This window comes from Dermacentor silvarum, chromosome 5 (assembly GCF_013339745.2).
Source record: "Dermacentor silvarum isolate Dsil-2018 chromosome 5, BIME_Dsil_1.4, whole genome shotgun sequence".
Classification (NCBI taxonomy): Eukaryota; Metazoa; Arthropoda; class Arachnida; order Ixodida; family Ixodidae; genus Dermacentor; species Dermacentor silvarum.
In genome coordinates this window covers 150,920,356-150,992,444 of record NC_051158.1, presented here as the reverse complement: position 1 = coordinate 150,992,444, position 72,089 = coordinate 150,920,356, and positions in this window count along the sequence as shown.

Genomic DNA, 72,089 nt, shown 5'->3' with positions numbered 1-72,089 from the left:
AGGAACTGATCTTTCCTCTCGTAAGAGTCACTGTATCGACCAAGATCATTCGGCCATTTGAATAGAAGGGAAAATGCTTGACACAAAGCTGACGCCGCAACTAAAAATGGAACACTTAAAATGGTGACACAGAAAACTCAAGAATAATAAATATTGTTCTGCAACATCCTTTCAAATAAATGTGCGTTGCTTTATGTGGCTACCGAATCACTTGTTGGCTTTATTTAGCAATGACGTCCACGCCCGGTAGTTGGGTTTCCCCGTGCATTGTTAGAGGAACTGATCTTTCCTCTCGTAAGAGTCACTGTATCGACCAAGATCATTCGGCCATTTGAATAGAAGGGAAAATGCTTGACACAAAGCTGACGCCGCAACTAAAAATGGAACACTTAAAATGGTGACACAGAAAACTCAAGAATAATAAATATTGTTCTGCAACATCCTTTCAAATAAATGTGCGTTGCTTTATGTGGCTACCGAATCACTTGTTGGCTTTATTTAGCAATGACGTCCACGCCCGGTAGTTGGGTTTTCCCGTGCATTGTTAGAGGAACTGATCTTTCCTCTCGTAAGAGTCACTGTATCGACCAAGATCATTCGGCCATTTGAATAGAAGGGAAAATGCTTGACACAAAGCTGACGCCGCAACTAAAAATGGAACACTTAAAATGGTGACACAGAAAACTCAAGAATAATAAATATTGTTCTGCAACATCCTTTCAAATAAATGTGCGTTGCTTTATGTGGCTACCGAATCACTTGTTGGCTTTATTTAGCAATGACGTCCACGCCCGGTAGTTGGGTTTCCCCGTGCATTGTTAGAGGAACTGATCTTACCTCTCGTAAGAGTCACTGTATCGACCAAGATCATTCGGCCATTTGAATAGAAGGGAAAATGCTTGACACAAAGCTGACGCCGCAACTAAAAATGGAACACTATAAAATGGTGACACAGAAAACTCAAGAATAATAAATATTGTTCTGCAACATCCTTTAAAATAAATGTGCGTTGCTTTATGTGGCTACCGAATCACTTGTTGGCTTTATTTAGCAATGACGTCCACGCCCGGTAGGTGGGTTTTCCCCGTGCATTGTTAGAGGAACTGATCTTACCTCTCGTAAGAGTCACTGTATCGACCAAGATCATTCGGCCATTTGAATAGAAGGGAAAATGCTTGACACAAAGCTGACGCCGCAACTAAAAATGGAACACTATAAAATCGTGACACAGAAAACTCAAGAATAATAAATATTGTTCTGCAACATCCTTTAAAATAAATGTGCGTTGCTTTATGTGGCTACCGAATCACTTGTTGGCTTTATTTAGCAATGACGTCCACGCCCGGTAGGTGGGTTTCCCCGTGCATTGTTAGAGGAACTGATCTTTCCTCTCGTAAGAGTCACTGTATCGACCAAGATCATTCGGCCATTTGAATAGAAGGGAAAATGCTTGACACAAAGCTGACGCCGCAACTAAAAATGGAACACTTAAAATGGTGACACAGAAAACTCAAGAATAATAAATATTGTTCTGCAACATCCTTTCAAATAAATGTGCGTTGCTTTATGTGGCTACCGAATCACTTGTTGGCTTTATTTAGCAATGACGTCCACGCCCGGTAGTTGGGTTTCCCCGTGCATTGTTAGAGGAACTGATCTTTCCTCTCGTAAGAGTCACTGTATCGACCAAGATCATTCGGCCATTTGAATAGAAGGGAAAATGCTTGACACAAAGCTGACGCCGCAACTAAAAATGGAACACTTAAAATGGTGACACAGAAAACTCAAGAATAATAAATATTGTTCTGCAACATCCTTTCAAATAAATGTGCGTTGCTTTATGTGGCTACCGAATCACTTGTTGGCTTTATTTAGCAATGACGTCCACGCCCGGTAGTTGGGTTTCCCCGTGCATTGTTAGAGGAACTGATCTTTCCTCTCGTAAGAGTCACTGTATCGACCAAGATCATTCGGCCATTTGAATAGAAGGGAAAATGCTTGACACAAAGCTGACGCCGCAACTAAAAATGGAACACTTAAAATGGTGACACAGAAAACTCAAGAATAATAAATATTGTTCTGCAACATCCTTTCAAATAAATGTGCGTTGCTTTATGTGGCTACCGAATCACTTGTTGGCTTTATTTAGCAATGACGTCCACGCCCGGTAGTTGGGTTTCCCCGTGCATTGTTAGAGGAACTGATCTTTCCTCTCGTAAGAGTCACTGTATCGACCAAGATCATTCGGCCATTTGAATAGAAGGGAAAATGCTTGACACAAAGCTGACGCCGCAACTAAAAATGGAACACTTAAAATGGTGACACAGAAAACTCAAGAATAATAAATATCGTTCTGCAACATCCTTTCAAATAAATGTGCGTTGCTTTATGTGGCTACCGAATCACTTGTTGGCTTTATTTAGCAATGACGTCCACGCCCGGTAGTTGGGTTTTCCCCGTGCATTGTTAGAGGAACTGATCTTTCCTCTCGTAAGAGTCACTGTATCGACCAAGATCATTCGGCCATTTGAATAGAAGGGAAAATGCTTGACACAAAGCTGACGCCGCAACTAAAAATGGAACACTTAAAATGGTGACACAGAAAACTCAAGAATAATAAATATCGTTCTGCAACATCCTTTAAAATAAATGTGCGTTGCTTTATGTGGCTACCGAATCACTTGTTGGCTTTATTTAGCAATGACGTCCACGCCCGGTAGTTGGGTTTCCCCGTGCATTGTTAGAGGAACTGATCTTTCCTCTCGTAAGAGTCACTGTATCGACCAAGATCATTCGGCCATTTGAATAGAAGGGAAAATGCTTGACACAAAGCTGACGCCGCAACTAAAAATGGAACACTTAAAATGGTGACACAGAAAACTCAAGAATAATAAATATTGTTCTGCAACATCCTTTAAAATAAATGTGCGTTGCTTTATGTGGCTACCGAATCACTTGTTGGCTTTATTTAGCAATGACGTCCACGCCCGGTAGTTGGGTTTCCCCGTGCATTGTTAGAGGAACTGATCTTCCTCTCGTAAGAGTCACTGTATCGACCAAGATCATTCGGCCATTTGAATAGAAGGGAAAATGCTTGACACAAAGCTGACGCCGCAACTAAAAATGGAACACTTAAAATGGTGACACAGAAAACTCAAGAATAATAAATATTGTTCTGCAACATCCTTTCAAATAAATGTGCGTTGCTTTATGTGGCTACCGAATCACTTGTTGGCTTTATTTAGCAATGACGTCCACGCCCGGTAGTTGGGTTTTCCCCGTGCATTGTTAGAGGAACTGATCTTTCCTCTCGTAAGAGTCACTGTATCGACCAAGATCATTCGGCCATTTGAATAGAAGGGAAAATGCTTGACACAAAGCTGACGCCGCAACTAAAAATGGAACACTTAAAATGGTGACACAGAAAACTCAAGAATAATAAATATTGTTCTGCAACATCCTTTCAAATAAATGTGCGTTGCTTTATGTGGCTACCGAATCACTTGTTGGCTTTATTTAGCAATGACGTCCACGCCCGGTAGTTGGGTTTCCCCGTGCATTGTTAGAGGAACTGATCTTTCCTCTCGTAAGAGTCACTGTATCGACCAAGATCATTCGGCCATTTGAATAGAAGGGAAAATGCTTGACACAAAGCTGACGCCGCAACTAAAAATGGAACACTTAAAATGGTGACACAGAAAACTCAAGAATAATAAATATCGTTCTGCAACATCCTTTAAAATAAATGTGCGTTGCTTTATGTGGCTACCGAATCACTTGTTGGCTTTATTTAGCAATGACGTCCACGCCCGGTAGTTGGGTTTCCCCGTGCATTGTTAGAGGAACTGATCTTTCCTCTCGTAAGAGTCACTGCATCGACCAAGATCATTCGGCCATTTGAATAGAAGGGAAAATGCTTGACACAAAGCTGACGCCGCAACTAAAAATGGAACATATAAAATCGTGACACAGAAAACTCAAGAATAATAAATATTGTTCTGCAACATCCTTTCAAATAAATGTGCGTTGCTTTATGTGGCTACCAAATCACTTGTTGGCTTTATTTAGCAATGACGTCCACGCCCGGTAGTTGGGTTTTCCCCGTGCATTGTTAGAGGAACTGATCTTACCTCTCGTAAGAGTCACTGTATCGACCAAGATCATTCGGCCATTTGAATAGAAGGGAAAATGCTTGACACAAAGCTGACGCCGCAACTAAAAATGGAACACTTAAAATGGTGACACAGAAAACTCAAGAATAATAAATATTGTTCTGCAACATCCTTTCAAATAAATGTGCGTTGCTTTATGTGGCTACCGAATCACTTGTTGGCTTTATTTAGCAATGACGTCCACGCCCGGTAGGTGGGTTTTCCCGTGCATTGTTAGAGGAACTGATCTTACCTCTCGTAAGAGTCACTGTATCGACCAAGATCATTCGGCCATTTGAATAGAAGGGAAAATGCTTGACACAAAGCTGACGCCGCAACTAAAAATGGAACATATAAAATCGTGACACAGAAAACTCAAGAATAATAAATATTGTTCTGCAACATCCTTTCAAATAAATGTGCGTTGCTTTATGTGGCTACCGAATCACTTGTTGGCTTTATTTAGCAATGACGTCCACGCCCGGTAGGTGCGTTTTTCCCGTGCATTGTTAGAGGAACTGATCTTACCTCTCGTAAGAGTCACTGTATCGACCAAGATCATTCGGCCATTTGAATAGAAGGGAAAATGCTTGACACAAAGCTGACGGCCGCAACTAAAAATGGAACACTTAAAATCGTGACACAGAAAACTCAAGAATAATAAATATCGTTCTGCAACATCCTTTCAAATAATAGTGCGTTGCTTTATGTGGCTACCGAATCACTTGTTGGCTTTATTTAGCAATGACGTCCACGCCCGGTAGTTGGGTTTCCCCGTGCATTGTTAGAGGAACTGATCTTTCCTCTCGTAAGAGTCACTGTATCGACCAAGATCATTCGGCCATTTGAATAGAAGGGAAAATGCTTGACACAAAGCTGACGCCGCAACTAAAAATGGAACACTTAAAATGGTGACACAGAAAACTCAAGAATAATAAATATTGTTCTGCAACATCCTTTCAAATAAATGTGCGTTGCTTTATGTGGCTACCGAATCACTTGTTGGCTTTATTTAGCAATGACGTCCACGCCCGGTAGTTGGGTTTTCCCGTGCATTGTTAGAGGAACTGATCTTACCTCTCGTAAGAGTCACTGTATCGACCAAGATCATTCGGCCATTTGAATAGAAGGGAAAATGCTTGACACAAAGCTGACGCCGCAACTAAAAATGGAACACTTAAAATGGTGACACAGAAAACTCAAGAATAATAAATATTGTTCTGCAACATCCTTTCAAATAAATGTGCGTTGCTTTATGTGGCTACCGAATCACTTGTTGGCTTTATTTAGCAATGACGTCCACGCCCGGTAGTTGGTTTTCCCGTGCATTGTTAGAGGAACTGATCTTTCCTCTCGTAAGAGTCACTGTATCGACCAAGATCATTCGGCCATTTGAATAGAAGGGAAAATGCTTGACACAAAGCTGACGCCGCAACTAAAAATGGAACACTTAAAATGGTGACACAGAAAACTCAAGAATAATAAATATTGTTCTGCAACATCCTTTCAAATAAATGTGCGTTGCTTTATGTGGCTACCGAATCACTTGTTGGCTTTATTTAGCAATGACGTCCACGCCCGGTAGTTGGGTTTCCCCGTGCATTGTTAGAGGAACTGATCTTTCCTCTCGTAAGAGTCACTGTATCGACCAAGATCATTCGGCCATTTGAATAGAAGGGAAAATGCTTGACACAAAGCTGACGCCGCAACTAAAAATGGAACACTTAAAATGGTGACACAGAAAACTCAAGAATAATAAATATCGTTCTGCAACATCCTTTCAAATAAATGTGCGTTGCTTTATGTGGCTACCGAATCACTTGTTGGCTTTATTTAGCAATGACGTCCACGCCCGGTAGTTGGGTTTCCCCGTGCATTGTTAGAGGAACTGATCTTTCCTCTCGTAAGAGTCACTGTATCGACCAAGATCATTCGGCCATTTGAATAGAAGGGAAAATGCTTGACACAAAGCTGACGCCGCAACTAAAAATGGAACACTTAAAATGGTGACACAGAAAACTCAAGAATAATAAATATCGTTCTGCAACATCCTTTAAAATAAATGTGCGTTGCTTTATGTGGCTACCGAATCACTTGTTGGCTTTATTTAGCAATGACGTCCACGCCCGGTAGTTGGGTTTCCCCGTGCATTGTTAGAGGAACTGATCTTTCCTCTCGTAAGAGTCACTGTATCGACCAAGATCATTCGGCCATTTGAATAGAAGGGAAAATGCTTGACACAAAGCTGACGCCGCAACTAAAAATGGAACACTTAAAATGGTGACACAGAAAACTCAAGAATAATAAATATTGTTCTGCAACATCCTTTCAAATAAATGTGCGTTGCTTTATGTGGCTACCGAATCACTTGTTGGCTTTATTTAGCAATGACGTCCACGCCCGGTAGTTGGGTTTTCCCGTGCATTGTTAGAGGAACTGATCTTTACCTCTCGTAAGAGTCACTGTATCGACCAAGATCATTCGGCCATTTGAATAGAAGGGAAAATGCTTGACACAAAGCTGACGCCGCAACTAAAAATGGAACACTTAAAATGGTGACACAGAAAACTCAAGAATAATAAATATTGTTCTGCAACATCCTTTCAAATAAATGTGCGTTGCTTTATGTGGCTACCGAATCACTTGTTGGCTTTATTTAGCAATGACGTCCACGCCCGGTAGTTGGGTTTCCCCGTGCATTGTTAGAGGAACTGATCTTCCTCTCGTAAGAGTCACTGTATCGACCAAGATCATTCGGCCATTTGAATAGAAGGGAAAATGCTTGACACAAAGCTGACGCCGCAACTAAAAATGGAACACTTAAAATGGTGACACAGAAAACTCAAGAATAATAAATATTGTTCTGCAACATCCTTTCAAATAAATGTGCGTTGCTTTATGTGGCTACCGAATCACTTGTTGGCTTTATTTAGCAATGACGTCCACGCCCGGTAGTTGGGTTTCCCCGTGCATTGTTAGAGGAACTGATCTTTCCTCTCGTAAGAGTCACTGTATCGACCAAGATCATTCGGCCATTTGAATAGAAGGGAAAATGCTTGACACAAAGCTGACGCCGCAACTAAAAATGGAACACTTAAAATCGTGACACAGAAAACTCAAGAATAATAAATATTGTTCTGCAACATCCTTTAAAATAAATGTGCGTTGCTTTATGTGGCTACCGAATCACTTGTTGGCTTTATTTAGCAATGACGTCCACGCCCGGTAGGTGCGTTTTCCCCGTGCATTGTTAGAGGAACTGATCTTACCTCTCGTAAGAGTCACTGTATCGACCAAGATCATTCGGCCATTTGAATAGAAGGGAAAATGCTTGACACAAAGCTGACGCCGCAACTAAAAATGGAACATATAAAATCGTGACACAGAAAACTCAAGAATAATAAATATTGTTCTGCAACATCCTTTCAAATAAATGTGCGTTGCTTTATGTGGCTACCGAATCACTTGTTGGCTTTATTTAGCAATGACGTCCACGCCCGGTAGGTGCGTTTTTCCCGTGCATTGTTAGAGGAACTGATCTTACCTCTCGTAAGAGTCACTGTATCGACCAAGATCATTCGGCCATTTGAATAGAAGGGAAAATGCTTGACACAAAGCTGACGCCGCAACTAAAAATGGAACATATAAAATCGTGACACAGAAAACTCAAGAATAATAAATATTGTTCTGCAACATCCTTTCAAATAAATGTGCGTTGCTTTATGTGGCTACCGAATCACTTGTTGGCTTTATTTAGCAATGACGTCCACGCCCGGTAGTTGGGTTTCCCGTGCATTGTTAGAGGAACTGATCTTACCTCTCGTAAGAGTCACTGTATCGACCAAGATCATTCGGCCATTTGAATAGAAGGGAAAATGCTTGACACAAAGCTGACGCCGCAACTAAAAATGGAACACTTAAAATGGTGACACAGAAAACTCAAGAATAATAAATATTGTTCTGCAACATCCTTTCAAATAAATGTGCGTTGCTTTATGTGGCTACCGAATCACTTGTTGGCTTTATTTAGCAATGACGTCCACGCCCGGTAGTTGGGTTTCCCCGTGCATTGTTAGAGGAACTGATCTTTCCTCTCGTAAGAGTCACTGTATCGACCAAGATCATTCGGCCATTTGAATAGAAGGGAAAATGCTTGACACAAAGCTGACGCCGCAACTAAAAATGGAACACATACAATCGTGACACTGAAAACTCAAAAATAATAAATATCGTTCTGCAACATCCTTTCAAATAATAGTGCGTTGCTTTATGTGGCTACCGAATCACTTGCTGGCTTTATTTAGCAATGACGTCCACGCCCGGTAGGTGCGTTTTTCCCGTGCATTGTTAGAGGAACTGATATTACCTCTCGTAAGAATCACTGTATCGACCAAGATCATTCGGCCATTTGAATAGAAGGGAAAATGCCTGACACAAAGCTGACGCCGCAACTAAAAATGGAACATATAAAATCCTGACACAGAAAACTCAAGAATAATAAATATTGTTCTGCAACATCCTTTCAATGATGATATATTTTGTTTTCTGGCGCAAGGGCCAGCTATGGCCAAAGAGCGCCAAGACGTGGTGTACTGAGTGAGCAATGGTATGATCAATGACAGTGGGTAGGTGTAGGGTGGCTGTAAAGGGGCCTAAAATTCTGCGCACTAAAGGTGCGTAAAACAGACAAAATTAATAAAATCATGACAATGACGTGATAGGGCGCAATGAATATGGTATAAAAAAATCTGTGAGCGATACAAGGCACTACTGCCTCACAGAGACCCTTAGAAGCAAGAGCCTGGAGGAGAGTGCATTTCAAAATGCTGTCGCAGCAGCGTCCTCTGAAAGAGGACCCTGCTACGAATCTCTCGGGCGAAGAACTTGCAAAATGTCGATGTCGTTTAAAAAGGCTAAAACTGAGTCGTGCTGAAATACCGGGTCATTAGCTAAAAACATCGCTGGGTGAAGGGGTATGTTCTCTCTATAGGCTTGAACAAAGTGCTTCTTTCTTTCAGGTTCTATTAATGGACACTGTACTAGGATGTGAAGTACAGTAAGTGCTTCCCCGCATCTAGTACAGGTTGGGGGTTCGCCTCCAGACAGCAGGTAATTATGCGTGCTGTAAGTGTGTCCTATTCTGAGCCTACAGAATAGGACATCATTTCTTCTAGATTTCGTGGTCGATGGCCAGTTTCCTAAATGGGGCTTAATTAAATGGAGCTTGTTATGAGTCTGGCCGTCCCACAAACGCTGCCAATGGACTCGAAGTCTCTTGCGTAGATATGGCTTCATATCATGAACAGGGATGGGCATAGATGTGTTGCCAACTTTTGCCTCGACGGATGTGGCAAGCTGGTCTGCCAGTACATTTCCCTCGATGTCTCGGTGTCCTGGCACCCAGCACACCACAACATGCTGCCCAGATGCATAAATACTACATATGAATGAATAAAGCGATACTATTATGGGATTTTTGTGCCTTTTAAGAGATTTTAAAGCTTTTACTACGCTCAGCGAGTCTGTGTAGATGATTGCTTTGGGTATTTTCGAGTCCTTGATATGTTTAAGAGCCGACAGTATTGCATAAGCCTCTGCTGTAAAAATGCTCGTTTGTGGGTGCAGGGCGTCGGCATCTGAAAATGATGGGCCAACCGCTGCATAAGAGACGCCAGCATGAGACTTTGATGCATCGGTGTAAAATTCCGGACAGGAGTATTTATGCTGCAGTTCAAGGAAGTGCATTCGAATGTGTGCAACGGGGGCGTGCTTCGTAACATGTAAAAAGGACAAATCACACTCTACAATCTGCCACTGCCACGGTGCGACCTGTATAGTGGGTGTCATTAGACGATGTTCAAAAAGTAGGACATCCATTTCCTCAGCCAGACTTCTCACACGCAACGAGAAGGGCTCTCTTACTGCAGGGCGGTTATGAAAGAGGTGGGAGCTGGACAAATCATTTACGGTGGAATATGAAGGATGTTCACTGTTTGCGTTCACTCTAAGGAAATATATGAAAGCTGTGTAGGTCCTCTGCAAGTGGAGGGACCACTCATTGGATTCCACGTAAAGGCTTTCTACAGGGCTTGTCCTAAAGGCACCTGTAGACAAGCGAATACCTAGATGGTGGATGGGGTCCAGCATCTTCAACGCGGTTGGGGTGGCTGACTGATAAATTATGGCCCCGTAGTCTAGGCGTGTTCGTATGAGGCTTTTATACACGTTTAAGAGACATTTTTTGTCGCTACCCCATGTAGTGTGTGACAACACTTTTAAAATATTCATTGTTTTCATGCACTTGTTTTTTAGATATTTTAGGTGTGGTATGAATGTCAGCTTTGTGTCAAGAATTATGCCTAAGAATTTATGTTCCGTTTTTACAGGTAGACTCTGTCCTTGCAGGTGAATGTCGGGGTCGGGGTACAGTCCTCTCTTTCGAGAAAAAAGGACGCAGGTGCTCTTTTGTGGATTTAGGCAGAACCCATTCTCGTCTGCCCATTTAGCCACCTTGTTCAGACCAAGCTGAACCTGCCGCTCACAGATGGCAAGGTTGCACGATTTAAATCCAATCTGTACATCATCGACGTACGTTGAATAGAACATGTTGCGTGGGATGCATAGACGCAAGGAATTCATTTTTATAATAAAGAGAGTGCAACTGAGCACCCCACCCTGCGGCACTCCGGTTTCCTGCACAAAAGGTCGTGATAAAGCATTGCCAACTCGAACACGGAATGTGCGATTCAGCAGATAACTTTCAATCACATTTAGCATATTACCACGTATACCAAAGTGGGAGAGGTCTCTCAGTATCCCAAACCGCCATGTGGTGTCGTAGGCCTTTTCCATGTCTAGGAATACAGACAGAAAGAACTGTTTGTGAACAAAAGCTTCGCGTATCTGCGCCTCAATACGTATCAAATGGTCAGTGGTGGATCGACCCTCGCGAAAACCGCACTGGTATGGGTCAAGTAGTTTGTTTGATTCTAGGAAATGTAGTAGGCGACGGTTTATCATTTTTTCGAAGACTTTGCAGAGACAGCTAGTTAGTGCTATAGGCCGGTAACTCGAAACAGACGATGGATCCTTGCCCTGTTTCAGGATAGGGATCACTATGGCCTCTTTCCAGGCAGACGGGATCTCACCGGAAGACCATACAGTGTTGTAGAGGGAAAGGAGGGTTTTCTGTGTTTCATGGGGAAGGTGCTTCAGCATTTCATATATTACACGGTCAGCTCCTGGAGCAGAATTATTGCAGCAGTTTAGTGATGCCTGTAGCTCAGCTAATCTTAATGGCTCGTTATATGGCTCATGTTTTTTGCATTTTCGTTCCAGCTTCTGTCCTTCTATTCTGGCTTTGTATCGTTTAAATGTTTCCGAGTAGTGCGATGAGCTGGACACATGTTCAAAATGTGCGCCCAGGAGGTTCGCTTGGTCTTCCAAGCTGTCGCCCTGTGTGCTTACCAAAGGGAGTGAATATGTTTGTCGTCCTCTTACCTTATTTACCCTGTTCCAGACTTTGGATTCATCTGTATACGAGTTTATACCTGATAAAAACTTCTGCCAGCTCTCTCTTCTGGCCTGTCGGCGCGTTCTCCTGCCTTCGGACTTTACCTTCTTAAAATTCATAAGATTCTCCGCAGTAGGAGAATCACGTAACAACCCCCACGCTTTGTTCTGTTTCTTACGAGCGTTCCTACATTCGTCGTTCCACCATGGGACACGGCGTTTGCATGCCACACCACTTATTTCGGATATGGATTTAGAGGCGGCATCAATTATGAAGGTAGTGAAATACTCAACAGCAGCATCAATTCCTAACGAAGAGATGTCAGCCCAGGAGATGCTACTAGTAAGAGTGCGAAATTTCTCCCAATCGGCTGTACCAACCTTCCATCGAGGGGCTTGTGGTGAAGACTCATTTACTTTGGTTGTTGTAAGTAGTATTGGGAAATGATCGCTCCCGTAAGGATTTTTGATAACTTCCCATTTAAGTTCAGAAAATAGAGACGGGGAAGCTATGCTAAGGTCAATAGAAGAAAAGGTTCTTTTTGCGATACAGTAAAACGTAGGTTCCTTCTTATTCAGGAGACACGCGCCAGAGGAGAAAAGAAATTGTTCAACAAGACGACCTCGCGCGTCGATACGAGAGTCGCCCCACAGACTACTGTGCGCATTGAGATCGCCAAGAACAAGATAAGGTTCTGGCAATTCGTCTATAAAGGATTGAAATTCATGTTTGTGTAAGTGGTAATGTGGGGGTATGTAAAGCGAGCAAATGGTTATGAGTTTGTTTAGAAGAACAAGACGAACTGCCACTGCTTCAAGGGGCGTTTGTAGCTGCAAACGTTGACATGCTATGTTTTTGTGAATCACAATGGCAACGCCTCCTGATGATGCGAGAGCATCATCGCGATCTTTACGAAACGTAACATACTGTCGGAGAAAGTTCGTATGTTTTGATTTTAAGTGCGTTTCCTGTACACACAGCACTTTCGGATTGTGTTGGTAAAGAAGTTCTTGGATATCGTCGAGGTTCCTAAGAAGGCCTCTTACGTTCCACTGCATAATTTTCGTGTCCATAATGAAGTTAAATTGGTGCTGTGTGTACGAAACGAAACGTGTTTTAGCCTACAGAGCCGTTTGCGGCCCTGTAATTTTGGTTTTGTCTTTTCTAGAGCGGTCCAAAGAATTTGGCCGCTCTTTAGGTGCTGGCTGCACCACTTTGCTTGGAGTAGTGTCCATAGCCTCTTGCGAAGCGCTGGACACTCGCTCTAACGAGCGATGTGTACGTCGTGTAGCCTTCGCCTCGAGGGACGAAGGCTGTGGCCTCACCAGCCCAGAGGCCGATGGGTCCTCCTTAGCCTCTGAGCTGCGATGGCTGCTGCCAGCGCTAGTGGAGGCCTCGGGTGTGACCGATTTCGGGAGGGGCAGGGCAGCCTTAGCTGCTCCCACCATGGGGGCGGGTGGCAGTCCCCTCAGTACGCTGCGCGTCCCTTGGGCGACCGCCGGGGTCCGTCGTGATGCTGCCCCCTGTTGCACCACTTCGGCAAAAGAAGTTTTCATTGAAAATGAAGGTGAAAGACGCTGTCGTGCTTCCCTGAAACTGATGTTCTCTTTGACTTTGATAGTGATTATCTCTTTTTCTTTCTTCCAGGCTGCGCAAGATCTGGAATATGCGGGGTGGTTGCCATCGCAGTTCGCGCAATGGGCCTCAGCAGTACATTCATCAGCAGAGTGATCTTTTGTAGCGCATTTCGCACAAGTTAGTTGTCCTCGGCAGCTTTGAGAGGCATGGCCAAACCTCTGACATTTGTAGCAGCGTCGTGGATTTGGAATGTAAGGTCTTACACGCCGTTTGAGGTAGCCTGTTTCTATTGCATCCGGGAGTGTGCTAGAGCCAAATGTAAGTACTATGTGTTTGGTTGGTAATTCTTTGTTGTCGCGCCTGATTTTTATGCGTTGTACATTTATAACGTTTTCTTCTTTCCATCCATTCAGGAGTTCTTCGTCAGTCAAATCCATGAGGTCGTTGTCTGAAACCACACCCTTGACGGTGTTCATTGTTCGGTGTGCGCTGACAGATATGGTTTTATCACCAAATGCCACCAGGTTTGTGAGTTTCTCGTACTGCATTTTGCTTTTTACTTCAATCAGAAGGTCACCACTAGCCATCTTGGTGGCTTTGTAGCCACTTCCAATGACCTCAGTGAGACATTTTGACACTAAGAAGGGTGAGATGTTTATCGCTTTTTTGTCAGTGTTTTCACAATGAATCACGTGGAAACGTGGGAAAGTTTCAGTGGTCTTTGCGAAGAAGTTCAGGGATTCATCGGTGCGCCCTCTTTTAAAAAGAGGGCGATCAGGGAGTTTGGGGTATGAGGATGCCATACAGATTAAAATGATTTCGGCAGCGGTGCCAGCCGCCCACCGTGGAGCCCAACAAGGGGACGCGACAGGGTTGTTATGAACAAGACCTGCCAACGCCAGCTGTACACAACCACTATAACCAAATATGATATAACCAAGGTTGGCTATCTCACACAAGGTTAACCCTAGCTGCCTGGAAAATCAGAAGTTCAGAAGTGAGAAGGAGACAGGAAAGATTCAAAGTGAGAGAAAAAGACGAAGGATTGAAGAGGAGGACAGGAAAAGGCAACTACCGATTTCCCCCGGGTGGGTCAGTCCGGGGGTGCCGTCTACGTGAAGCCGAGGCCAAAGGGGTGTGTGCAACATCCTTTCAAATAAATGTGCGTTGCTTTATGTGGCTACCGAATCACTTGTTGGCTTTATTTAGCAATGACGTCCACGCCCGGTAGGTGCGTTTTTCCCGTGCATTGTTAGAGGAACTGATCTTACCTCTCGTAAGAGTCACTGTATCGACCAAGATCATTCGGCCATTTGAATAGAAGGGAAAATGCTTGACACAAAGCTGACGCCGCAACTAAAAATGGAACATATAAAATCGTGACACAGAAAACTCAAGAATAATAAATATTGTTCTGCAACATCCTTTCAAATAAATGTGCGTTGCTTTATGTGGCTACCGAATCACTTGTTGGCTTTATTTAGCAATGACGTCCACGCCCGGTAGTTGGGTTTCCCCGTGAATTGTTAGAGGAACTGATCTTTCCTCTCGTAAGAGTCACTGTATAAACAAGATTATTCGCCCATTCAAATAGAAGGGAAAATGCTTGACACAAAGCTGAGGCCGCCACTAAAAAATGGAAGACATACAATCGTGACACTGAAAACTCAAAAATAATAAATATCGTTCTGCAACATCCTTTCAAATAATAGTGCGTTGCTTTATGTGGCTACCGAATCACTTGCTGGCTTTATTTAGCAATGACGTCCACGCCCGGTAGGTGCGTTTTTCCCGTGCATTGTTAGAGGAACTGATATTACCTCTCGTAAGAATCACTGTATCGACCAAGATCATTCGGCCATTTGAATAGAAGGGAAAATGCCTGACACAAAGCTGACGCCGCAACTAAAAATGGAACATATAAAATCCTGACACAGAAAACTCAAGAATAATAAATATTGTTCTGCAACATCCTTTCAAATAAATGTGCGTTGCTTTATGTGGCTACCGAATCACTTGTTGGCTTTATTTAGCAATGACGTCCACGCCCGGTAGGTGCGTTTTTCCCGTGCATTGTTAGAGGAACTGATCTTACCTCTCGTATGATGATGAATGGTGTTTAATGGCGCAAGGGCCAGGTATGGCCAAAGAGCGCCAGGCCAGTGTTAATAGGTTGACAATGGAGCAATGAATTGCGAAAGATAGATGTGTCGTGGCTGTAAAAGGGCCTAAAAACAATCGCTGTAAAATGCGTAAAATATTTATGTAATAAAATTATGGCAATGGCTAATGAGGTGCACTATGAGACGAAAGAACAATTTGCAAGATAATCATGATAAATGAGAATTTATCACTGATAAGTCTTTTCAAACAGCACTACTGCCTTGACAGGCCCTTTGAAATGCAAGGGCCTGGAGACTCGTGCTATACAAAACTACTATCGCAGCGGCATCCTCTGGAGAGAGGATGCGCTATGAAACTATTGGGCAAATAACATGCAATATAACATCGCTAAGAAAGCCCAGGACAGCTTTGGTGTTAAAGAGGGGTTTGTCACCCAGAAACATAGCGGGATGGAGAGGGAGACAGTACCGGTACGCTAGAGGAAAGTGCCTTTTTCTCTCTGTTTCGGCTTCCCTGCACTCCACGAGGGCGTGAAGCACGGTAAGCCTCTCTCCACATCTACCACAGGTTGGTGGGTCATTTCCAGTTAAAAGAAAATTGTGGGTGCCGTATGTATGTCCTATTCTCAAACGAGAGAATAGGACATTAGTTCTTCGTATTTTCGTAACGGGATGCCAGGGACCTATCTGTGGCTTAACTAAGTGGAGCTTATTGTTGGTTTCGGCATCCCACAAGCGCTGCCAATGGCTTCGAAGTTTTTTTCTCAAGTAGGGCTTGAGGTCTGCGGCAGGGATAGAAGCGGTAGGGTTAAGGGCTCGCGATGTAGTTGATGAGGCCATTTGATCAGCCAGAACATTGCCCTCGATGCCTCTATGGCCAGGCACCCAGCACAAAATAATATGCTGGTTAGACATGTATGCTTTGCACAGAGCAGAATACAGTTCAATGAGTACAGGGTTTTTGTGTCTATGTAGAGTCATGATAGCTTTCACAACGCTTAGGGAGTCTGTAAATATTATTGATCGTTTGAGTTTTGACTTGCCTATATTCTTCACGGCTGATAAAAGTGCATAGGCTTCAGCCGTAAAAATGCTTGTTTCCGGGTGCAGTACATCGGACTCGGAGAACGATGGGCCGACTACTGCATAAGAAACTCCTGCATGTGACTTGGAAGCGTCAGTGTAATACTGAGTGCAGGACGAGTACTTGAACTGGATTTCTAGAAAATGCATCTGGATATGTACCTCTGGAGCGTCTTTTGTGACCTCTACAAACGAAGTATCACACTCTATGAGTTGCCACTGCCACGGTGGCACTGGATTTGCTGGGGCCATCAAATTATTTTCAAGTAGTGGGATATCCATTTCTGCGCTAATTTTTCTTATACGTAGTGAGAAGGGTTCTCTTACTGTCGGCCGGTTATTAAAGAGTGTGGCACTGGTCATATCATTTATGATTGAGAAGGACGGATGTTCCGAGTTCGAATTTACTTTCAGGAAATAGGTAAGGCTTAAGTATGAACGTTGCGTGTCAAGCGACCACACGTCCGCTTCTACGTACAAGCTTGACACAGGACTTGTCCTGAAGGCACCAGTGGCTAGGCGGATGCCTAGATGGTGTACAGGATCCAGCATCTTTAGGGCGCTTGGCGTAGCGGAATGGTACACTATGGCGCCGTAATCTAGTCGTGTGAGTATGAGGCTCTTATACAGATTTAAAAGGCACTTTGTGTCACTACCCCAAACGGTGCGTGACAAAACTTTTAGAATATTCATTGTTTTCATGCACTTGTTCCTTATATACTGTATGTGTGCCACAAATGTAAGTTTCGTATCTAGAATCACACCTAAAAATTTGTGTTCTGTTTTTACGGCCACACGTTGTCCCTGCAACTCAATGTCAGGATCGGGGTGCAGACCCCTCTTCCTGGAGAACAGGACGCAGGTGGTCTTTTGTGGGTTAAGGCTAAATCCATTCTCGTCTGCCCACTTAGACACTTTGTTCAGACCAAGCTGAATCTGCCGCTCACAGACTGCAAGATTGCACGAGGCGAAACCTAACTGTACATCATCCACGTATGCAGAGTAAAACATGTTTCTTGGGATATACAGACGCAAAGAACTCATTTTTACGATAAAGAGAGTGCAACTCAGCACCCCGCCCTATGGCACTCCAGTTTCCTGCACAAATGGTCTTGATACAGCATTTCCCACACGAACACGGAATGTGCGATTAGATAAATAACTTTCTATGACATTTAACATGTTACCACGTATACCAACGTGTGAGAGGTCTCTTAGTATTCCAAACCGCCACGTGGTGTCGTAGGCTTTTTCCATATCAAGGAATACAGACAGAAAGAACTGCTTATGGACAAAAGCTTCACGAATTTGCATTTCAATACGTATCAAGTGGTCGGCGGTGGATCGACCCTCTCGAAACCCGCATTGGTACGGGTCAAGCAGTTTGTTTGATTCGAGGAAATGTATTAGTCGGCGGTTTATCAATTTTTCGAACAGTTTGCAGAGACAGCTTGTTAGTGCTATAGGCCGGTAACTCGAAACAGACGATGGGTCCTTGCCCTGCTTCAGTATAGGGACGACAATGGCCTCTTTCCAGGCGGCGGGAATCTTGCAGGAGGACCATATAGCATTGTAAAGGCAGAGGAGAGTTTTCTTTGTTTCATGGGGAAGGTGTTTTAGCATTTGATAAACTATGCGATCAGTGCCTGGGGCAGACTTGTTGCAACAACTAAGCGACGCATAGAGCTCAGCGATGCAAAATGGCTGGTTGTATGCCTCGTCTCCGGTGCATTTTCTTTCTATTTTCTGTTTTTCTATGGTAGCCTTGTGTCTTTTAAATGTTGGCGAATAATGGGATGAGCTTGCCACATGTTCAAAATGTGCTCCCAGGCAGTTAGCTTGGTCTTCCAGACTGTCGCCTTGTGTGTTTACCAACGGGAGTGAATAAGTTTGTAGCCCTTTTATCTTATTAACTTTCTTCCAGACTCTGCCCTCGTCTGTATACGAGTTGATGCCTGATAAAAACTTCTCCCAACTCTCTCTCCTGGCCTGTCGACGTGTTCTTCTCCCCTGCTATTTTATCTTCTTAAAATTGACAAGATTCTCCGCAGTTGGGGAGTCGCGTAGCAACCCCCACGCTTTGTTCTGTTTCCTACGAGCGTTCCGACATTCCTCGTTCCACCATGGGAGACGGCGTTTGCATGTCTCACCACTTATTTCAGGTATACATTCAGAAGCGGCATCAATTATAAAACATGTAAAATATTCGACAGCAGCATCAATTCCCAGCGAAGATATTTCAGACCACGAGATACTACTTGTAAGACTTTGGAATTTCTCCCAATCTGCCATATCCAACTTCCAGCGGGGTGCCTGTGGTGGAGGGTCGTTTTGTAGTGGTGATCTCAGCAGTATCGGGAAGTGGTCACTCCCGTAAGGATTTTTTATAACTTCCCATTTAAGTTCAGCAAATATAGACGGGAAGCTACACTGAGATCAATGGAAGAAAACGTTTAGTTTGCGAGATTGTAGTAGGTGGGCTCCTTCTTATTCAGGAGACACGCACCAGAGGAGAAAAGAAATTGTTCGATTAGGCGTCCTCGCGCATCGATACGCGTGTCGCCCCACAAGCTGCTGTGTGCATTGAAATCGCCAAGAACTAGGTAAGGTTCTGGTAATTCATCTATTAGTGACTGAAATTCATGTTTGTGTAAAGGATAATGTGGGGGTATGTAGAGCGAGCAAATAGTAACGAGTTTACCCAGAAGTACAGCACGAACGGCTACCGCCTCAAGTGCCGTATTAAGTGGAAGTTGCTGACAGGCTACACTTCTGTCGAGTATGATGGCCACACCACCAGATGATGCGGCAGAATCCTCGCGATCTTTTCGGAAAACAATATTCTGACGTAGGAAGTTGGTGTTTCTGGAGTTTAGATGTGTTTCTTGAACACACAGCACCTTTGGATTAAATTTACTGAGAAGTTCTTGGATATCGTCTAGGTTGTGGATTAATCCCCTAACATTCCACTGCATTATTTTATTCATGTTGGAGGAAAATAAAAGGTGCTGTGTGTTTCAAGGGGTGTGTACAGCCTATTTTACAGAGCCTTTTACAGGCGCTGTAACTGGTGTCTTGTCTTTTTTGGAGCGTTCTTGGAAGAGTCGCCGCTCCCTAGGCACTCCATGTGCCGTCTGAGAAGTTGTGTCCATTGCCTCTTGCGAGGCGTTGGACACTCGCTCTAACGAGCGATGTGTGCGTCGGTTTGGCTTCGCCTCGGAAGACGAAGCCTTTGTCCCCACCAGTGCGGAGGTTGACGGTACCTCCTTAGCCTCCGTGCTATCCTGGCTGCTGCCAGAGCTAGCAGGGGCCACTGGTGTGGCCAAGTTCGGTGATGGCAAGGCAGCCTTGGCTGCTCCCACCATAGGGGCGGCTGCCACAGCCGGCGGCTCGCTGCGCGCGGGCCGGGCAGGTGGCGGAAGCCGGTGCGACGTTGCCCCCTGACGCGTCGCCTCGGCATATGTTGTGCTGTGGAATGGCAAGCACCTTTTACGTGCTTCCTTGAAGGAGATGTTCTCACGAACTTTGAGAGTGATAATTTCTTTTTCTTTTTTCCAATTCGGACAAGACCGGGAGTAAGCTGGATGCTCACCATCACAGTTTACACAGTGAGGTGCCGCTTCACAGTTGTCTGAGGAATGACCTTGCGTTCCACATTTCGCACATGTTACTCTACCACGGCAGCTCTGCGAGCCGTGGCCAAATCTTTGACATTGGAAGCATCTTCTGGGATTGGGGATGTATGGCCTGACAGCTAACTTTGTGTATCCGGTTTCTATGGTTTCTGGCAGATCGCAAGTGGCAAAAGTCAGGATCAGGTGTTTAGTGGGAATTTCCTTATTTTCTCTTCTGATAATGATGCGCTGTACGTTTGTTACGTTTTGTTCTTTCCAGCCTTCCAATAGTTCGGTTTCGGACAAGTCGATTAGATCTGCATCAGACACTACTCCACGTGCTGTGTTCATAGACCGATGAGGTGAGACGGTAACAGGTATGTCTCCAAATGCCACAAGGTTGTTCAATTTATTGTGCTGCGCTTTGTCACGGATCTCAAGCAGGAGGTCCCCGCTCGCCATTTTGGTGACCTTGTAACCTGGGCCAAGGGCGTCAGTCAAGCCTTTCGCAACAAGAAAAGGGGATACGGTTCGAGCTGGTTTTTCAGTTTTCTCACTGTGCACAACTTGGTATCGGGGAAAAATTTCTTTCGGTCTGAATAGGCTTAATATTTCATCGGTGCGCCCCCTCTTGTGAGGGTGACGATCAAGTAGACGGGGAAATGCAGGTGTTCCCATATTAGTTCGGCTTATTTCGGCGGCAATGGCGGCCACCCACCACGGAGCCCAACTAGGGGACGCTGCAGCACTTAAGGTGTAAGGCTGCAGACGCCAGCCGTGCATTGCTGCTATAACCCAATATAAGATACCCAAGAGAGGGCACATACACAAGGTTAACCCGAGCCGCCTATGAAAACGTGGAAGTAACAGAAGAGAATAGGAGACAGGACAGTAAAGAAAGGAGATAGGAAAGAAAAAGGGCAGAGAGGGGGATAGGAAAAGGCGACCACCGATTTCCCCCGGGTGGGTCAGTCCGGGGGTGCCGTCTACGTGAAGCAGAGGCCAAAGGAGTGTGTTGCCTCTGCCGAGGGGCCATAAAGGTCCAAACACCCGGCTTCGGCTCAACTCCCAGGATCCCCTTTTCCCCGGACACGGCTAAGCCGCGTACGGTTAGACGCGGGAGGGTCCGACCCTCATGTGCTCGGGTACGTGGTGTCGCAACACACCAAACGCCTGCTTACGCAGACGCCCCTGCGGGTTACCTCTCGTAAGAGTCACTGTATCAAACAAGATTATTCGGCCATTCAAATAGAAGGGAAAATGCTTGACACAAAGCTGAGGCCGCCACTAAAAAATGGAAGACATACAATCGTGAGACTGAAAACTCAAAAATAATAAATATCGTTCTGCAACATCCTTTCAAATAATAGTGCGTTGCTTTATGTGGCTACCGAATCACTTGCTGGCTTTATTTAGCAATGACGTCCACGCCCGGTAGGTGCGTTTTTCCCGTGCATGGTTAGAGGAACTGATCTTACCTCTCGTAAGAGTCACTGTATCGACAAAGATCATTCGGCCATTTGAATAGAAGGGAAAATGCTTGACACAAATCTGACGCCGCAACTAAAAATGGAACATACAAAATCGTGACACAGAAAACTCAAAAATAATAAATATCGTTCTGCAACATCCTTTCAAATAATAGTGCGTTGCTTTATGTGGCTACCGAATCACTTGCTGGCTTTATTTAGCAATGACGTCCACGCCCGGTAGGTGCGTTTTTCCCGTGCATGGTTAGAGGAACTGATGTTACCTCTCGTAAGAGTCACTGTATCGACAAAGATCATTCGGCCATTTGAATAGAAGGGAAAATGCTTGACACAAAGCTGACGCCGCAACTAAAAATGGAACATATAAAATCGTGACACAGAAAACTCAAAAATAATAAATATCGTTCTGCAACATCCTTTCAAATAAATGTGCGTTGCTTTATGTGGCTACCGAATCACTTGCTGGCTTTATTTAGCAATGACGTCCACGCCCGGTAGGTGCGTTTTTCCCGTGCGTGGTTAGAGGAACTGATCTTACCTCTCGTAAGAGTCACTGTATCGACAAAGATCATTCGGCCATTTGAATAGAAGGCAAAATGCTTGACACAAATCTGACGCCGCAACTAAAAATGGAACATATAAAATCGTGACACAGAGAACTCAAAAATAATAAATATCGTTCTGCAACATCCTTTCAAATAATAGTGCGTTGCTTTATGTGGCTACCGAATCACTTGCTGGCTTTATTTAGCAATGACGTCCCCGCCCGGTAGGTGCGTTTTTCCCGTGCATGGTTAGAGGAACTGATCTTACCTCTCGTAAGAGTCACTGTATCGACAAAGATCATTCGGCCATTTGAATAGAAGGGAAAATGCTTGACACAAAGCTCAGGCCGCAACTAAATAAATGGAACGCATAAAATTGTGAAATAGAAAACTCAAGAATAATAAATATCGTTCTGCAACATCCTTTAAAATAAATGTGCGTTGCTTTATGTGGCTGTCGAATCACTTGTTGGCTTTATTTAGCAATGACGTCGACGCCCGGTAGGTGCGTTTTCCCCGTGCATTTTTAGAGGAACTGATCTTAGCTCTCGTAAGAGTCACTGTATCGACCAAGAGTATTCGGCCATTTAAATAGAAGGGAAAATGCTAGACACAAAGCTGACGCCGCAACTAAAAATGGAACACTTAAAATGGTGACACAGAAAACTCAAGAATAATAAATATCGTTCTGCAACATCCTTTAAAATAAATGTGCGTTGCTTTATGTGGCTACCGAATCATTTGTTGGCTTTATTTAGCAATGACGTCCACGCCCGGTAGTTGGGTTTCCCCGTGCATTGTTAGAGGAACTGATCTTTCCTCTCGTAAGAGTCACTGTATCGACCAAGATCATTCGGCCATTTGAATACAAGGGAAAATGCTTGACACAAAGCTGACGCCGCAACTAAAAATGGAACACCTAAATTGGTGACACAGAAAACTCAAGAATAATAAATATTGTTCTGCAACATTCTTTCAAATAAATGTGCGTTGCTTTATGTGGCTACCGAATCACTTGTTGGCTTTATTTAGCAATGACGTCCACGCCCGGTAGTTGGGTTTCCCCGTGCATTGTTAGAGGAACTGATCTTTCCGCTCGTAAGAGTCACTGTATCGACCAAGATCATTCGGCCATTTGAATAGAAGGGAAAATGCTTGACACAAAGCTGACGCCGCAACTAAAAATGGAACACCTAAATTGGTGACACAGAAAACTCAAGAATAATAAATATTGTTCTGCAACATCCTTTCCAAATAAATGTGCGTTGCTTTATGTGGCTACCGAATCACTTGTTGGCTTTATTTAGCAATGACGTCCACGCCCGGTAGTTGGGTTTCCCCGTGCATTGTTAGAGGAACTGATCTTTCCTCTCGTAAGAGTCACTGTATCGACCAAGATCATTCGGCCATTTGAATAGAAGGGAAAATGCTTGACACAAAGCTGACGCCGCAACTAAAAATGGAACACTTAAAATGGTGACACAGAAAACTCAAGAATAATAAATATTGTTCTGCAACATCCTTTCCAAATAAATGTGCGTTGCTTTATGTGGCTACCGAATCACTTGTTGGCTTTATTTAGCAATGACGTCCACGCCCGGTAGTTGGGTTTCCCCGTGCATTGTTAGAGGAACTGATCTTTCCTCTCGTAAGAGTCACTGTATCGACCAAGATCATTCGGCCATTTGAATAGAAGGGAAAATGCTTGACACAAAGCTGACGCCGCAACTAAAAATGGAACACTTAAAATGGTGACACAGAAAACTCAAGAATAATAAATATGGTTCTGCAACATCCTTTCAAATAAATGTGCGTTGCTTTATGTGGCTACCGAATCACTTGTTGGCTTTATTTAGCAATGACGTCCACGCCCGGTAGTTGGGTTTCCCCGTGAATTGTTAGAGGAACTGATCTTTCCTCTCGTAAGAGTCACTGTATCGACCAAGATCATTCGGCCATTTGAATAGAAGGGAAAATGCTTGACACAAAGCTGACGCCGCAACTAAAAATGGAACACTTAAAATGGTGACACAGAAAACTCAAGAATAATAAATATCGTTCTGCAACATCCTTTAAAATAAATGTGCGTTGCTTTATGTGGCTACCGAATCATTTGTTGGCTTTATTTAGCAATGACGTCCACGCCCGGTAGTTGGGTTTCCCCGTGCATTGTTAGAGGAACTGATCTTTCCTCTCGTAAGAGTCACTGTATCGACCAAGATCATTCGGCCATTTGAATAGAAGGGAAAATGCTTGACACAAAGCTGACGCCGCAACTAAAAATGGAACACTTAAAATGGTGACACAGAAAACTCAAGAATAATAAATATCGTTCTGCAACATCCTTTAAAATAAATGTGCGTTGCTTTATGTGGCTACCGAATCACTTGTTGGCTTTATTTAGCAATGACGTCCACGCCCGGTAGTTGGGTTTCCCCGTGAATTGTTAGAGGAACTGATCTTTCCTCTCGTAAGAGTCACTGTATCGACCAAGATCATTCGGCCATTTGAATAGAAGGGAAAATGCTTGACACAAAGCTGACGCCGCAACTAAAAATGGAACACTTAAAATGGTGACACAGAAAACTCAAGAATAATAAATATCGTTCTGCAACATCCTTTAAAATAAATGTGCGTTGCTTTATGTGGCTACCGAATCATTTGTTGGCTTTATTTAGCAATGACGTCCACGCCCGGTAGTTGGGTTTCCCCGTGCATTGTTAGAGGAACTGATCTTTCCTCTCGTAAGAGTCACTGTATCGACCAAGATCATTCGGCCATTTGAATAGAAGGGAAAATGCTTGACACAAAGCTGACGCCGCAACTAAAAATGGAACACTTAAAATGGTGACACAGAAAACTCAAGAATAATAAATATCGTTCTGCAACATCCTTTCAAATAAATGTGCGTTGCTTTATGTGGCTACCGAATCACTTGTTGGCTTTATTTAGCAATGACGTCCACGCCCGGTAGTTGGGTTTCCCCGTGCATTGTTAGAGGAACTGATCTTTCCTCTCGTAAGAGTCACTGTATCGACCAAGATCATTCGGCCATTTGAATAGCAAGGGAAAATGCTTGACACAAAGCTGACGCCGCAACTAAAAATGGAACACTTAAAATGGTGACACAGAAAACTCAAGAATAATAAATATCGTTCTGCAACATCCTTTAAAATAAATGTGCGTTGCTTTATGTGGCTACCGAATCACTTGTTGGCTTTATTTAGCAATGACGTCCACGCCCGGTAGTTGGGTTTCCCCGTGCATTGTTAGAGGTAACTGATCTTTCCTCTCGTAAGAGTCACTGTATCGACCAAGATCATTCGGCCATTTGAATAGAAGGGAAAATGCTTGACACAAAGCTGACGCCAGCAACTAAAAATGGAACACTTAAAATGGTGACACAGAAAACTCAAGAATAATAAATATCGTTCTGCAACATCCTTTAAAATAAATGTGCGTTGCTTTATGTGGCTACCGAATCACTTGTTGGCTTTATTTAGCAATGACGTCCACGCCCGGTAGTTGGGTTTCCCCGTGCATTGTTAGAGGAACTGATCTTTCCTCTCGTAAGAGTCACTGTATCGACCAAGATCATTCGGCCATTTGAATAGAAGGGAAAATGCTTGACACAAAGCTGACGCCGCAACTAAAAATGGAACACTTAAAATGGTGACACAGAAAACTCAAGAATAATAAATATTGTTCTGCAACATCCTTTCAAATAAATGTGCGTTGCTTTATGTGGCTACCGAATCACTTGTTGGCTTTATTTAGCAATGACGTCCACGCCCGGTAGTTGGGTTTCCCCGTGCATTGTTAGAGGAACTGATCTTTCCTCTCGTAAGAGTCACTGTATCGACCAAGATCATTCGGCCATTTGAATAGAAGGGAAAATGCTTGACACAAAGCTGACGCCGCAACTAAAAATGGAACACTTAAAATGGTGACACAGAAAACTCAAGAATAATAAATATTGTTCTGCAACATCCTTTCAAATAAATGTGCGTTGCTTTATGTGGCTACCGAATCACTTGTTGGCTTTATTTAGCAATGACGTCCACGCCCGGTAGTTGGGTTTCCCCGTGCATTGTTAGAGGAACTGATCTTTCCTCTCGTAAGAGTCACTGTATCGACCAAGATCATTCGGCCATTTGAATAGAAGGGAAAATGCTTGACACAAAGCTGACGCCGCAACTAAAAATGGAACACTTAAAATGGTGACACAGAAAACTCAAGAATAATAAATATTGTTCTGCAACATCCTTTCAAATAAATGTGCGTTGCTTTATGTGGCTACCGAATCACTTGTTGGCTTTATTTAGCAATGACGTCCACGCCCGGTAGTTGGGTTTCCCCGTGCATTGTTAGAGGAACTGATCTTTCCTCTCGTAAGAGTCACTGTATCGACCAAGATCATTCGGCCATTTGAATAGAAGGGAAAATGCTTGACACAAAGCTGACGCCGCAACTAAAAATGGAACACTTAAAATGGTGACACAGAAAACTCAAGAATAATAAATATCGTTCTGCAACATCCTTTCAAATAAATGTGCGTTGCTTTATGTGGCTACCGAATCACTTGTTGGCTTTATTTAGCAATGACGTCCACGCCCGGTAGTTGGGTTTCCCCGTGCATTGTTAGAGGAACTGATCTTTCCTCTCGTAAGAGTCACTGTATCGACCAAGATCATTCGGCCATTTGAATAGAAGGGAAAATGCTTGACACAAAGCTGACGCCGCAACTAAAAATGGAACACTTAAAATGGTGACACAGAAAACTCAAGAATAATAAATATTGTTCTGCAACATCCTTTCAAATAAATGTGCGTTGCTTTATGTGGCTACCGAATCACTTGTTGGCTTTATTTAGCAATGACGTCCACGCCCGGTAGTTGGGTTTCCCCGTGCATTGTTAGAGGAACTGATCTTTCCTCTCGTAAGAGTCACTGTATCGACCAAGATCATTCGGCCATTTGAATAGAAGGGAAAATGCTTGACACAAAGCTGACGCCGCAACTAAAAATGGAACACTTAAAATGGTGACACAGAAAACTCAAGAATAATAAATATTGTTCTGCAACATCCTTTAAAATAAATGTGCGTTGCTTTATGTGGCTACCGAATCACTTGTTGGCTTTATTTAGCAATGACGTCCACGCCCGGTAGTTGGGTTTCCCCGTGCATTGTTAGAGGAACTGATCTTTCCTCTCGTAAGAGTCACTGTATCGACCAAGATCATTCGGCCATTTGAATAGAAGGGAAAATGCTTGACACAAAGCTGACGCCGCAACTAAAAATGGAACACTTAAAATGGTGACACAGAAAACTCAAGAATAATAAATATTGTTCTGCAACATCCTTTAAAATAAATGTGCGTTGCTTTATGTGGCTACCGAATCACTTGTTGGCTTTATTTAGCAATGACGTCCACGCCCGGTAGTTGGGTTTCCCCGTGCATTGTTAGAGGAACTGATCTTTCCTCTCGTAAGAGTCACTGTATCGACCAAGATCATTCGGCCATTTGAATAGAAGGGAAAATGCTTGACACAAAGCTGACGCCGCAACTAAAAATGGAACACTTAAAATGGTGACACAGAAAACTCAAGAATAATAAATATCGTTCTGCAACATCCTTTAAAATAAATGTGCGTTGCTTTATGTGGCTACCGAATCACTTGTTGGCTTTATTTAGCAATGACGTCCACGCCCGGTAGTTGGGTTTCCCCGTGCATTGTTAGAGGAACTGATCTTTCCTCTCGTAAGAGTCACTGTATCGACCAAGATCATTCGGCCATTTGAATAGAAGGGAAAATGCTTGACACAAAGCTGACGCCGCAACTAAAAATGGAACACTTAAAATGGTGACACAGAAAACTCAAGAATAATAAATATCGTTCTGCAACATCCTTTAAAATAAATGTGCGTTGCTTTATGTGGCTACCGAATCACTTGTTGGCTTTATTTAGCAATGACGTCCACGCCCGGTAGTTGGGTTTCCCCGTGCATTGTTAGAGGAACTGATCTTTCCTCTCGTAAGAGTCACTGTATCGACCAAGATCATTCGGCCATTTGAATAGAAGGGAAAATGCTTGACACAAAGCTGACGCCGCAACTAAAAATGGAACACTTAAAATGGTGACACAGAAAACTCAAGAATAATAAATATTGTTCTGCAACATCCTTTCAAATAAATGTGCGTTGCTTTATGTGGCTACCGAATCACTTGTTGGCTTTATTTAGCAATGACGTCCACGCCCGGTAGTTGGGTTTCCCCGTGCATTGTTAGAGGAACTGATCTTTCCTCTCGTAAGAGTCACTGTATCGACCAAGATCATTCGGCCATTTGAATAGAAGGGAAAATGCTTGACACAAAGCTGACGCCGCAACTAAAAATGGAACACTTAAAATGGTGACACAGAAAACTCAAGAATAATAAATATTGTTCTGCAACATCCTTTCAAATAAATGTGCGTTGCTTTATGTGGCTACCGAATCACTTGTTGGCTTTATTTAGCAATGACGTCCACGCCCGGTAGTTGGGTTTCCCCGTGCATTGTTAGAGGAACTGATCTTTCCTCTCGTAAGAGTCACTGTATCGACCAAGATCATTCGGCCATTTGAATAGAAGGGAAAATGCTTGACACAAAGCTGACGCCGCAACTAAAAATGGAACACTTAAAATGGTGACACAGAAAACTCAAGAATAATAAATATTGTTCTGCAACATCCTTTCAAATAAATGTGCGTTGCTTTATGTGGCTACCGAATCACTTGTTGGCTTTATTTAGCAATGACGTCCACGCCCGGTAGTTGGGTTTCCCCGTGCATTGTTAGAGGAACTGATCTTTCCTCTCGTAAGAGTCACTGTATCGACCAAGATCATTCGGCCATTTGAATAGAAGGGAAAATGCTTGACACAAAGCTGACGCCGCAACTAAAAATGGAACACTTAAAATGGTGACACAGAAAACTCAAGAATAATAAATATCGTTCTGCAACATCCTTTAAAATAAATGTGCGTTGCTTTATGTGGCTACCGAATCACTTGTTGGCTTTATTTAGCAATGACGTCCACGCCCGGTAGTTGGGTTTCCCCGTGCATTGTTAGAGGAACTGATCTTTCCTCTCGTAAGAGTCACTGTATCGACCAAGATCATTCGGCCATTTGAATAGAAGGGAAAATGCTTGACACAAAGCTGACGCCGCAACTAAAAATGGAACACTTAAAATGGTGACACAGAAAACTCAAGAATAATAAATATTGTTCTGCAACATCCTTTCAAATAAATGTGCGTTGCTTTATGTGGCTACCGAATCACTTGTTGGCTTTATTTAGCAATGACGTCCACGCCCGGTAGTTGGGTTTCCCCGTGCATTGTTAGAGGAACTGATCTTTCCTCTCGTAAGAGTCACTGTATCGACCAAGATCATTCGGCCATTTGAATAGAAGGGAAAATGCTTGACACAAAGCTGACGCCGCAACTAAAAATGGAACACTTAAAATGGTGACACAGAAAACTCAAGAATAATAAATATCGTTCTGCAACATCCTTTCAAATAAATGTGCGTTGCTTTATGTGGCTACCGAATCACTTGTTGGCTTTATTTAGCAATGACGTCCACGCCCGGTAGTTGGGTTTCCCCGTGCATTGTTAGAGGAACTGATCTTTCCTCTCGTAAGAGTCACTGTATCGACCAAGATCATTCGGCCATTTGAATAGAAGGGAAAATGCTTGACACAAAGCTGACGCCGCAACTAAAAATGGAACACTTAAAATGGTGACACAGAAAACTCAAGAATAATAAATATCGTTCTGCAACATCCTTTAAAATAAATGTGCGTTGCTTTATGTGGCTACCGAATCACTTGTTGGCTTTATTTAGCAATGACGTCCACGCCCGGTAGTTGGGTTTCCCCGTGCATTGTTAGAGGAACTGATCTTTCCTCTCGTAAGAGTCACTGTATCGACCAAGATCATTCGGCCATTTGAATAGAAGGGAAAATGCTTGACACAAAGCTGACGCCGCAACTAAAAATGGAACACTTAAAATGGTGACACAGAAAACTCAAGAATAATAAATATTGTTCTGCAACATCCTTTCAAATAAATGTGCGTTGCTTTATGTGGCTACCGAATCACTTGTTGGCTTTATTTAGCAATGACGTCCACGCCCGGTAGTTGGGTTTCCCCGTGCATTGTTAGAGGAACTGATCTTTCCTCTCGTAAGAGTCACTGTATCGACCAAGATCATTCGGCCATTTGAATAGACGGGAAAATGCTTGACACAAAGCTGACGCCGCAACTAAAAATGGAACACTTAAAATGGTGACACAGAAAACTCAAGAATAATAAATATCGTTCTGCAACATCCTTTAAAGTAAATGTGCGTTGCTTTATGTGGCTACCGAATCACTTGTTGGCTTTATTTAGCAATGACGTCCACGCCCGGTAGTTTGGTTTCCCCGTGCGCCGTTAGAAGCGCCGTTAGAAGCGCAGGTGTTCCTACACGTAGAAGTCAATGTCTTTCCAAGATGATATTCCGCTGTTCCCAGGCACGCAAAAAGGCATCACGCAATGTTTAACTCGCTACGAAGAAAACCAACACAAAATGTCGTTCGGTGTAGAACCAATAATGATTATTATCGTTTTCCAACATCGTTTAACATCAACCTGCTACGTGTCCTGTGGCAGCTCGATCACATGATAATATATTTATTAGGCGAAGACGTTCACGCTGTCGCGGGTGCGTTTCACAGATGCGCCGTTAGAAGCGCAGGTGTTCCAACACGAAGCAGTGAATATCTCTACCAAGATTATATTCCGCTGTTCCCAGGCACGCAAAAAGGCATCACGCAATGGTTAACTGGCTATGAAGAAAACCAACACAAAATGTCGCTCGGTGTAGAACCAATAATGATTATTATCGTTTTCCAACATCGTTTAACATAAACCTGCTACGTGTCCTGTGGCAGCTCGATAACATGATAATATATTTATTAGGCGAAGACGTTCACGCTGTCGCGGGTGCGTTTCACAGAGGCGCCGTTAGAAGCGCAGGTGTTCCAACACGAAGCAGTGAATATCTCTACCAAGATTATATTCCGCTGTTCCCAGGCACGCAAAAAGGCATCACGCAATGGTTAACTGGCTATGAAGAAAACCAACACAAAATGTCGCTCGGTGTAGAACCAATAATGATTATTATCGTTTTCCAACATCGTTTAACATAAACCTGCTACGTGTCCTGTGGCAGCTCGATAACATGATAATATATTTATTAGGCGAAGACGTTCACGCTGTCGCGGGTGCGTTTCACAGAGGCGCCGTTAGAAGCGCAGGTGTTCCTACACGTAGAAGTCAATGTCTTTCCAAGATGATATTCCGCTGTTCCCAGGCACGCAAAAAGGCATCACGCAATGGTTAACTCGCTACGAAGAAAACCAACACAAAATGTCGTTCGGTGTAGAACCAATAATGATTATTATCGTTTTCCAACATCGTTTAACATAAACCTGCTACGTGTCCTGTGGCAGCTCGATCACATGATAATATATTTATTAGGCGAAGACGTTCGCGCCGTGGCGGGTGCGTTTCACAGATGCGCCGTTAGAAGCGCAGGTGTTCCAACACGAAGCAGTGAATATCTCTACCAAGACTATATTCCGCTGTTCCCAGGCACGCAAAAAGGCATCACGCAATGGTTAACTGGCTATGAAGAAAACCAACACAAAATGTCGCTCGGTGTAGAACCAATAATGATTATTATCGTTTTCCAACATCGTTTAACATAAACCTGCTACGTGTCCTGTGGCAGCTCGATCACATGATAATATATTTATTAGGCGAAGACGTTCGACGACGTGGCGGGTGCGTTTCACAGAGGCGCCGTTAGAAGCGCAGGTGTTCCTACACGTAGCAGTCAATGTCTTTCCAAGATGATATTCCGCTGTTCCCAGGCACGCAAAAAGGCATCACGCAATGGTTAACTCGCTACGAAGAAAACCAACACAAAATGTCGTTCGGTGTAGAACCAATAATGATTATTATCGTTTTCCAACATCGTTTAACATAAACCTGCTACGTGTCCTGTGGCAGCTCGATCACATGATAATATATTTATTAGGCGAAGACGTTCACGCTGTCGCGGGTGCGTTTCACAGATGCGCCGTTAGAAGCGCAGGTGTTCCAACACGAAGCAGAGAATATCTCTACCAAGATTATATTCCGCTGTTCCCAGGCACGCAAAAAGGCATCACGCAATGGTTAACTGGCTATGAAGAAAACCAACACAAAATGTCGCTCGGTGTAGAACCAATAATGATTATTATCGTTTTCCAACATCGTTTAACATAAACCTGCTACGTGTCCTGTGGCAGCTCGATAACATGATAATATATTTATTAGGCGAAGACGTTCACGCTGTCGCGGGTGCGTTTCACAGAGGCGCCGTTAGAAGCGCAGGTGTTCCAACACGAAGCAGTGAATATCTCTACCAAGATTATATTCCGCTGTTCCCAGGCACGCAAAAAGGCATCACGCAATGGTTAACTCGCTACGAAGAAAACCAACACAAAATGTCGTTCGGTGTAGAACCAATAATGATTATTATCGTTTTCCAACATCGTTTAACATAAACCTGCTACGTGTCCTGTGGCAGCTCGATCACATGATAATATATTTATTAGGCGAAGACGTTCGCGCCGTGGCGGGTGCGTTTCACAGATGCGCCGTTAGAAGCGCAGGTGTTCCTACACGTAGAAGTCAATGTCTTTCCAAGATGATATTCCGCTGTTCCCAGGCACGCAAAAAGGCATCACGCAATGGTTAACTCGCTACGAAGAAAACCAACACAAAATGTCGCTTCGGTGTAGAACCAATAATGATTATTATCGTTTTCCAACATCGTTTAACATAAACCTGCTACGTGTCCTGTGGCAGCTCGATCACATGATAATATATTTATTAGGCGAAGACGTTCACGCTGTCGCGGGTGCGTTTCACAGAGGCGCCGTTAGAAGCGCAGGTGTTCCAACACGAAGCAGTGAATATCTCTACCAAGATTATATTCCGCTGTTCCCAGGCACGCAAAAAGGCATCACGCAATGGTTAACTGGCTATGAAGAAAACCAACACAAAATGTCGTTCGGTGTAGAACCAATAATGATTATTATCGTTTTCCAACATCGTTTAACATAAACCTGCTACGTGTCCTGTGGCAGCTCGATCACATGATAATATATTTATTAGGCGAAGACGTTCGCGCCGTGGCGGGTGCGTTTCACAGATGCGCCGTTAGAAGCGCAGGTGTTCCAACACGAAGCAGTGAATATCTCTACCAAGATTATATTCCGCTGTTCCCAGGCACGCAAAAAGGCATCACGCAATGGTTAACTGGCTACGAAGAAAACCAACACAAAATGTCGCTCGGTGTAGAACCAATAATGATTATTATCGTTTTCCAACATCGTTTAACATAAACCTGCTACGTGTCCTGTGGCAGCTCGATCACATGATAATATATTTATTAGGCGAAGACGTTCACGCTGTCGCGGGTGCGTTTCACAGATGCGCCGTTAGAAGCGCAGGTGTTCCAACACGAAGCAGTGAATATCTCTACCAAGATTATATTCCGCTGTTCCCAGGCACGCAAAAAGGCATCACGCAATGGTTAACTGGCTATGAAGAAAACCAACACAAAATGTCGCTCGGTGTAGAACCAATAATGATTATTATCGTTTTCCAACATCGTTTAACATAAACCTGCTACGTGTCCTGTGGCAGCTCGATCACATGATAATATATTTATTAGGCGAAGACGTTCACGCTGTCGCGGGTGCGTTTCACAGAGGCGCCGTTAGAAGCGCAGGTGTTCCAACACGAAGCAGTGAATATCTCTACCAAGATTATATTCCGCTGTTCCCAGGCACGCAAAAAGGCATCACGCAATGGTTAACTGGCTATGAAGAAAACCAACACAAAATGTCGCTCGGTGTAGAACCAATAATGATTATTATCGTTTTCCAACATCGTTTAACATAAACCTGCTACGTGTCCTGTGGCAGCTCGATAACATGATAATATATTTATTAGGCGAAGACGTTCACGCTGTCGCGGGTGCGTTTCACAGAGGCGCCGTTAGAAGCGCAGGTGTTCCTACACGTAGCAGTCAATGTCTTTCCAAGATGATATTCCGCTGTTCCCAGGCACGCAAAAAGGCATCACGCAATGGTTAACTGGCTACGAAGAAAACCAACACAAAATGTCGCTCGGTGTAGAACCAATAATGATTATTATCGTTTTCCAACATCGTTTAACATAAACCTGCTACGTGTCCTGTGGCAGCTCGATCACATGATAATATATTTATTAGGCGAAGACGTTCACGCTGTCGCGGGTGCGTTTCACAGATGCGCCGTTAGAAGCGCAGGTGTTCCTACACGTAGCAGTCAATGTCTTTCCAAGATGATATTCCGCTGTTCCCAGGCACGCAAAAAGGCATCACGCAATGGTTAACTGGCTATGAAGAAAACCAACACAAAATGTCGCTCGGTGTAGAACCAATAATGATTATTATCGTTTTCCAACATCGTTTAACATAAACCTGCTACGTGTCCTGTGGCAGCTCGATCACATGATAATATATTTATTAGGCGAAGACGTTCGCGCGTGGCGGGTGCGTTTCACAGATGCGCCGTTAGAAGCGCAGGTGTTCCAACACGAAGCAGTGAATATCTCTACCAAGATTATATTCCGCTGTTCCCAGGCACGCAAAAAGGCATCACGCAATGGTTAACTGGCTATGAAGAAAACCAACACAAAATGTCGCTCGGTGTAGAACCAATAATGATTATTATCGTTTTCCAACATCGTTTAACATAAACCTGCTACGTGTCCTGTGGCAGCTCGATCACATGATAATATATTTATTAGGCGAAGACGTTCACGCTGTCGCGGGTGCGTTTCACAGAGGCGCCGTTAGAAGCGCAGGTGTTCCAACACGAAGCAGTGAATATCTCTACCAAGATTATATTCCGCTGTTCCCAGGCACGCAAAAAGGCATCACGCAATGGTTAACTGGCTATGAAGAAAACCAACACAAAATGTCGCTCGGTGTAGAACCAATAATGATTATTATCGTTTTCCAACATCGTTTAACATAAACCTGCTACGTGTCCTGTGGCAGCTCGATCACATGATAATATATTTATTAGGCGAAGACGTTCACGCTGTCGCGGGTGCGTTTCACAGAGGCGCCGTTAGAAGCGCAGGTGTTCCAACACGAAGCAGTGAATATCTCTACCAAGATTATATTCCGCTGTTCCCAGGCACGCAAAAAGGCATCACGCAATGGTTAACTGGCTATGAAGAAAACCAACACAAAATGTCGCTCGGTGTAGAACCAATAATGATTATTATCGTTTTCCAACATCGTTTAACATAAACCTGCTACGTGTCCTGTGGCAGCTCGATCACATGATAATATATTTATTAGGCGAAGACGTTCACGCTGTCGCGGGTGCGTTTCACAGAGGCGCCGTTAGAAGCGCAGGTGTTCCAACACGAAGCAGTGAATATCTCTACCAAGATTATATTCCGCTGTTCCCAGGCACGCAAAAAGGCATCACGCAATGGTTAACTGGCTATGAAGAAAACCAACACAAAATGTCGCTCGGTGTAGAACCAATAATGATTATTATCGTTTTCCAACATCGTTTAACATAAACCTGCTACGTGTCCTGTGGCAGCTCGATCACATGATAATATATTTATTTGGCGAAGACGTTCGCGCCGTGGCGGGTGCGTTTCACAGATGCGCCGTTAGAAGCGCAGGTGTTCCAACACGAAGCAGTGAATATCTCTACCAAGATTATATTCCGCTGTTCCCAGGCACGCAAAAAGGCATCACGCAATGGTTAACTGGCTATGAAGAAAACCAACACAAAATGTCGCTCGGTGTAGAACCAATAATGATTATTATCGTTTTCCAACATCGTTTAACATAAACCTGCTACGTGTCCTGTGGCAGCTCGATCACATGATAATATATTTATTAGGCGAAGACGTTCACGCCTGTCGCGGGTGCGTTTCACAGATGCGCCGTTAGAAGCGCAGGTGTTCCAACACGAAGCAGTGAATATCTCTACCAAGATTATATTCCGCTGTTCCCAGGCACGCAAAAAGGCATCACGCAATGGTTAACTGGCTATGAAGAAAACCAACACAAAATGTCGCTCGGTGTAGAACCAATAATGATTATTATCGTTTTCCAACATCGTTTAACATAAACCTGCTACGTGTCCTGTGGCAGCTCGATCACATGATAATATATTTATTAGGCGAAGACGTTCACGCTGTCGCGGGTGCGTTTCACAGATGCGCCGTTAGAAGCGCAGGTGTTCCAACACGAAGCAGTGAATATCTCTACCAAGATTATATTCCGCTGTTCCCAGGCACGCAAAAAGGCATCACGCAATGGTTAACTGGCTATGAAGAAAACCAACACAAAATGTCGCTCGGTGTAGAACCAATAATGATTATTATCGTTTTCCAACATCGTTTAACATAAACCTGCTACGTGTCCTGTGGCAGCTCGATCACATGATAATATATTTATTAGGCGAAGACGTTCACGCTGTCGCGGGTGCGTTTCACAGATGCGCCGTTAGAAGCGCAGGTGTTCCAACACGAAGCAGTGAATATCTCTACCAAGATTATATTCCGCTGTTCCCAGGCACGCAAAAAGGCATCACGCAATGGTTAACTGGCTATGAAGAAAACCAACACAAAATGTCGCTCGGTGTAGAACCAATAATGATTATTATCGTTTTCCAACATCGTTTAACATAAACCTGCTACGTGTCCTGTGGCAGCTCGATCACATGATAATATATTTATTAGGCGAAGACGTTCACGCTGTCGCGGGTGCGTTTCACAGAGGCGCCGTTAGAAGCGCAGGTGTTCCAACACGAAGCAGTGAATATCTCTACCAAGATTATATTCCGCTGTTCCCAGGCACGCAAAAAGGCATCACGCAATGGTTAACTGGCTATGAAGAAAACCAACACAAAATGTCGCTCGGTGTAGAACCAATAATGATTATTATCGTTTTCCAACATCGTTTAACATAAACCTGCTACGTGTCCTGTGGCAGCTCGATCACATGATAATATATTTATTAGGCGAAGACGTTCGCGCCTGTCGCGGGTGCGTTTCACAGATGCGCCGTTAGAAGCGCAGGTGTTCCTACACGTAGCAGTCAATGTCTTTCCAAGATTATATTCCGCTGTTCCCAGGCACGCAAAAAGGCATCACGCAATGGTTAACTGGCTATGAAGAAAACCAACACAAAATGTCGCTCGGTGTAGAACCAATAATGATTATTATCGTTTTCCAACATCGTTTAACATAAACCTGCTACGTGTCCTGTGGCAGCTCGATCACATGATAATATATTTATTAGGCGAAGACGTTCGCGCCGTGGCGGGTGCGTTTCACAGATGCGCCGTTAGAAGCGCAGGTGTTCCTACACGTAAGCAGTCAATGTCTTACCAAGATGATATTCCGCTGTTCCCAGGCACGCAAAAAGGCATCACGCAATGGTTAACTGGCTATGAAGAAAACCAACACAAAATGTCGCTCGGTGTAGAACCAATAATGATTATTATCGTTTTCCAACATCGTTTAACATAAACCTGCTACGTGTCCTGTGGCAGCTCGATCACATGATAATATATTTCTTTGGCGAAGACGTTGACGCCGTGGCGGGTGCGTTTCACAGATGCGCCGTTAGAAGCGCAGGTGTTCCAACACGAAGCAGTGAATATCTCTACCAAGATTATATTCCGCTGTTCCCAGGCACGCAAAAAGGCATCACGCAATGGTTAACTGGCTATGAAGAAAACCAACACAAAATGTCGCTCGGTGTAGAACCAATAATGATTATTATCGTTTTCCAACATCGTTTAACATAAACCTGCTACGTGTCCTGTGGCAGCTCGATCACATGATAATATATTTATTAGGCGAAGACGTTCACGCTGTCGCGGGTGCGTTTCACAGAGGCGCCGTTAGAAGCGCAGGTGTTCCAACACGAAGCAGTGAATATCTCTACCAAGATTATATTCCGCTGTTCCCAGGCACGCAAAAAGGCATCACGCAATGGTTAACTGGCTATGAAGAAAACCAACACAAAATGTCGCTCGGTGTAGAACCAATAATGATTATTATCGTTTTCCAACATCGTTTAACATAAACCTGCTACGTGTCCTGTGGCAGCTCGATCACATGATAATATATTTATTTGGCGAAGACGTTCGCGCCGTGGCGGGTGCGTTTCACAGATGCGCCGTTAGAAGCGCAGGTGTTCCAACACGAAGCAGTGAATATCTCTACCAAGATTATATTCCGCTGTTCCCAGGCACGCAAAAAGGCATCACGCAATGGTTAACTGGCTATGAAGAAAACCAACACAAAATGTCGCTTCGGTGTAGAACCAATAATGATTATTATCGTTTTCCAACATCGTTTAACATAAACCTGCTACGTGTCCTGTGGCAGCTCGATCACATGATAATATATTTATTAGGCGAAGACGTTCGCGCCGTGGCGGGTGCGTTTCACAGATGCGCCGTTAGAAGCGCAGGTGTTCCAACACGAAGCAGTGAATATCTCTACCAAGATTATATTCCGCTGTTCCCAGGCACGCAAAAAGGCATCACGCAATGGTTAACTGGCTATGAAGAAAACCAACACAAAATGTCGCTCGGTGTAGAACCAATAATGATTATTATCGTTTTCCAACATCGTTTAACATAAACCTGCTACGTGTCCTGTGGCAGCTCGATCACATGATAATATATTTATTAGGCGAAGACGTTCGCGCCGTGGCGGGTGCGTTTCACAGATGCGCCGTTAGAAGCGCAGGTGTTCCTACACGTAGCAGTCAATGTCTTTCCAAGATGATATTCCGCTGTTCCCAGGCACGCAAAAAGGCATCACGCAATGGTTAACTGGCTACGAAGAAAACCAACACAAAATGTCGTTCGGTGTAGAACCAATAATGATTATTATCGTTTTCCAACATCGTTTAACATAAACCTGCTACGTGTCCTGTGGCAGCTCGATCACATGATAATATATTTATTAGGCGAAGACGTTCGCGCCGTGGCGGGTGCGTTTCACAGATGCGCCGTTAGAAGCGCAGGTGTTCCAACACGAAGCAGTGAATATCTCTACCAAGATTATATTCCGCTGTTCCCAGGCACGCAAAAAGGCATCACGCAATGGTTAACTGGCTATGAAGAAAACCAACACAAAATGTCGCTCGGTGTAGAACCAATAATGATTATTATCGTTTTCCAACATCGTTTAACATAAACCTGCTACGTGTCCTGTGGCAGCTCGATCACATGATAATATATTTATTAGGCGAAGACGTTCACGCTGTCGCGGGTGCGTTTCACAGAGGCGCCGTTAGAAGCGCAGGTGTTCCAACACGAAGCAGTGAATATCTCTACCAAGATTATATTCCGCTGTTCCCAGGCACGCAAAAAGGCATCACGCAATGGTTAACTGGCTATGAAGAAAACCAACACAAAATGTCGCTCGGTGTAGAACCAATAATGATTATTATCGTTTTCCAACATCGTTTAACATAAACCTGCTACGTGTCCTGTGGCAGCTCGATCACATGATAATATATTTATTAGGCGAAGACGTTCACGCTGTCGCGGGTGCGTTTCACAGAGGCGCCGTTAGAAGCGCAGGTGTTCCTACACGTAGCAGTCAATGTCTTTCCAAGATGATATTCCGCTGTTCCCAGGCACGCAAAAAGGCATCACGCAATGGTTAACTGGCTACGAAGAAAACCAACACAAAATGTCGTTCGGTGTAGAACCAATAATGATTATTATCGTTTTCCAACATCGTTTAACATAAACCTGCTACGTGTCCTGTGGCAGCTCGATCACATGATAATATATTTATTAGGCGAAGACGTTCACGCTGTCGCGGGTGCGTTTCACAGAGGCGCCGTTAGAAGCGCAGGTGTTCCAACACGAAGCAGTGAATATCTCTACCAAGATTATATTCCGCTGTTCCCAGGCACGCAAAAAGGCATCACGCAATGGTTAACTGGCTATGAAGAAAACCAACACAAAATGTCGCTCGGTGTAGAACCAATAATGATTATTATCGTTTTCCAACATCGTTTAACATAAACCTGCTACGTGTCCTGTGGCAGCTCGATCACATGATAATATATTTATTAGGCGAAGACGTTCACGCTGTCGCGGGTGCGTTTCACAGAGGCGCCGTTAGAAGCGCAGGTGTTCCAACACGAAGCAGTGAATATCTCTACCAAGATTATATTCCGCTGTTCCCAGGCACGCAAAAAGGCATCACGCAATGGTTAACTGGCTATGAAGAAAACCAACACAAAATGTCGCTCGGTGTAGAACCAATAATGATTATTATCGTTTTCCAACATCGTTTAACATAAACCTGCTACGTGTCCTGTGGCAGCTCGATCACATGATAATATATTTATTAGGCGAAGACGTTCACGCTGTCGCGGGTGCGTTTCACAGAGGCGCCGTTAGAAGCGCAGGTGTTCCAACACGAAGCAGTGAATATCTCTACCAAGATTATATTCCGCTGTTCCCAGGCACGCAAAAAGGCATCACGCAATGGTTAACTGGCTATGAAGAAAACCAACACAAAATGTCGCTCGGTGTAGAACCAATAATGATTATTATCGTTTTCCAACATCGTTTAACATAAACCTGCTACGTGTCCTGTGGCAGCTCGATCACATGATAATATATTTATTAGGCGAAGACGTTCGCGCCGTGGCGGGTGCGTTTCACAGATGCGCCGTTAGAAGCGCAGGTGTTCCTACACGTAGCAGTCAATGTCTTTCCAAGATGATATTCCGCTGTTCCCAGGCACGCAAAAAGGCATCACGCAATGGTTAACTGATGATGTATGGTGTTTAATGGCGCAAGGGCCAGATATGGACAAAGAGCGCCAGGCCAATGTTCATGAGTTGACAATGGAGCAATGAATTGCGAAAGGTAGATGTGTCGTGGCTGTAAAAGGGCCTAAAAACAATCGCTGTAAAATGCGTAAAATGTATATGTAATAAAATTATGGCAATGGCTAATGAGGTGCACTATGATCACGAAAGAACAAATTGCAAGATAATGACGATAGGCGAAAATATATCACAGACAAATGTTTTTAAAAAGCACTACTGCCTTGACAGACCCTTTGAAAACGTAAGGGCCTGGAGGCGCGTGCTATGCAAAACTACTGTCGCGGCGACATCTCTCTGAAGAGAGGACGCGCTACGAAACTATTGGGCAAATAACATGCAGTACAACATCGCTCAGAAATGCCAGAACAGCTTTAGTGCTAAACAGAGGTTCGTCGCCAAGGAACATAGCAGGGTGGAGAGGGAGACGGTACTGGTACGCTAAAGGGAAGTGTCTTTTTCTCTCTCTTTCGGCTTCCCTGCACTCCACGAGCACGTGTAGCACAGTAAGCCTCTCTCCACATCTACCACAGGTTGGCGGGTCATTTCCAGTTAATAGAAAATTGTGGGTGCCATATGTATGTCCTATTCTCAGACGAGAGAATAGGACATTAGTTCTTCGTATTTTCGTAACATGATGCCACGGGCCAATCTGTGGCTTAACTAAGTGGAGCTTATTGTTCGTTTCGGCATCCCACAAGCGCTGCCAGTGGCTTCGAAGTTTCTTTCTCAAGTAGGGCTTGAGATCTGTGGCAGCGATAGAAGCGGTAGGGTTAAGGGCTCGCGATGTAGTTGATGTGGCCATTTGATCAGCCAGAACATTGCCCTCAATGCCTCTATGGCCAGGCACCCAGCATATAATAATATGCTGGTTAGACAGGTATGCCTTGCACAGAGCAGAATACAGTTCAATAAGTATAGGGTTTTTGTGTCTATGTAGAGTCATGACGGCTTTTACGACGCTTAGGGAGTCTGTAAATATTATTGATCTTTTGAGTTTTGATTCGCCTATACTCTTCACAGCCGATAAAAGTGCATAGGCCTCAGCCGTAAAAATGCTTGTTTCCGGGTGCAGTACATCGGACTCGGAGAACGATGGGCCGACTACTGCATAAGATACCCCTGCATGTGACTTGGAAGCGTCGGTGTAAAACTGAGTGCAGGATGAGTACTTGAACTGGATTTCCAGAAAATGCATCCGGATATGTGCCTCTGGAGCATCTTTTGTGACCTCTACAAACGAAGTATCACACTCTATGAGTTGCCACTGCCACGGTGGCATTGGCTTTGCTGGGGCCATCAGAGTATTTTCAAGTAGTGGGATGTCCATTTCTTCACTAATTTTTCTTACACGTAGTGAAAAGGGTTCTCTTGCTGTCGGCCGGTTATTAAAGAGTGTGGAACTGGTCATATTATTTACGGTTGAGAAGGACGGATGTTCCGGGTTTGAATTTACTTTCAGGAAATAGGTGAGGCTTAAGGATGAACGTTGCATATCAAGCGACCACATGTCCGCCTCTACATACAGGCTTGCCACAGGACTTGTCCTGAAGGCACCAGTGGCTAGGCGGATGCCTAGATGGTGTACGGGATCCAGCATCCTTAGGGCGCTTGGCGTAGCGGAATGGTACACTATGGCGCCGTAATCTAATCTTGTAAGTATGAGGCTCTTGTACAAATTTAAAAGACACTGTGTGTCACTACCCCAAGCGGTGCGTGACAACACTTTTAGAATATTCATTGTTTTCATACACTTGTTTCTTAGATACCGTATGTGTGCCACAAATGTAAGCTTCGTATCTAGAATCATACCTAAAAATTTATGTTCTGTTTTTACGTGCACGCGTTCTCCCTGCAACTCAATGTCAGGGTCGGGGTGCAGACCCCTCTTTCTGGAGAACAGGACGCAGGTAGTCTTTTGTGGGTTAAGGCTAAATCCATTCTCGTCTGCCCACTTAGACACCTTGTTCAGACCAAGCTGAATCTGCCGCTCACAGACTGCGAGGTTGCACGAGGCGAAACCTATCTGCACATCATCGACGTATGCAGAATAAAACATGTTTCTTGGGATATACAAACGCAAAGAACTCATTTTTACGATAAAGAGAGTGCAACTGAGCACCCCACCCTGTGGCACTCCAGTTTCCTGCACAAAAGGTCTTGATACAGCATTTCCCACACGAACACGGAAAGTGCGATTAGATAAATAACTTTCTATGACATTTAACATGTTACCACGTATACCAACGTGCGAGAGGTCTCTAAGTATTCCAAACCGCCACGTGGTATCGTAGGCTTTTTCTATATCAAGGAATACAGAGAGAAAGAACTGTTTATGGACGAAAGCTTCACGAATTTGCGTCTCAATACGTATCAAATGGTCGGCGGTGGATCGACCTTCTCGAAACCCGCATTGGTACGGGTCAAGCAATTTGTTTGATTCAAGAAAATGTATCAGTCGGCGGTTAATCATTTTTTCGAATAGTTTGCACAGGCAGCTTGTTAGTGCTATAGGGCGGTAACTCGAAGCAGACGATGGGTCCTTGCCCTCCTTCAGTATAGGAATGACAATGGCCTCTTTCCAGGCAGAGGGGATCTTGCCGGAGGTCCATATAGCATTGTATAGGGAGAGGAGAGTTTTCTTTGTTTCATGAGGAAGGTGCTTCAGCATTTGATAAGCTATGCGGTCAGAGCCTGGCGCAGACTTGTTGCAGCAACTAAGTGATGCATACAGCTCAGCAATGCAGAATGGCTGGTTGTATGCCTCGTTTCCGGTACCTTTTCTTTCTAGTTTCTGTTTTTCTATTGTAGCCTTGTGCCTTTTAAATGTTTGTGAATAATGGGATGAGCTGGCCACATGTTCAAAATGTGCTCCCAGACAGTTAGCTTGGTCTTCCAGACTGTGGCCTTGTGTGTTTACCAACGGGATTGAAAAAGTTTGTAGCCCTTTTATCTTGTTAACTTTTCTCCAGACTCTGCCCTCTTCTGTATATGAGTTGATACCTGATAAAAACTTCTCCCAACTCTCTCTCCTGGCCTGTCGGCGCGTTCTCCTGCCCTCCGATTTTATTTTCTTAAAATTGACAAGATTCTCCGCAGTTGGGGAATCGCGTAGCAACCCCCACGCTTTGTTTTGTTTCCTACGAGCGTTCCGACATTCCTCGTTCCACCATGGGACACGGCGTTTGCAGGTCGCACCACTCATTTCTGGTATACATTCAGAAGCAGCATTGATTATGAAAGATGCAAGATACTCAACGGCAGCATCAATTCCCAGCAAAGATATGTCAGGCCACGAGATACCACTTGTAAGACTCTTGAATTTCTCCCAATCTGCCGTATCCAAGTTCCACCGAGGAGCTTGTGGTGGAGGTTCGTTTTGTAGTGGTGATCTCAGCAGTATGGGGAAGTGGTCACTCCCGTAAGGATTTTTTATCACTTCCCATTTGAGTTCAGGAAATATAGACGGGGAAGCTACACTGAGATCAATGGAAGAAAAAGTTTTGTTTGCGAGATTGTAGTAGGTGGGTTCCTTTTTATTCAGGAGACACGCACCAGAGGAGAAAAGAAATTGTTCGATTAGGCGTCCTCGCGCATCGATACGCGTGTCGCCCCACAAGCTGCTGTGTGCATTCAAATCGCCAAGAACGAGGTAAGGTTCTGGTAATTCATCTATAAATGACTGAAACTCATGCTTGTGTAAAGGATAATGTGGGGGTATGTAGAGCGAGCAAATGGTGACGAGTTTACCCAGAAGTACAGCGCGAACGGCTACCGCCTCAAGTGCCGTATTGAGTGGAAGTGGCTGACAGGCTACACTTCTGTCGAGTATGATGGCCACACCACCAGATGATGTGGCAGAATCCTCGCGATCTCTTCGGAAAACAATATTCTGACGTAGGAAGTTGGTGTTTCTGGAGTTTAGGTGCGTTTCTTGAACACACAGCACCTTTGGATTAAATTTATTGATAAGTTCTTGGATGTCGTCTAGGTTGTGGATTAGTCCTCTAACATTCCACTGCATTATTGTGTTCATGTTGGAGGAAAATAAAAGGCGCTGTGTGTCTGCAAAAGGGAGGAGAGTGACTTTACTTTACAAGGCCTTTGTCAGGCCCTGTAATTGGTGTTTTGTCTTTTTCTGGAGCGGTCAAGAGAACCTCGCCGCTCCTTCGACGCTACCTGCGCCGTTTGGCTTGGACTGGTGTCCATAGCCTCTTGCGAGGCACTGGACACCCGCTCCAAAGAGCGATGTGTGCGTCGCGTAGACTTCGTCTCGAGCGACGAAGTCTTCGTCCCCACCGTACCGGAGGTCGACAGGACCTCCTGTGGCCTCTGCGGTGGCCTGGCTGCTGCCGGAGCTTGTAGAGGCCACTGGTGTGGACACTTTGAGAGATGGCAGGGCAGCGTTGGCTGCTCCCACCTTAGGGGCGGGTGGCGTTAGCCTCGGCACGCTAGGCGTGGTCCGGGCTACCGCCAGAGGCCGTTGTGGTGCCGCCCCCCGTTGCACCACTTCGGCGAAAGGATGTTTTAAGCAAGAACAACGAGGAGATACGTTGACGTGCTTCGCGGAATGTGATATTCTCCTTCACTTTTACAGTAATTATTTCTTTTTCTTTCTTCCAGGCTGGACAAGCTCTGGAGTATGCCGGGTGACTGCCGTCGCAGTTCACACAATGTACCTCGTCATTATTGCAATCGTCAGAAGAGTGACCAGGTTGTGCCGCACTTTGCGCACATAAGCTGCCCTCGGCAGCTTTGGGATGCGTGACCAAATCTTTGGCATTTGAAGCAACGTCGCGGGTTCGGATATAAGGTCGAACATGAAGTTTTACATAGCCGGTTTCAAGAGTCTCGGGTAATGTGGTTGAACTGAAAGTGAGTATTAAATGCTTTGTTGGGATTTCGTTGTCATTCCTTCTGATTGTGATGCGCTGCACGTGGATTACGCCTTGGTCCTTCCATCCATCCAGGAGTTCTTCTTCATTCAGTGTCATTAAGTCTTCATCTGATACTACGCCTTTGACTGTGTTCATAGTTCGATGCGCGCTCACAGAAACAGGGATATTACCAAAGGCTACGAGGTGTGCTAGTCTGTTGTATTGTTCCTTGTCTTTTAGTTCCAGGAGCAAATCTCCACTTGCCATCTTTGTTACCTTATAACCAGTTCCAATGGTCTCTCTTAGGCACTTGGCCACAAGAAATGGTGAAATTGTTCTAGCTTTTGTAGATGATTGTTCGCAGTGGAGGACGTGGAATTTCGGGAAACGTTCGTTGTGTTTGTTCAAGAATAGTGATGTCGCATCGGTGCGTACCCTTTTCGAGGCACGATCGGTTGAGAAAGGGTTCGGGGATCCCATGGAAAGAAACTACTTGTTCGGCAACGGCGTCTGCCACCCACCGCGGAGCCCAACAAGGGGACGTGGCAGAACATAAGACAAGTCTGCACAGCGCCAGCAGTATGCCGTTGCTATAACCCAATATGGTATACCCAAGGTAGGACAGCCACACCAGGTTAACCCTTGCCGCCAGGAAAACTCGAAGTGAATGGAAAAGATGAGAGGACAGGACAGATTAAAAGTGGAAGGGAAAGACGAAGATGATGGTAGAGAGAGATAGGAAAAGACGACTACCGGTTGCCCGGGGGTGCCGTCTACGTGAAGCAGAGGCCAAAGGGGTGTGTTGCCTCCGCCGAGGGGCCTTAAAGGTCCAAACACCCGGCTTCGGCTCAACCCCCAGGATCCCCTTTCCCCGGACACGGCTAAGCCACGCACGGATAAACGTGGGAGGGTCCAACCCCCATGTGCTCGGGTCCGTGGTGTCGCAACACACCAAACGCCTGCTTTCGCAGACGCCCCTGCGGGTTGACTCGGTGACGATTCAGTTACGTGCTTTGTCTTGCGCGTTGTATTAGTGTGTCAGTTACGTGCTTCGTCTTTCGCGTTGTGCTAGCGTGTGCAGCGTAGTGCAGCTTCCATATGCACGACGGTTGCTCATGGTCATCGACGTTGGTAGTCGTGATGGAGGAGACGTGCCACCAGGCGTCAGCGTGGGTGCATCAACGCCTAAGGGCGCTTTAGCCACAAAACACCAATAGACATTATATATCAATGTGCAATAAACATTACACTACTTCTGTGAAGACACGTTTCAGTTTCGTGTTCTATACCGATTCTTATATAAGAGGGATCAACCACATTTTTTTTCTCTCTCTCTCTTTATCTCTCTCTCTCTCTCTCTATCTTTCTCTCTCTTTAATTCTTTCTCTTTTTCTATATCTATTTCTTCCTTTCTCTCTCTTTCTCTCTTTCTTTCTATGACTTTCGCGGTGATTTGCTCCTGTTCTCTCTCTTTCTTTCTCACTTTCTCGTTTTTTTTCTCTGACCTTCGTGGTGATTTTCTACTTTTCTCTTTCTCTCGGTCTTTCTTTCTCTCTATTTCTTTCTCTCTCTTTCCCTTCTCTCTTTCTCTCTTTTTCGTCCCTGGTATGTGCCAATGAGCTTGGATCCTTTCTGCACAATCACCAGGAGCGGCCCACTTTGGCGGAAATTTTTTGCTGGGCACACGAAGGAACCGTTGGTTGATGGAGGTATATAGCTTCGCTATAAAACAATCATAATCAGCGGCTAATACCCCCGTATATCTTACCTACCTGGAAATGCTCACAACGATTTTCATGGTGTGCGGGTCACCGTCGTCATCGTCTTCTATGAGTAAGCAAACTAGGATGAGGAAGGGGCATCACTAAGAGAAATAGACTAGGCGAATTAAGGGGTCTGTATTTAATGCGTTCGCACTTGGGATTTCGCCTTCAAGTCGTCTATGGCATAACATAAGAGACATTGTGAATTTTTATCTCATGTTCTGCGCCGCCAGCGGCCGCCCGCGCAGCTGTATCTTGAAAGCCATCGGCGGCGGGGGCAGAGTCTGCCCTCCCTATGTTTTCGCGGCTAACATCGCGTTGATGCGAGCGCCGGCACGAAGCTCAATTCGCTTGCTGCTGTTGCCGCCTTGACTCACTCCAGCGATTGGACAGCCAGTTTCCGCGGTCATCGAGTGAGATGCGTTCATGTTGGCCTGTGCGCGCGTTAATGTGCCCACATATAAATGCGTTAATTGTGCGTAAATATAGATAGTATGCCTATATTTACACGTTTATACGCCCGATAAAATTAGTATCCTTACTTTGTATAGCTGTCCACTAATTTGTCACCGCAATCGATGCTTCGCTTTCGGGCGAAGCTTCGATTTTTTTGCTTACGTTCAACAAAGGTTTGTGTGAGTGACGAGACGGTCTGGGCCATGAAGGCAACCAGAAGCCGACGACGACGTTCGTATGACGGCGATGGCATGACAACTTATTTTATTGCGATAGCTATTATACGGACACTCCAGGTGCATTTCTTCCGTCGTCATTGCCCTCGCCGTGAGGTTCCGTATAAAGTCCGAGGGCGATAATAGACAGTTTTAGTTTAGCGTGGTTACCGGAATAGCGGGCGTACCGGAATAGCGGGATCGAAATGCGCATGCGCAGAACGCTAAACGAGCCATACCGTTTACCGTGCGCACGCTATTTCTCACAGTTAACGTTACCGTGTTAGCGTGTTTACGTAGTGTACGTAAAACATGGCGGCGGTCCCGGCCGCCCGCTTCGAACTGAATTTGGATTTGCTGTCGAATAATTCACTTCGTTGGTGGGAAATAACTGCGTAAATAGCTTTCGCTTACCTTCAGGCAGGATCGACAATATGTTTTTATAGATAATTTAGCGGAGTTTTCGAGATCGCTTCTCGTTTTGAACGCGCCTAAGCCTAACGAACGAAATTTTCTCCGAGACGTGAGCGCCACCTGTCGATAAAGTTGCGAGATAGGCGCGACGACGGCATATGGCCTCTGAGATGGGAGGATTTCGAAGGCTATGGTAGACAGCTTGTACTGCTTGTCTGTTTCGTTGCAGATCGACGGACATGTGAAGTAAAAATACAACGCGCTCCTGGCTTTCATTGCGCTGCCTCTAGCACTTTCCGGACGCACACACACATAGACTTAGGTGCCCTATATAGGCGAAATTCAAAGCGTAATGGAATAGCGTCCCGCACGTAAACTACGCTATCACGCTATACTAAAACTCTCTTTCTGCAAAGTTCGTCTGCGGAACGGTAATGCTATTTCCCGTAACCCCGCTATTACGCTAACGCTAAACTAAAACTGTCTAATATCGTCGCCGCGCGCCGTATGCTGTACGTGCGAGTGAAAGCGTTTCGAGGGTGAGTCAGCGATTGCGGCTCAACCTCGCGCATGGAAGGAAGAGAAGCGGAAAGGAGGCGCACCTTCTTCCAGTCGTGTGCATCGCTCTGGGAGAAAGGTGGGGAGGGGTGCGTTCTTTTCCGGGCGGCCTGAGCGGCTGCGCGCGCCCGCCGGGACCGCAATAATAGACAGTTTTAGCAGAGCGTCGCTTACGCTCCGCTCCGCTCAGATTTCACGCTCTGAGATACTGCAGGGAACTGCATAGATTTCGCATCTGATAAGCGCATCTTGCCGAGACGCGAGCGACGCGCTATCAACTCGGCTGCAAAACTACGAACAGCCCAAGTAGGCACGCTGTCACGCTCCGCTCAGTCGGCTTTGTAGCGGAGCGAAGGATGCGTTCTTCGTTACGCTGCCGGTATGAGCGTTGTGCGCAAGCGCAATAGGGCTCCCGATAAGCGGTTCTGTGGCATTTGCTAGCATATGGCGGTCTGAGCGGAGCGGACCACAAGCGCTCAGCTAAAACACTCTAATGCTCCGCAAGACTCCGAGCGGAGGGAAGGTGGGGGGGGGGGGGGGGCGGCGTTTTATGCAGCGCGCGCTCGCCTGGGCTGCTGTAACTTGAAAGCCATCTGCGGCGGGGACAGAGACCACCCTGCGCTGTGTTTTCGTGACGTAGTTAGCATTCATGCGAGCGCTAGCAAGAAAGCCAATTCGCTCGCTGTTGCCGCCACGCTTACTCAGTCTAGCGTTTTTATAGCTAGTTTCCGCGGTTATCGAGTAGGATGCGTTCAAGAGTGCGTGTGCGGGCGTGACACCTTGCTAGTTAATTTAGTTATGCTTTACTTCATATAGCTCTCTGGTAATTTGTTATCACAACTGATGCTTCGCCTTTCGAGAGAAACTGCGAAATTTTTTTTCCTTTGGTGCCCTTTTTCCTCTGGTCCATTTCTTTGTTTCTGTTCTTTACATTCTCAAGAATAGGCAGGCGTTGTGCCCCTTCCGGTGGCCAGCCTGCTCCTTTCATTCCCTATATTCCAGGTATATACACGTTCTCAAACTAAATACAATATTTTTCATTCCTCACCGCAGTCTTTTTGTCACTGGTTTCTTTTTTGCGTAATGTAAGGTAAAAATTTGGAGGACGCTTCAGTAAGGAATACGATAGCAGTCAAAGATCCCTGAATGCTTGTAAGGCTTCCCGACAACTGCACCTTTTTTCTCCACCGTAGCCTGCGCTAGCCGCTGCTGTTTTATGCGGCTGAGGAGGCGAGCGCCATCTGGATGACGTTTTTGCAAGTAACCTACCCGGGCGCGCCACTGTATGAATGGTAGAAATGCTGGAAAAGGGTTTTGTGTTTGAGTTTCCTCGTAACAGAATTATGTTTTCTCCTATATTCAAATTAGAATACGACGCCATCATGTTTCTAGGTTGTGGTTAAGTCGTGCTTTACAATTTTTGTGACGCATTTACCTTCGAGAAATTCAATTAGTTCACTAACACCTCTGCGCCACGCGGAGGGCTTGCGTGGTCGTGGTGGTTCAGGAAGATTTTCTTGGCCGCGAACACCGGCGCCAACGCCGGATTATCTGCGACACGGGGCCCATAACGCTTTCGCGTTAATATGTTTCACCATAAAATAATTCGTGCGCTATATTTTTGTTATTAAACGTCTGGGGCTTCTATGACTTGTAGCTTATAGAGATATTTTAATTCGCAACTTGTGTATGTTTGTAAACTTAAACTCGGTTTAAGTTTACAACTTAAGCAGTTGTAAGTATATATACTTACAAAAACTACTGTTCAGCCAACAGCTCGAGACCCAGGAGCAGCTCGTGTGCTTCGTCGTGGTTCCCGGGCACATCGCTCAAAGGAAACATGCAATATGCATGTAAGAGTATTCTCGTTACTATTTTTATTCTTACCACAGAAACTAGTTTGACTAGTCGACACGTTGCTCATAATTCTGCATTACACTTGAATCAGCATTGCCCAGGAGCAGGTGTAGTACTCATTAGCTTCATCAAGACCTCCAGGGATATTTCTGGCAGATTTTGACAATATGAGTGGTACACAGTGATATCCGGCCCAGGGCAGTTCTCCTTGTAGACACTTTCGCATTGGCTAGGAATCGTGCCATTAGCGTTCTTTGCTGGCTGAAACAGCTGACACCCTGAAATAGCCAACCAAACACACCTCTAGAACACACCAGTCGCATAAATTACATAAAAAAACATTCTTGAGAAATCTTACTCCTTCCCTCACGACCGAACGTGTTGCCAGCAGTGACCTGAATTACTTTTCGCTAATGCTAATAATTTTCCTGCATGTAGCCTAAATCTCCATTTTGCTTCGGAGCATGTGTATGCCATATTCCTCAACACAATGGCTTGTCTGACCAGGCCTGTTAATTCAAACTTATGAAAAAAAAGTTCAACAATTATGCTGTTACACCCTTTCTTGTCTTGCTGAAATCGTAATTGCCTTCAATTATTAACTTCAATAGTAAGCAAAAATTGACGAATTCTAGGCATGATTGCGTGCCGTTGAAGTTATTTGCATCATACTTGTGACCAGGAGTATGCCTGTTAAAGCTATAACGGTTCCGAGGTAACATTCCCCCAAAGGTTGGCTACTGATACAGCAAGAGCATCTCTTGTTATTACCTGTGCCAACGCTGCTAAATGTCGGCTTCATGGCCGCATGGTCTGCATATATTGGCATTGCATTTGTGCTATTTTTATCTTTTCGTTAAGAGGAAGTTTCAGCTTAATCCAACGAATTTGCTGTTGTTATACAGCGTGACCTACGTCACTTGAGCCTAACTTTAAAAATATTCAAATGCCATGCAGCTGGATAGAACCAAGGTAATGTTAGACAATTAGTCTTAATTATTGAATAAACTTCTCAAATATTATAATTAAATGAAAAGTATCAATGAGAAAATTGTGGAGAAACATGAAGAACTCCCGACATAGCTGAATACGTGCTACATAAGTGTTTTTCTGAACGTGAAAGAAGCCCGCGAATACACGCAAAGTGCCTCGAGTGGCCAGAAACTCCACTGGAGTAGTCTAAGTATGCGTAACCATACCCCCAAATTTACGTTAGCCTACGTCCAAATGTCGAGTTGGCCCACCCCCAATTTTGAGTTGGCCCATCCCTAGATTTAAAGTTGTCCCACACCCATACTGAGGTAATACCACCCCCAAATTTCAAGATGGCTCACCCACAATTTCAAAGTTGTTGGCCCACTCAGAATTGGAGTTGATCACCCCCAAATTTGAAGCTCACCCAACCCCAAATTTCAAGTTGCCTACCCCCCCCCCCCCCGAATTTAAGTTGGCCCACCATTACTATAAGCTTCACCATGCATTTTCTAGGCGCCCTATGTATCCTTATGAGTATTCTCTATGATCAATTTTTAATGCGTGAATTTGACGAGTAACCCAGCTCTGTCACGCGAAAATACACGCGAATAATGTCATGCCTCGTATCTACACAAAAACGCGTAATTAGCGAAGTAAAGACATTTAATCTTTATAATGCTAGAAATTCGTATAAGTAGCTTTATAACTAGGGCTCCGTGTTTTCGGAGTTTATTTTTCTTGAAATGCGGAGGTTGTTTTTCTGAGTTTATTCTCTGGCGGAAATTCGGAGTTTATCGGAGTTTATTTCTCGTAAAACCCCAATTCTCCGAAATTCGGACTTAAATTTTGCATTATTCTCGATACTCCAAAATCGTTGCTGAAATGATATCTGAGCACGAAAACATCAGAACACACGTGTTAGAATACGCATTAAAAAATTGCGCAGATCCAATGCACTGTGGGAATCGACGTTACGTGAAGCATTTTGCACACAGGTGTCTGCGTTCGGGGTTCCGCAAAGCATTACCTGGTCGACTAATATCTTTGTGTATATCAAATATTTGTGTGTGTTACGTGTTGTATCTTGTAACCAGCAGGGGGCCACGCTTGTGGGCACGCCAGCGCCACCATTACAGTATAAATAGCTTAGCCAAGCAGGGGGGCGTGTCTTAAGATATGTGTATGTACCGGCCAGTCGTCGTCAATAAACCTCTGCCGCAACTGTCGTCTCTTTAATAACGGCAACGAGGGTGGGATAAACCGCCGGCCCTGATTCAAGCAGCAAGCAGCAGCAGACTTTATGGACAACGATCTGAAACCGTCCTCTAGCCACCAACCGTTCGTCGGGCGCCTGACAGAATTCTGTACCACGACCGGTAACATGGCCTTCTACTTCGAGCGGTTCGAGGCTTTTGCGAGAGCGAATAAGCTCAACGAACAAAGCAAGACGGACGTTCTTATCATGATAGTGGGTGACAGCGCGTACACCACATTGCGGAACTTGATGTTTCCCGAATCTCCTGAAAATAAGACGTATCAAGAGATAAAACAGGCGCTTCTGAACCATTACGCACCAAAGCGGTCGATAGTCACGGAGCGTTATAACTTCCATAAACGCACACAGGGATCCCGGGAGGCAGTGGACGACTTCATCGTGGAATTGAAGCGGCTGGCAACAAACTGCTCGTTTGGAACGTTTTTAACTGAGGCGCTCAGAGACCAGCTTGTCGTGGGTGTGCGCAGCGAGGCTATTCGATGCAAGCTTTTGGCCCCTGAAGATGACAGAGGCCTAACATGGGACAAGGCGTGTGTTATCGCCTCGTCCATGGAAGCCGCGGAAAGCCACGCGAGGGAGATGCTACCAGGACAAGGCGCGACCCGAGAACAAGAGGACGACGTCAAGTGGGAACGCGGCGACAGTGCTGCTACTACGCGATCGACCAGCGACTGTCGATGAAGTGGTACGGCGGCTGCGAGGAAAGGGTCCGCTGACAAGGACAGGAAGCGGCCGTGTTTTCGACGTGGGGGTCGCCACCACCAGCAGGAATCTCGGTACATCAAGGCAAGGTGCTATAGTTGTTCCCAGACGGGACATTTAGCTACTATGTATAAGAGAAAGCAGAGCAATTTCACCGCGGAAGAGGACGTGTCTAGCTTAGAATTGTACGCGTTAGGAGAAAGAGTTCAGCCGTACGAAGTTGATATGAATGTAAGTGAGCAAACTATTGCCATGGAAATAGACACGGGCTCAGCGGTATCAATTATGCCTGAAAGTGAATTTGTGAAATATTTTGGACATCTGCCATATCAGCCTGTGCAGTTTCGCTTATGGACATACAATGGCTCAAGCGTTCCCTTGAAGGGAAGTGTTACTGCAAATGTAGCTTATGAAGGCAATTCTTTTAGACTGCCACTCGCGTTAGCTGCGAATGAACAGGGGCGCTCGGTACCGACATTGCTTGGCCGAGACTGGTTGAAGCATATTCGCCTAAACTGGTCGCATGTGTTGCGAGTGAACACAATCGCTAAACAGGAGGGGTTGCTAGACAAGTACAAGGATTTGTTCACGGGCTCAATTGGAACTATTAAGGGGGTTCTGGGCTCCATTTTTTTAGGCTTATCGAGGCTTCCGTTAGAAACAACTACGTGAGAAGAACAAGAAATAACTTTTTTTTCGCCTCTATCAGAGGTTCCCTTTAGAGCCCAGGAAGTGGCTGAAGAAAGAAGCAGGGATGAGGTTCTGAGAACGGTAGTAGACATGACGGGGTGCGGTGGGCCTTAAGAAACAGAAGAGCAATACCATCCGTATTTTAATCGTCGACATGAGTTGTCGATAGAGCAGGGTTGTTTGTTGTGGAACACTCGGGTTGTTATCCCGAAAGCTCTTAGGTCAAGTGTTCCACGAGAGCCACCCATGAATGACGAAAATCAAAATGCGGGCGCATAGTTGGATTTGGAGGCCAAATCTTAATACATAACTAGAAGACATGGTACGAGCGTGTGAGGTCTGTAAAAGTGTACAGAATTCAGAGCAATCAGTACCGGTGCAACCGTGGCCAATAGCTACAAACGCTTGGGAGAGGGTTCATTTAGATTTTGCTGAAGTGGAAGGGAGATCATTGCTGCTGATGGTAGACGCGTACTCAATATGGCTCGAGGAAAGAGTAATGCACGGCACATCAGCCTTGGCCATGGTGGAGGCGGTAAGGAGCAGCTTTGCGGCGTATGGCCTGCTCAGTGTTGTTCTGACCGACAACGGTTCACAATTTAGATCAAGGGAATTTCAACACTTCTTGGAACAAAACGGTGTAAAGTCACTTTTCACGCCCCCGTATCACCCCCAGTCAAACGGTGCAGTGGAAAGGTTGGTGCAGACCACAAGAGGGGGATCTTGAAATCACAGCTACAAAATGAAAGAACCGGCCGGACGCGGTTGTTACAACACCGCATCGATAATTTCTTGTTTTCATACAGGAAGATGCCACACTCGTTCACAGAATTAGCGCCCTGCGAGCTGTTTCTCCAACGAAAAGTCCGAACCAGACTGTCCATGCTGAAACCGTGCAGGATGAAAGTGTGGAAAAACAGAAGTGACAAAAGAATAAGATCACGGCAGATGCAAGAAGGGGTAACAGCCGGTACTTTATGCAAGGCAAAGAGGTATATGTCCGTACTGTTCCCAACGAAAGGGTGCATTGGTGGTGAGGGGAAACTGTAAAGAAGGTGTCAAAAGTGACGTTCCTGGTACGCGTAGGTGGGGTTCTTAGGTGTTGCCATGCCGATCACTGAGATTATGAGAGCTGTAGTGGACATGACGTGGCGCGGTTGGCCTCAAGAAACAGAAGAGCAATACCACCCGTATTTTAATCGTCGACACGAGTTGTTGATAGAGATGTAAAGTGGTATCACCAACGGCTCTCTGGTTCGAAATAACGCTGTCGGAGAACGCAGATACCCAAAGCGAGGTATACTCCCCGAAATTGTACCGAGGGAGGGGGCATTAGACGCAGTCACGTCCACTCAGAAGGTGGCGCCATTAGCAGAGGGCAAGAAACCGAACAAACTCCCCACAGCAGCCAGTCGGACCAGTGCCCCTGCGGCGATCCACTAGGATCCGGCTAGTGCCCGAAAGGTGCTGGTACCAGGAGCCAAATAAAGGAAGAAAGGTATTGTATCTTGTAACCGGCCACGCTTGTGGGCACTCCAGCTCCACCATTACAGTATAAATGGCCTACCCAAGCAGGGCGGCGTATCTTAAGATATGTGTATGTACCGGCCAGTCGTCGTCAATAGACCCCTTGCACAACTGTTGTCTCCTTAATAGTTGTAAACATCGTTGCTGAATACCAAAGGCGGTATTCTAGATTCATTTTCATGGACATTTATTTATTTTATTTCACAATACTGCCGGCTTCCATTTGGAAGCCCAGGCAGGAGTGGTACAAACATCGTGATTTCAAACTCTTTTTCCTCAAGGGAACAAGCAAAAAGAAAAAAAAAAGACAGCCCAATAGGCAAGGCAAACATATTCTAATACACAGTACAAAGCAATACGATGACGCCATCACATTTGCTGCCAATAGGAAAGGCGTAATAAAAGAGACATCAGAATATCCAACACTAGCAAAAAATAAACGATGAGCGCATGACATTACAAGTACGTCTGTACTGCAGATAAGAAGGAATCGGGAGTGGTTGAATTGACCACACTTTGCGGAAGGGCGTTCCATTCGCGAATTGTTTTGGGTAGGAAGAAGAACTATATGCGTTTGTTCTAGCATGCGGCACTAAGATTGTTTGATTGTGCTTACCTCTCGTCAGGCGCGATGTATTAAATTGCATGTAGTTGTCAAACCTAATTTTAGTGTGGTTGTTAACTATGTTATACATTGTTTGTAGACGGTGCATTTTGCGACGAGTTTCTAGTGTCTGGAGCCCAGATCGTAATCTTAAATCGGTGACTGAAATGCGCCAATCATAAGCATTGTATATAAATCGAAGAGCTTTTTTTTGAACGCTTTCGATAATGTCTATGCCAGTCTTTGTGTGAGGGTCCCAGACAATATCTGCATACTCGAGTATTGGCCTAATAACTGTCTTATATGCGGTTAGTTTGGTGGCACTGGTGCAGTTTTTTAAACGGTGCTTTAATAACCATAACTTTCTCGTTGCTGCCGTTGTTGATTGTTGATGTTGTTGATGTTGATTTTCATGTGACTTGGTAGAGGATCCGTCGGCGTCGATACTCAACAGGGCTTGGCACTGCACCACGAGCTCTGTTGCACTCGATACCGACGCTTCGACTCATGCGGAACCAGCGGAACTAGCTTCAGATTATCATAAATATTTCAAGACCATTTGTAGACAAGCTTTTTGATAACGTCTTGAAAACGCTTAGAAATTGGATATGAATAGCTCTGCCAAAGGGATTATTTGTGTCTTTCCCAATCCTATCTCTACACGAGCTTTTCGAATACGTCTTAAGACATGTTATAGATCGTCTCAGAAAAGTAATTAAGCCGGATATTAGCCGACATATACGACGTTTTACCGACGACGTTGTCTCACTGGGGTCTTTAAACCGTTTTTATCGTCTTGGATAAACGCTATGAAAACGTTATGTATCTCTTTTCTGCTACTGCTATTGAGAACAGACTGCTTCAAGTAATAAAAACGATTTAAATTCGTTCATTATTCCACCATTTGTTAATTCCACCTTTCGTATAATTTCATCAAAACAAGCAATTTCGAAAACGATGAAATACTGAGAGTCTACTCTATCATAATTCTAACACCACTGCATAATTCTAAGACCACTCTAACACCACTGCTTTTTAAGCAGAAGAGGTAAAATTTTTCAGGCAATTTTTAATTACCTTCTATAAGAACATGTCGAAAGTTAGCCCGATAGAGTCTACTCTATCGGGCTAACTTTCGACATGTTCTTATAGAAGGTAATTAAAAATTGCCTCAAAAATTTTACCTCTTCTGCTTAAAAATGTCACAGTTTCGCCCTAAGGGCGAAGCAATGAATGCGATAGCAACACAGCATTGTCATACGAAGTAAGGTGAGCGGCTTTGGTAGCAATATGAATTGTAGTAAACATGAGCTGATTAAGTAAGCACGTGTGCTGCGGCGTAAGTAGACCGACATGAAGAGAGACTCGATGACCACGAGAAGGCGCGTGTGAAACGGTGGTGTTGATGAGACGCGCTACCCGTGGGCAGCGCGTGCGAAGGGACACACCTGTAGCGCTGCACTGCCGATCCGGGCAGCATTGCATGCGTAGCGTGCGTTGGAAAATGTGGCCCGAGTATTACTAACTGAATGAACAAGCGTGGTGTGAGCGCGCACAAACAAACATGAATAGATCACACTGAATGACTGCAGACAACGACCGTCAAAACTCTGGCAGCAAGCGGATACACCGCAGCGGCGAAGGTACGTGCGGTCTATCGCTTCAACGGAAACTGAGCGGCGAATGCACGGCGCATAAAGGTCAGAGCCGTGTGGAGATAAGAGACGGTGCGAGCGAGCGACGAGCGCGGTTGTTGGCAGAGTGGAAGTGCGCCCCCTCCCCCCCCGCTCCCACCGGCGCTGGCTTCCTGCTTCCTTGCTTGCGCGTGGGACATTGAGTGCGTTCGCTCTCCGTGATAGCGCGCGTCCCCGCACGCTTCCGCTCGGGCATACGGCACGCGGCGAAGATTTTATCTATAGGGAACCTCACGGCGACGGCGACGGCGACGACGACGGCGACGCCGACGGCAGAAATCCGGTTGAAGTGTCCATATAATTGCTATCGCAATAAAAGCAGTGGTGTTAGGGGCAAGCATACGTCAACATGTTAGGCGACTACTGTTCTCCGTTAAACAAGACCATCGTCGATATGCTATGCAGGTATGTCGAGTCGACCGGGAACTTAAGGCGCCTACTTTAATTTGCTGTATGAAATAGCAGTAAACGTTGATGCACCATTAGCGAGGTGGATACTGCAGGCACAAAGCGAAGCAGAGCAGCATCTCCAAAAGCACCCAATTCATTAAATGTACTCGATTTCATAGGATGCTATCAGTGCATGTCACACATCCCGCGCGCGAAACCATAGGATAGCATGAATGCAGGCAGAAGCTAGAGTCCTGTTATAACGAGGACAAAAACTCCAAATCCACTGTGGGCCCAGACACGCAACCCTACCCGGTAACGAGATGACCCACTAGATCACCAGATAGTACCCAAACATTTCGAATAAGTTCTGAGGAAGCAAACTCATGAACCCAGGATGATTGCGCCGCCAATCGAACCCACGGCCGTTGAGAACGAAATGTGGCCAAAGGAATCAGCTCTCCGCAAGAAAGCTGAATAGAAGGCTGTGCTCAAAATAAGATTGCTACCGAAGATGAGACAGAAACAACTTTATTTAAATTAAGATCGTGCTTGGGCACTATGGGTGGAGCCCCTCTTCCAGGGCCCCACTGGCAATTGCGGCGCGCCGGGCCTGGTCGAGGGTGGCCAATTGGCTTCCCAAGTCCAGTTCGGAGAGTCGCGCCTCCCACGACCGGCTAAGTGTACGCCACGGCTAAGTATACACGGCTAAGTGTATCGCCAAGTAGCGGCGAGACGGCGTCTGCCGGACGCTGCGTGCATTGGTAAGTGATGTGTTCTAGTGTCGGGGTGGAGTCGCACCATGGACCTTTGTCGCGGTGTTTGTTAGGAAATATTTTGTGCAGTCTATATAAATGTGGGTAGGTGTTTGTCTGTATTCGGCGCCAGTCCCTCGCCTGTCGCCTGTTTAGCTTGGGGTGAGGTGGAGCTTTGGTTCGTTTTCCTAGTCGTTGTGCCTCAAGTATGTCTCTCGGTGTGCTGCCGGGTGTCGGAGAGGCGTCCGTTCGAGCGGTATGTATCGCGGCTCGGCCTGTTATACATCGAGCCAGACGATCCGCCCGATCGTTGCCTTCCACTCCGGTTTGCGCGGGATACCAGGTTATCCGGTGGTCCATTTGGAGGCTTGGTCCTAGTATGCGAAGGACCCCGGCCGGTAGAACTCCCCGAAGGAAGAGCCGGCAGTCGTCTTGCGAGTCTGTGAGTATATAAGCCGACTGGCTCTTGGCCTCAGCGTCTCGGATGGCCAGGGCTATGGTCGCGGATTCCGCCGTGGCGCTTGAAGTCGTGCGTACGGACGCTCTACGATCGGTCTTCCCCGGTTTGTCGCGACAGCCACATAAGTAGGAGTCGCTGTTTCACCTCTGGAATATAAGCCCGCGTCAGTAAAGTATGTGTCTGCGTCCTCCTGCCTTTTGCGCAGGATGGCTGCTCGGCTTGTCGCCGTTTCACGTGGAAGTGAGGGTCATCTGCCGAAGATGACCCACCGCCTACTGGCTAAGGCCGGGTAGCAATTCTCCGTCCCAGATAGCACAAAAGAGATTACATAACGTTTTCGTAGCGTTTATCCGAGACGATAAAAACGGTTTAAAGAAAACTTCAGTGAGACAACTTCGTCGGTAAAACGTCGTATACATCGGCTAATGTGCGGATTTTCACGAGCGTAAGTCATTCGTGACAAAAATAAACGGAAACATCGAAGGAAAGCTACCACTCCGCAACGCAAGCGCAAGGCAAGCTCACAGTCCAGACCAAACACGCAACACTGACACATACTCTTGACGCCAGACCGTCGGAAGCGCGCTCGTGGAAACGTTTATAAGACTTGTCGAGGGTGCCAGTGTAATCGCTGGTGCCGCTTGGCTTCCAGAAAGTACTCGCCTCTTTCATCTGCCGCTTCGCGTTCGCTCTTTCAAATTAGCGCACATGTTTGACGCTAAAATGGCTCTCAAAGAACGCTGGGTAAAGAACAAATTCAATACTTCACCATAGAAATGCATCGCCAAGATCAATGCAGAAATTGCTTCGTACTCCAAAGTGTTAGAACAGAAACACTTGGTCGAAACGTCGAAATGTCGACGGGCAGATGAGGGTGGGCGGCAAGTGGAAGATGCTCAAACACCTTGAGAAATACACCGACACCCGCGCCACCAAGAGATACGCAATCGAGAGACTTGCTCACCGAGCTCTCACTCTTCGTAGCAAAGATTGGGTGATGAAAGATCTCGCCGCAATTCATCTGCCACTAGACACCAGCTCATCCACGCCGCCGCCCAGCTATGCCGGAAGCGATTCCGGCGAGCTGGACGGCGACATATTGGAATGGGAAGTCAGGTCTGCACTTTACAAAGTCAACAGCACCTCAGCGCCAGGTGCTGACCGCGTGACGAACCGCATGCTCAGAAACCTTGACCACAAGTCGGTCAGGATCTTTGGAAGAAACATTGGAAGAACGGCTCGGGGGGGGGGGGGGGGGGGGTATCCACAAGAACGGAAACACGCCACCGTAATACTGATACCCAAACTTGTTAAGAAGTGCACGACAGAGAATCTTAGTCTGATCTCACTCGCATCGTGTGTCGGCAAAACTTTCGAACATGTCAAAAATGTTAGGGTTCATAAGCACATAGAGCGCAGCGAGCTCTTCCCACCCAACATGGTAGGCTTTCGCCCCACACTTGTCAACACAAGACGCCATGCTTCTCATCAAATGACAGGTCATCAACGCCTCCACCCGAGAGCCCAGAGCCATGGTGGCTCTGGATCTAAAAAAGGCGTTCGATACCATACTTCACGATCACATCCTGGAAGCCATCTCCGAGCTTGCTCTCGGTATGCGTTTCTTTGTCTTCGCTAGGCAGTTCCTGTCAGGGAGGACGGCTATCATCAGTTTAGGGGAGGTGAAATCGTACAAGTTCCAACTAGGCAACTACTACCCCGCGAGCGGCAGCGATTTCGCCCCTTCTCTTTAACATAGGTATGACGGCTCTCGCTAGGGAGCTCGAAAACAACAGCGACATCGGCTCCACCATCCATGCCGACGACATCACCGTTTGGTTCCGGGGTCTCAGTGTGGCTTGGTGGGCCACAATGAGAGTACGCTCCAAGAAGCCGTACGTTATGCCACGCTCACGTACTCCGCCGGACTGTGAGATGAAACTACGTGTAGTAAATTGCCATATTGCTGCGGCGTCCGGTATTTTCATGCAATCTCAGCGATTTCGAAACACACCTCGTGGTTGCTTTCGGCCATCTAAGATAACACAGATGTGTAGATCGAGTGAGTGTCAAATTTCTCCAATGCGCGTGACAAGAATATGTGTAAACCACTTCTTGATAGTTATACATGCACCGTACTTCATACCCAGAATGAACGTTTTGCGCAATCACGTTCGCGTGAATTTCGAAAGAATGTTGAAGGTAATGCGCAATGTATTGTACAGGAGGTCTTAGGAGGATAAGACAGCAGTGCGGCAAGCGGGGGGGTCTGAGCCACCGTAGCCACCCGCCACGGTGGCTCAGCCAGCTAAGGCGTTGCGCTGCTGAGCACGAGATCGCGGGATCGAATCCCGGCCGCGGTGGCCGCATTTCGATGGAGGCGAAATACAAAAACGCCATGTGCTTGCGTTGTAGTGTACTTTAAAGAACCCCAGGTGGTCAAAATTAATTCGGAGCCCTCCACTGCGGCGTGCCTCATAGTCGGAACTGGTTTTGGCACGTAAAACCCCAGGAAGAAGAAGAGAAGGGGGGAACAACCTTTGCACGTTGCCTCCTTTTTTTACCGTTTCTTAGAAATAAGGTGCTCATAAGGCAACGTGCGTCATTGCCTGTTTTCTTTTTATTTATAGTGGCACGTTGTATTTATGAAAACGCAAAAAAAGAAGCAACGTATCAAAAAATAAAACAGGGAACGACGCATGTTGCTTTGGGGCTGATCGATCAACGCGTATAACAATAAGTACCGATATAAACTCGGGAGGAAAAAAAGTTTACCGAATGTCCACAGGTGAACGATGTTTGATGGGCAAACTTTATCAATACTCAGCCGCGGTTATTTTCGGTTGCTGTCAGCGACGGAATGTGGGCGTCTTCTCTTCGCTTACTGCGTTGATTTCTTAATGCGATTTCTCGAGTTTGCTCCCTTTGGCATTTGTCGCAACCAATGTGCATGCCTCCGACACTTTCTGCCCTATGTTCGTCGTACCTTCTAATACCACCATAATGGCCGGTGCTATTTTGCGCAATATAGCGCCTTCAGTGCAAAACACTAACTAATAGCAGCGGTAAATACGGAAATTGTGGTTTGAGCTTGGAAGATGCTGGCGGATTCCTGTTAAGGATACATGTTAAGGCAGCATGCGCATAAGTCCATATGCGCATGCTGCCTCTGAAACCATGATGCGTTCAAGGCGTCCGTCGGGTTCGCTAGCAATAAGTAACTACGCTTAACAAAAGACTTGGTAAAATAATTTGTATGCGCACGCGCTTCTGTGCGTGTTGCAGAACAGTTGCGATCTGGGTAAGTTGATATATATTCTTGAGGATTAAACCAGTCAAAAGACGAAGAACACTGAAGATACGTGGTGGCGCACACAATGACTGGGCTTACAACTGTTGTTAGTCCAGTCGTTGTGTCTACCACGTCTCACCTCTGTTCTTCGTCTTTTGACTGGCTTAATTCTGAAAAATGTGTGTGTGTGTGTGTGTGTGTGTGTGTGTGTGTGTGTGTGTGTGTGTGTGTGTGTGTGTGTGTGTGTGTGTGTGTGTACACGTGTTTCGACTATTCATGAACTCGCACAAAGCTTCGCTGTATGTAGATTCCAACTCGTTAGAGCTGCTGCGTTTTATTTCTTTTATATCGCTTTTATGCCGTCACTATACGCTGAACCAACTAGCTCGCATCATCATGTTTTCCGGCGATAATCATGAATGTAGTCTAATTTTAGCTAACTAGAAACACACATTTCTATATGTCTGGCGCATACATCAAGCTTTCCGCAATATTTATGGGCAGATATCGTAGACCTCTGGTGAGACGATCATCCCTCATACTATTTTTTCACACGTCCCAGCCCAATTTTATTAGCCTACAAGGTGCGGAATTTCGAAAGCTGCGAATGGCTTTTCGCACCGCAGCGGATGATATGAACAATCGAGCCGCCATGCGATTCCTGACGGAGCCAGCGAGAAACGCGCCAGTAGCTGCCGACACTGGTTGTTGTCGGGCCGACTTACGTCACTCCAGCTTCACACTGCAGCTTCACGCCGAAGGCGCGTCGGAAGGCATGACGTGGCAATCAGACATGGCGCTGCGGCAACAGAAAGTCGAGGCGGGAACATCTACAGAACCCTGCAGTTCAGAAGCGTGAAGCGGACGGACACATTGTGTCCTTCGGTAGCATGCCGCAGAACGGCAACGCGAGGTCAACACAAGGCGAGAATAGGTTCCAGCCGATCATGCCCGCGGTTACGGAGTTTTCTCTGTTCATGTGTCTTAAAGGGACACTAAAGAGAAACCTAAAGTTGAGCTTTAATGTTGATAATCCTTTCACGATCACAGTCATACCATTCTTACTGTGAACAGAGGTTTAATAAGCGCGAGAAAACAGCGAGAAACTGAAGGGTAGGTGCTGACACCCCTTCGAATTTCCCGCACTACACGTTCGTGACGTCGGAGATCACACACGCAGCCCGGTCGCGATTGGTAGCAGGAGGACGAAACAACTTTATTAAAAAATTTTTCAGGCCGTTGTAGATGGCCGCTTGTCTGCGGCGACCTCTTCCGCCCAGGCAATGATTTCTTCTTGTAGCTTTTCTTCAGGAGACCGTATTAAGGTCTCCCATGTCGTTTCAGAGGGAGCTGGCAGAAGCTCTCTGGGTGGGGGAAGACCCTCGCATTCTCAGAGGATGTGTCTTTGGTTTGCTATGACATTTTTGTCGCAGTTTTGGCATATTGGGTCAACCTCCCCGTCTGTGAAGATCGCTAAGCGATGAGGAGTGATGAGGCTGTAAGTTTGAATTCGGCGGAGGATAGTGGCCTGCGCTCTTGTAAGGTTGCTGTGTGGTATTGGGTATATTCTACTGTTCTCTTTGTATAGGTTGGTAAGTTCGTTGTAGGAAGTCACTCCCTCTCCCATCGGGGGGGTCCGGTTCCAAGGAGAGCGCGACCAGGTTTGTTAACCCTCGGGACACTTTTTGCGCTTCCTCGTTACCGGGATTTCCCGAGTGAGCGGGGACCCAGACAAGAATGATTTTTGTTCTGTTATCCTGATTAAAGTTTTTCAAGATCTTGGCTTTATTTAGTCCCACACTGTCCCTCATAAAGCTGAGAATAGCGCTCTTAGAGTCGCTCAGGACAATATGGGTAGTTGGGTTCATGATGGCCAGCGCTATGGCCACTTCTTCAGCCTCTTTGATTGATGTGGCTCTAGTTGAGGCCACATTTACGATTCTAGATTTTCCGTCCACGGCACTAAGGTTGTATGTGTTGTATCCCTGGTTGGCGGCATCGACAAAGACCGCGGTTTGGTCTTGCGCGTGCTTTTCGCGTAGTTTGTCTGCCCTGGCTTTTCTCCTGCCATCGTGCCTGCCTGCCAGAGTGTTTTTGGGTATTGGCTTGATTATTAGGTAATGTCTGATTGCGGGAGGTAGTGGCGCGCTCTGCCTCCCGTGGTGTATATGGGTTTAATGTTCAGTCTACTCAGGACGTGTAGTCCCATCATCGTGTCTGATAGGCGTATTATTTGTGCTGTTTTGTGTGCTTCGATCAGCTCCTCTAGGGTGTTGTGCATTCCAAGTTGGAGGAGCTTCTCGGTGCTGGTATAAACAGGCAAACCTAGTGCCCATTTGTACGCTTATCGAATTATAACTTCTATTTTAGCGCGATTGGTAGAGAGCGATTTATCGTTGTTAACAAAACGCAAAATGAAATACACCTTAAACGTACATAAACAGCATTTGCAAACTTTTTAAACCGTGTCAAGCGAGGAAGTAGAAGTTTAGCGCAAAATTAAATAAACAATAAGAAAAAAATGGCATGGCACTACACCTAGACGCCGACTACGGGGGGGCTCTGGGGGTCGAGCCCCCCACGGAGATCCGTAGCCTACCCCCCTCCCTCGCCCCTCAAATCTCATTACCGGAGTTCTGTTACCCACATAATTCGAGGATTCTCTTCCGTTGCCTCCACATTTTCACTTTTGTTGTGGCTAAAAGCTTACGGCACTATTGTTGGCGCGGACGTGCACGGCTTTTAATTTATACCTTCGCTGTATTTCGGCAAATCCTGACAATAGGAGGGCAAGCGCATTAGAAGCACCAGCGGCGGCTACCTCATCAGTGTTCCCTCACTTTAACATTTTTTTTAAATTTCCGCTGGGAACACCACGCAAAGAAACAATATATTTCAATATATACAAAGGACAAAGTTTATTATATTTTTTAAAGAGAAGGAGGTGCCAACTAAATGGATAGCCTATACCTAGAGAATGAATATCTTGATGTATGTTCACCTCACTTTGAATTACTTTGCGTGCTTTTTGGACCCCGAAAAAAACCTGCAGACTTCAGTGACCCCTTCGGCAGAATCTTCTATCAACGGCATGTGAAAAGCACGTGCGTCATATGTGTCTCAATATTGATTCTCTTTCCAGTAGGCAATGCTAACGACTGGCGACAAAATAAAATAAAAAAAAGCTCTTCTAGTTATATACAACATTTACGCATTAGGGATGGAAACATCGCCTCTTGCATGCAGAGGCCATAAATACGGGGTATTTCAGCAAATACTTTCAAACAATTTTTAAAGGTTGCCTGTGGCAGATAGCACAATTCTAGTTCATGAGCTGGTCTACTCGAAGAGGTGGACATTACTTGCACAAAGAATGGTAATGCATAACCAACTAATAAAAAAATCACCAATTAGGTTTTTAACATAAATTATGGCCAATGTTGCAATTTACAAATTCGAGCCGTGGAGTTCGCAAGGCGGATGCACTAGGAACTAATTCTCAGGATGGCACCAGTTTCGAGATATTAATTCCCGAACATTGCGGAGAAATGCATTGGCGTTCCAATTACTCTTGCGCTTACCCGCCGTGGTTGTTTAGTGGCTATGGTGTTGGACTGCTAAGCATGAGGTCGCGGGATCAAATCACGGCCACGGCGGCTGCATTTCGATGGGGCGAAATGCTAGAACACCCGCATACTTAGATTAATTAAGGTGCACGCTAAAGAACCCAAGGTGGTCTAAATTATTCCATAGTACTCCACTACGGCGTGCCTCATAATCAGATCGTGGTTTTGGCACGTAAAACCCCATAATTTGTTATATTCATAGTTTTGTGCTTCACTGCATTAAAAGACGTTTTGTTGATAAAGTGACTGGCACGCCAATGTATTTCTCCGCAAAGTTAGAGAATAATTATCTCGACACTGGTGTCAGCCTCAGATTTAGTTCAAAGTGGATCCGCACTCCATGGCTAGAATTTGCAAATTGCAACATGGGCCATCAGGTAATTAGCTAAAAACTTAATTGGTTAATTTTGTTGATTAGTCGATTATGCATTTCAATTCTTTGTGCAAGTAATGCCCGCCTCTTCGAGTAGACGAGCTCATGAACTAGAATTGTACTATCTGCCTCAGGCCCCATTTAAAAATTTTGGAAACTCTTCGCTGGAACACCTTGTATATAGAATTCACTCGGTAACCGAAATGATGCCATGCCGGATTCACTCAAAATCAGAATAAATACAAGTCTAGAAGTCATGCGCAGCAGCGCTTATACTCGCACTCAAAGTACTAAAAAAATAAAAGAGTAGTTTGGCCGGGAAGGCGAAGCAGTATTAGTGAGCGAAGTAGAAGACAATTACACGAAGGAAGATTCTTACCATCTGAAACCGTGTAAGGATCGCACCCGTGTAAGCGCCGCACCCATAACTTGACAGCCAATATTAAAAAAAAAAAGACATCCAACCGAGAAGCAATCGCGTTCCGTGCGCTGATTCTGATTGGGTTCAACAGCGAATTTTCGCGCCCAGCATATTTTCGCGCGTCGCTACTGGATGTCGAGAGGAGGCGATCGCGGAGGTTTGCGGCGGATTTCATACTCGTAGCTAGAAAAATTAGGTCAAATGGCCCGGTCCCATGAAAGGCTCGTGTGGCCCTTACACGAGTCTATACGTTAGTTATAGTGGCCATATAAATTGCAGTAAACATTCACCTAAAATGAAATTAGTAAGCATAGTGGACATAGTAAGCACGGACCATGTGAGTGAGTGAGTGAAATAACATTTATTAGAGGTCCGGCGAGAACGGGAACTCGTCGCGCACCCAGCTACTCCCACGTCGGGACCGGCAGGTTTAGCCCACCGGCCCGGTCGCGGGCACGCCGGACAGCCAGGATTACGGCGGATTTCACGGACCATGTAAACTTGTAAATACCTCACTGGATTACGTCGAGCACTCGCTCTCACAACGTAAGCATTGTGAAGAACGCCGGCAGCGGAGGCGAACGGTTCGTACAGCCGCACGATTCACCTCAACTATGAAAATTAGATTCGTCATCATTATCTGCCTATTTTTATGTCCACTACTGACGGCCTCTGTGAGTGGTCTGCGATGACCTCTGTTACTTAACTCTGCAACACTAGGGGCGCAGAAAGACAGCCCGGCAAGGAAGACAGCGCACATGAAGTTAGCAGCCATCCGTGGTCGCCCTTTATCATTGCACCCACCATTGATTACCAACAATTAGATATGGCACGCGGGCCCCATAAGCGTCAGCCGCGCCCAGTCATTCACAGTTATGGCAGGGCTAGAGGAGAAGACGCTTCTCTCCTTCCAATTCGCGTTTGATTACGTGACCTAAAACTAACCCGAATATTGAGCGCGTGGGAAATAATGCCCATCAAGCCGCCATCCTTATCGGCTCACTGTGACGTGATTTTTCCCGCACCCACAGGGTATGGGTCGCTCATGTATATGGCTTTTGGATTTAATGCGGAGCAGCACGGCGACAACCGCGACAATTTGCCTGAAGTGTCGATATAATTGCGTTCCCCATAAAGCTAGAAAGAGAAAATTGTTGTATATATATATATGGGCAGGTTTCGGAAAGCTGATCCTACCCTCGGAAAGTCTTTTGGCGTGCCCTAGAGGCCAGTCTTTTCTCGAGCAGCTGTTCCCCACAATGTCGCCTTCATCAAATCCGCTACTGGTGCTCCTGCAGCAGCAAGCTGGCGGCACGCGGCGCGTGTTGAATTAAAAAAAAGCCAAGGAAAAAAATCACACCGAGTGCGCGCGGAACTTTCTACGCTTGTTCTGTCGGGAACATCGTCACCTGTCGGACCGGACGCCTCGCCTTCCGTCGACGAAAACGAGTCTTCGCTTTCCGTCGGTGCGGCCGGCGACCGCCATCGTACGCGGAAACACCTACCGTGCCAGCAAGGAGGATGATTTCGCGCTCTGTTTCACTGAAGTCGTTGAATCGCAGTCCTGCTTCCCTGGCGAGCGCTTCGTTATCAACGGTATCCATCACGGCCACAGAACACCTAAGTAAAAGTCGCAGCAAACGCAGACGCAGCGGCCATGCACCCTATGATTCAGCCAGCGCCTCGGCCGTTTACACAAGCGGTGACGTATCATGGTGCCCTCTGATTCGCTGAGAGCAATGAAATCCGCGACGACACCGCTTCAGCGGCGAATATGGGGTGAGAGAAATCGAGGAAGAGATGTTTGGTATTTGTTTACGAATTTCTCCGCTAATAACATATATTTTTGCACCCAGCAAGAACTACATGCATTTCTGAAGGTCCCTCTTTTATTCCAGCTGAACTTAGTGTTTCTCTTTAGTTTCCCTTTAAGTCTTGTCTCTGTCGAAAACGCTCCGAGCACCTCAACGGGCTGGCTTGCATGCGGGAAAACCGCCCTCCTCCACAGCGCCGTCTTTCTCACCCTGAACTAGAATTTAGCAACTATAAAGAAACCATTCACTTCAATTTTCTGGCTACAGGTTTCCCACCACTATACGAGAAGCTGCCGAAGGGCTTGTACGGATACGCATTTTTTACAGTGAAGCTGTCTATGGCTAGAATCCAGGATTTTATGGCGTCCGCGCGGAAAAACTCTCCCCTAAAAAGTGAAAATCAAAGAGCTAACAAAAGGAAACGAGTGTCGCCGCTTGAGTCGGAGCTCGGTTTAACGGCCACCTGTGTCTAAAACGATGCCTCTCTGTGAATGTATGACGTAGTGCGTGACGTAGTGTGCGCCCGATAAGGCGACCGAGGGGAAAGGGTTGACGCCCCTCGGCACAACTGCGCGAACGCGCTTGTGCCACTGTTATGGTGGTGGTGGAAAAACAGTTATTCACAAAAGTACAGAGAGTTGCAATACAGAAGTACTTAGGTGGTCTCCCTATTCACGAAGTCCACTGGAGATGATTGCCGCTCGGGCGTGGACCACCAAGGAGTGTTGAGCTTCCAGGGAAGAGCAGCCAAGCAGGAACTCCTCCCAAGCCTCTCTTGTGGGTAGGGGGAAGGAGGATGAAAATGAAGGGGTATGGAGGGGCATACTGCCACAATGTGATAGGTGTCGGCCAGGACCCCACAATGCACACAGTGGCCGTGTATACCCGGCATAAAATGCTGGGCAGCCGCAGGACACAAGAAGGTGTTAGTCTGCAAGCGTCTCAGAACTATCTCATCCACTTTAGAGAGACCCCGTGCAGCGTCTCCGTAAAGGCGGCGCGAGATGTGGTAATGATCTAGAATTTCGCGGTACTGCGTAAGAGCTGAGGTGCCTCGGGGAGGCGCAAAGTCGGAAGTGGCAATGGACCGGGAGGGAGAGACGCAGGCAGCGGCATGCGCCCCTTTGTTACCGGAGAAATCCGCGTGGCCAGAATACCAGACAATGCGGATGGAGTGAGGGTCAAAGCGCCATGAGGTTGCCCGAAGAAGGTGGGCGGCCCGAGGGGGGATTGTACCATGGAGGTGTCGTTAACAGGCGTAGCGCGACTCCATGATGATGACCCTTGAAGTGGGGTGAGGGGCGGCCAAAGCGATGGCTACCTTTTCGGCCTTTGTTGCGTCTGGCGAGCGGAAAGAGAGGCCATCAATGTGGTGAACCTCGGAGGTCACTGCGGCCGTAAATTGTCCGGAGGGAAGGAAACATCTACATAAAAGACGCCAAGACGATCGGAGTACCGAGTGTGAAGAGAGTGTGCTCGGGCTAGAGGTCTGCGTATGTGTTGAGTGGGATCCATGTCGCAAGGAAGAGGTTCAACCCAATGTTTCTGCCGCCATAGCTCCGGGACAGAGGCTGGGGGAGGTGGGATAGAGATCGGGTTCAGTGAGAGTCTATCCAGAAGGCGGCGCCCTAGGCCTGGTGGCTGATTAGATTGATGACTTGGGCTTCCCCAACTCGCCATACGAGTTGCGCACTCCCAAGGCCGCAAAGCGGTGATTGGGTTTCGCAATGGGAAGGTCTAGTGCTCACTTGTGAACCGAGTGGAGCAGTGCGTCCAGCTGGTTCTCGTGGTGGCGACGCAAGCAAACGTAGGGTGTAGCGTAGAGGACTCCGCTGGTCACAAACGCTTGAGCCAAATGGAGAGAGTGCCGGCCCCAGAGGCCACCACGTTTGGTGGAGACGCACTGAATGATACGACTAACTTCCTCGCTAGTGCGTCGAAAATGGGCAATGGTAGAACCAGGGTTCAGAGTAGAGGAGATGTGGAGGCCAAATGTGCGCAGTTCTGACACGACCTGCATCGAGCCAGAAGGGAGAGATATTTGAGAGAGAGAGAGAGAGAAATAACATTTATTAGCCCCGAAGGAACTAAATTGGTGGTGGTAGACATGAGGCCGAGAGAAGAGATGATTTGGTAGGGTAACATTCCAGGCCACATGATGAGGCGCAGTTGTCCACAATAAGCGCCGCACGCTGCATGTGGTCTTCAATTTGAT